The 71,709-nt window shown below is 39.8% G+C and overlaps 5 protein-coding genes across 7 annotated transcripts; 2 read left to right on the top strand and 3 right to left on the bottom strand.

The window, feature by feature from the left end:
- Nucleotides 1-246: 246 nt before the first annotated feature.
- LOC144709368 (Snf1 kinase interactor-like protein) lies at nt 247-3,214 on the top strand. Its single transcript, XM_078582910.1, has 3 exons — nt 247-440; nt 1,708-1,994; nt 2,902-3,214. Exons 1-3 carry the CDS (start codon nt 341-343, stop codon nt 3,082-3,084), a joined length of 570 nt encoding a protein of 189 aa, XP_078439036.1. The 5' UTR covers nt 247-340; the 3' UTR covers nt 3,085-3,214.
- A 651-nt stretch (nt 3,215-3,865) lies between these two features.
- LOC144709367 (Pre-mRNA cleavage complex II protein family) lies at nt 3,866-7,386 on the bottom strand. The gene is made up of 9 exons (XM_078582909.1): nt 7,132-7,386; nt 6,953-7,050; nt 6,848-6,881; nt 6,185-6,351; nt 5,901-6,084; nt 5,077-5,257; nt 4,888-4,999; nt 4,541-4,668; nt 3,866-4,028 (listed from the first exon to the last, which is right to left on the bottom strand). Exons 1-9 carry the CDS (start codon nt 7,293-7,295, stop codon nt 3,954-3,956), a joined length of 1,143 nt encoding a protein of 380 aa, XP_078439035.1. The 5' UTR covers nt 7,296-7,386; the 3' UTR covers nt 3,866-3,953.
- Nucleotides 7,387-15,502: 8,116 nt separating this feature from the next.
- On the top strand, nt 15,503-18,001 carry TIL (temperature-induced lipocalin). Its single transcript, XM_078583310.1, has 2 exons — nt 15,503-16,057; nt 17,717-18,001. The coding sequence occupies exons 1-2, from the start codon at nt 15,683-15,685 to the stop codon at nt 17,897-17,899; spliced, it is 558 nt and encodes a 185-aa protein (XP_078439436.1). The 5' UTR covers nt 15,503-15,682; the 3' UTR covers nt 17,900-18,001.
- A 1,151-nt stretch (nt 18,002-19,152) lies between these two features.
- Nucleotides 19,153-36,255, bottom strand: PKL (chromatin remodeling factor CHD3 (PICKLE)). Of its 3 annotated transcripts, none has more exons than XM_078583309.1 (30): nt 35,918-36,255; nt 34,614-34,751; nt 34,375-34,529; nt 34,090-34,251; nt 33,461-33,702; nt 33,284-33,379; nt 33,054-33,190; nt 32,741-32,953; nt 32,366-32,473; nt 27,008-27,058; nt 26,485-26,584; nt 26,189-26,331; nt 25,994-26,103; nt 25,657-25,795; nt 25,396-25,565; nt 25,241-25,307; nt 25,034-25,156; nt 24,560-24,669; nt 24,408-24,489; nt 23,808-24,011; nt 23,389-23,548; nt 22,869-22,974; nt 22,727-22,801; nt 22,259-22,320; nt 21,689-21,765; nt 21,369-21,499; nt 20,298-20,640; nt 19,762-19,879; nt 19,619-19,677; nt 19,153-19,513 (listed from the first exon to the last, which is right to left on the bottom strand). In XM_078583309.1, exons 1-29 carry the CDS (start codon nt 36,074-36,076, stop codon nt 19,622-19,624), a joined length of 3,837 nt encoding a protein of 1,278 aa, XP_078439435.1. In that variant the 5' UTR covers nt 36,077-36,255; the 3' UTR covers nt 19,153-19,513; nt 19,619-19,621. The 3 variants fall into 3 exon arrangements, with proteins under 3 accessions (XP_078439435.1, XP_078439434.1, XP_078439433.1); XM_078583308.1 differs by having other exon boundaries at nt 19,628-19,677; nt 19,762-19,846; XM_078583307.1 differs by having other exon boundaries at nt 19,628-19,677; nt 35,918-36,254.
- A 2,947-nt stretch (nt 36,256-39,202) lies between these two features.
- Nucleotides 39,203-39,787, bottom strand: LOC144709565 (uncharacterized). The gene has a single exon (XM_078583141.1). The coding sequence runs from the start codon at nt 39,785-39,787 to the stop codon at nt 39,203-39,205; it is 585 nt and encodes a 194-aa protein (XP_078439267.1).
- Between the last annotated feature and the right edge of the window lie 31,922 nt (nt 39,788-71,709).

Here is a 71,709-nt window from a genome sequence, read left to right as displayed (position 1 = left end):
TGCTCGTTACCATTCTTATTCACATTTATGCATAGTTTAAATAACATTCATAAATTAAAATTGCGCGTTTTCTTCTTGCATTTATTTCCTGTAATTAATGAAGTTCATTAATATCATGTGATAATATCAGGATAGTTGACCCCAACAAACAACTGTCAAGTTCATTGAAATATATCATTAAAAATTAATAACGTGACACTGATAAGTTATGTGGAGTATTAAATATGCGAATATCCCACATCAAAGAAATATGAAATGGGATGAATGAGCAAAGAAAGAGGAAGAAGAAAGCGGCAGAACTCCAAATGCTAGAAATTTGAGATCGTTCATCGAGATCGCCATGGATGCGGAGGAATCGAGGAAAAAGAGAGTTGTAATCGTCAACGGATTCTCCACAACTTCTCCACCGCGCATCTTCTGGAACTCTCGCAAGAGATCCGGTTCGATTTGCTCGTTTTGATCCTCATAATCAATAAATCCCGTCGATTGTTTGTTAATTAGTCCCGATCGCAAGTTTTTTCAGTGAATTTCGCTCTTCGAGATTGTAGTCCACTCTCGGAATTTCCCATTTTTCTTCAAATCGCTTGAGACTCAGGTCGTTTCTTCCGAAGATCCTTAGTCAGTGTCGAGAATCTCTAACGATTTGAATAGTTCGTTTTTCCCGCCAATCTACTCGTCCCGATCCCGAAATTCTTAAATCCTTCAGATCCGAGATGATTTCTTCAGTTGGCATTGAAAATTTGCAGCAGATCTCTTGCGATCTCCGTTGGAGAAATTTACTTCTAAAATTTCCTACTATTCTTCTCAAATCGAAAGATCTAGTACGTTTCTCCCGGCAATCTACTCATCCAGCACGTTCTTTTAGACCGGCGTCGAGGATTTGAGATCCAGATCTCAAGTCCGATTGCATAATTTCTTCTTCGAGACCGTCGTCTACTCCTGAATTTTCCTCTTTTTTCTCATAATCGCGAGAGATCCAATAGGAATTTTCCGTCGATTGCTTCTGAATAACTGGATCGGCGTCATGAACAACGGATCTAGATCGCACATTCCATAAAGAATATTCATCTTCCTTTTTTGATCCCAAGAGATCAGGTATGATTTTTCTTGCCGATTGCATGTGAACCACTCGATCGGCGTCAAGAATTAAGGATCTGGATGGCACATTACATAGAGAATATTACTCTTGACCGTCTTCTTTTTTCTGAATTTTCCTCCTCTTCAAATCGCACAAAGATCCAGAACGTTTCCCCCATCGATTTCTTGATCTGCATCTCGAATTCAAGATCTGAATCACAAGCCCAATTGAGAAATCTCCTAAATCCTTGCATAAGTAGTAGACAATATACCTTGATACTGTTGATCATTCTTTGATTCAGAGAATCATCCCATCTTAATTGAAAAAGGAAATATTTTTTCAGGAAAAAATCTAGTTCTGCTTCCTTCTTGCTCTCTAATTGTTTTTTTCTTTCTACGTTTTTTAATGGTTGATTCTGCGTAATTATTTTCAACATCTTCTTTTTTCTTTTGTTTTTGTATATCTTGTTGTGTATCTGATCCAAGATTTTTTGATTTGTTGAACAGGTTCTTACGGCTATTATAATAACTAAGAACCAAGCCAACGTTCTTTTATGCTTTATGTGATTTCTTCTTTGTTTACTTTTACTCTTCTGAGATAAATTTGTCCTGATGGTAGTTCCTATATAGGTAATGGGAGGAGTTTGGAGAAGGCAATTGAGGAAGCAAAGGCCATTGACGAGGACGAGGGCGCCGCCATCGCCGTCGCCGACTCGCTCTCCGATCGCCGCCGGTCTCTCTTCGAGCCGCTGGCACCGTCCGGTGGCCGGATATCGAACGAAGACCTTCTTCCGCCTCCGGACTTCGAGGCGGTGAGCTACCCGAAGGGTTGGGTGGTGGGGAAGAAGAGGAAGCTTGTTAATGTGGATGTGGTGGAGAGCATGAGGAGGATTGCTGTTCAGGAGATGAACAGGAAGGTGAGCAACCCCAATTCCCCAATTCTTGTGTTTTTCATATTCTGATGGGCAAAATTCAATCTGATTGATCGAGGACTGATCAATCATACCGGCGCATCGGGGGACCGAATTCGGTCCTTGATCAGCCAATCCGCGTTCGTTCGGATTGGTGGGGCCCTCGTGCATGAATGGATGACATGTTATTCATCTATGAGGGATGATCACAAAATTATCATCGTCGTCGTCATCCTTGTCACAGACGAATGACCGAGGGCGATGATGACTCGTCATCTCCCCTCATTATCGGCTCCTCAGTAAAAACAGAGTAGACATGATCGTTCTGTTCTGTTTGTTTTAAACGAACAAAAAATTTGCACAAAAGAACCGCACAGCGCCTTGTTATTTGTTGTGTTCTTTTTTTTCCAAAAACGAACAAAATTAGCACATTTGCACAATTCCCACGTTCGCAAAAAACTAGAACAAAATTTGCACAAAGCGAACAAAAGAACCGCACACGGGTCTGTGTGATGTTCTGTTCAAATTTGTTTTTGTTATGTTCAGAAAACCGAACAGAACGAACAATTCGCACAAAAAGAACAAAACAACCATGTCTAAAACAGAGGAAGTGACAAGGATGAAATTATCATCATCATCATCCTAACCACAGACAAATGGCTATGATGACGATGACTCGTCATCAGCCCTCATCATCTAAAAATAGATGAAGTTATAAAGGACGAATGTCCTGAGACGATGATTAGTCACAGCCCCTCATCGCCTCATCATCTGAGACAACGGACGATGAAACAGTCGTCATCGTTATCCATCAACAATTCATGGATAAAGGACAATGATGATGACGAGCTCATCGTATTCATCATCATCTAAGTGAAATCAATGAGGATGATGACGAGTCGTCATTGCACAGGACCGGGAGATTGACGGCCTTAGCGAGCAGCTGGAAGAAGACTCGCGGTGCCTGGAGCACTTGCAGATGCAGCTGCTGGACGAGCGGAGGAAGAGGGCAGATCTAGAGAGGGAGAATTCTATGCTTCATGATCAAATCTCCATGCTCATGGCCATGCTCCGGGACGATGCCGACACCCAGTAGGACAGTTTCCTGATCTTCTTCTGTATCATATCCTTCCATTTTTCGAAAAGTATTCTCTTATTTGTGCATAAGTTCATGGAATTTGGGTGTGCTCTACAGGAATGGATTCGCTGGAGAAGATTGAATGTGATTAGGGTGTTATTGAGCCATCAACTTGGATAACGAGGATTTGAATTCATCGATCCATCAATCAGATGGATTGATTGTCTATGTCGATCAAATTGGGGGATACGAACAATGGTTGGATTGAATTCCAATCAGATACAAAGAAATCGGTCGTACCGATTTATCTTTATCGATCTCGATCAAGATCGACGCTCAGATTTTTTGACACATATTTTTCATCGATCTCGATCAAGATCGATCCATTAATCAGATGGATCGATTGTCTATGTCGATCAAATTAGTGGGTACGAACAATGGTTGGATTGAATTCCAATCAGATACAAAGAAATCGGTCGTACCGATTTATCTTTATCGATCTCGATCAAGATCGACGCTCAGATTTTTTGACATATATTTTTCATCGATCTCGATCAAGATCGATCCATCAATCAGATGGATCGATTGTCTATGTCGATCAAATTAGTCGGTAAGGAACAATGGTTGGATTGAATTCCAATCAGATACAAAGAAATCGGTCGTACCGATTTATCTTTATCAATCTCGATCAAGATTGACGCTCAGATTTTTTGACGTATATTTTTCATTCTGCCTGCGGCAATTGATCCAAAGGAAGATCAGTTGCTTTGACAAACAGGAGGAGCAGCCCAAAATTGGATCCTGGAAAGTTCTTAGCAACAGCATGGAAATTATGAATGATGAATCGAACATCAAAGTATGTGAAATAATGACCATAATGACAAGCCTCAAATGTCCATCCCAGCGGGGTCCAGCCTGTTGAGCACATTGCTGGACATGTAGGGACACATGAATCCTCTGACCTGGTTTTCCAAGTCAAATATAATATCATAATTACCTGATATCGATGATAACGATGATGATGATGCGGACAATGACGATGAACATATTGATGATGATAAAAATGATTTGAGTAGTTATGATTATGGCTGTACATTGGGAGATATGAAGGTGGTGATGACGCCAATGATAATGATGGTGATAATTATACAGAGGTCATGGATTCAGACATGTGGAGCACTATCTTTCTTAAAAAAAAGATAGTGTTATTTAATCCAGACATGTGGAGGTCCTCATGAAGATATGAAGGTGGTGGTGATGATGACCATGACAGTCCCTATGACAATGACAATTATGACACTCATGATGATGATGATCCCAATGATTATGATGACAATTATACGGTGGATAGGAGTGTCTATGATAGTGATAATGATGATGACGTTGAGTATTTTACCTAATGCAGACATGAGGAGACCCTGATGAAGCTATGAGGGAATGATGATCATGAACATGATGATGACTAGTAGTTTACCTGAAGTAGACATGTGGGGATCCTGATGAGACCCTGCAGCAAGACGTCTACCTTCTCCAGATCACAGAGAGGAACAGGGGTGATCACATAGAGCACATCTTTGAATATGTCAATCCCTCGAATGATCCCTGAAATCAAATTAAATCAATACTATTGACAGGAAATTGGTTAAAAGAGGAAATTGAGGATGAAAATGATTTGACTTGATACCAAAAAGTCAACTCAGACAAAACCAGCAAAGATAAGCATCTGACGTTTTGAAAAATGAAGCCGGGACAAAGATTCAGGATTTTTTATACCCAATTTAAGAAGAAATGATTTCCTAAATTAAGAAACATAAATCTTACCAAGGCCGACACACCAAGGGAGATGATCTTTCGAATTTAGAGATTCTTTTGAGCTGATTGCCAGGCCAACAATCGTGGCATTCAAACTATGAAACCGCTCGCTGTCGGGAACCTAATATTGGGAGCCAAAATAATAAAAAATCCTAGAAGTTCAAGAAATATTGGAGTCATTACGTGATTTAGACTTACATGGCAATGAAGGTGTCTGATTTTAATTCCTGAGATAGAAACTTTGTAGGGAGGAATCGATGCTAAGACACGGGCAAGATCCTTGCTGGTTGATATATTACTTTCTGCAGGAACAATTTGCCGAAAGTAGGAAACGATTCGATTTTCCCGGAGTTGTTGAGCTTGCTTTTGAACAAGTATGCTGCAGAATTAATTTCCAATTCGAATGTTGAAAGTTACCTTCTTTAGTATTAACTTTTAAAATTTCTACTTTCGGTTGGGTAAAGAAATCCAGCACGAGGCTACAACGTTTGGTTTCTTGTAATTCGGGTGATTAAGAAACATGCACGAGTATCTCTCTTATAAAAACCGATCAAGTAAATTGTACCTTTTTTTAGTGCATTTCTACCTTCAAATGGGCGAACAATCCATCATGAGGCTATAATATGTGGCTTCTCATTATTCAGGTAATTATCTTTATTATACACATTGTTTATAAAATGCCATTTTGAAAGTTCATTTTTTTTATTTTCTGACGTTCATTTTAAATTTTCTGATTTCAACTGGGAAAAAAAGATTCAGCATCTGGCTATAGTGTTTTAGTTTCTCGACATTCAGGTGTTTAACAAGCTAACAGACTTATCTCTTTGATAAACAGATGATTCATAAAATGCCATTTCAAAAGTTAAAATTTTATTTTTTGACTTTAGCTTAAAATGCTTACTTTCAAAATAGACAAAAATATATAGTAGGAGGGTGTAATGTTAAGTTTCTCATGATTAGGGATATTAAGAAGCATGCATATATTAAAAAATGATCATTTAAAATAAAAGCTAAAAACTTACGTTTCATTGAAAGAGTTGGTGCATGGAGCCGCAATGTTTATCATGGAAACATCATCCTCTTTATTTCCATCCAACCAGAATGCGCCAGCTGGCAGATTTTTAGCCTCTGAAGTTGTACGTATCTGCACCACATGGGTGGGCTTCATAAACTGTATCATCTCAACTAATAGATCATAGCCAATGCCTGAGAAAACGAGAAAATGGATAAACAAAAAAATGTTCAAATGCTGATCTTGTGAACTAAAAACATTTCGATTTAATTTTAAATTGTGGAAATCTGATACCTTTCACCCACCCAGGCGTGTTAATGACAAGAGGAAGCATGGAGATGACAGGTTTTTCCGGCTTTGTAAGTCGATGCTCGTCAACGAAATAGTCAAAAAGATGGAAAATACGAGCCAAATAAGCTTTTGGATCTCTTTTTGATGAAATATCACCAAAGAAGTGGCACCTAAGACGGAAATATGAAAAATTTATACAATAGAGAAAAAAAACAAACGAATCTCAAGGGTGGAGTTTATGAATTGGACAGGGTTAAGGATTGAGGGTATAGGGTTTAGCACAAACTGGAGTAGCATTCAAGCATGAACAAGGATGCATTCAAACTTTAGCCTCCTCACAGTTGCTTTTCATAATTCTTTACCTTGAATAACTAGTACTAAATCCAATCATTCTATCCTCACTGTACCCAATAACTGTGAACAATTTAGGGTTTTGGCATGAACTGGAGTAATATTCAGACATTTATAAGTTTAAGGTTTAGGGTTTAGCATGAACTGGCGCAACATTGTGGCATTCGACCCTTTGTTTTTTCAAATTCAGCTATAAAAAACTAACAGGAAATCCAGTCACTAGATCCTCACTCCGCCCAAGAACTATGAACAATTGACCAGCAAAAGAACACAGCATTCAAATTCATGGCAGAAGGAAGAAATATTAACCCTTACTTTAGCGGGGCCTTGACCGAAATGGCCGCCAAATCTGTGAATTCTAAAAAAATAAGCTGAAAACTTCAGAAAGCAATCAAGAAACGAGACGACGAGAAAACTCGCCTTCACACTGTTCATCAATAAGATGCAAGGAGAGGCATCCTGGCAGCGAGAACTCCGGCTGGCCAACATCGGTGTCCAAAAACCCCACTCGATCATACCTGAACAAGTTCTTCCATCAATCATCAGTCCGCCAGAAAGAATTTCAAATCTGCGAAACCGGAAGAAAAACCTAAATCGACCTATGCAGGAGCACGTTACAGAGATGGCGTCCGAAGGTGCTCTTGCCGCTGTTCTTAGGTCCGCAGATGAAGATGATCGGCGTAGAAGACGGCGGCGATCCGTAGATTATCGACTCTGCTGCCTCCGTCCATTGAAATGGTATGATGATCTCGGGATGAGACATTGCGGAATCAAACCGAGTTGAAGAAAGATTGGCGGCAATCGCAAGACCAACGAAGAAAATTTTGATAATGGTGATAGAAGCTTGGCTTCTTTCCACTTGAATTCGTTTAAATAGTGTTTTAGCTGGGATGACGATGACGATATGTACGATGATGATGATGATTAATGAGTATCTATCAGGATGATGATGATGACAATATCTACGATGGTCATCATAAGTATTTTGTCGATCATTGATGACCATCAGCAGGATGACGATGACGATATGTATGATGGTGATGATGGTCGATTGCCATGGCTAGGATGATCATGAGGATATGTATGATGATGATGATTGATGACCAAGGATGAGGATGATGCTATCTATGATGATGATGATCGATAACCATGGTTAGGATGACGGTGATGATATGTATGATGATGATGATGATGATTGATGACCATGAGTAGGATGACGATATATAAGATACATATTGATGACCATGAGTAGGGTGATGATATATAAGATGATGATTGATGACCATGAGTAGGATGACAATATGTATAATGAGGATTGATGACCATGGGAATGATGACGGTGACGATATGCAGGATGATGATTGATGACCATGGGTACGACGATGATGACGATATGTATGCTGATGATTGATGACCATGGGTACGATGATGACGAAAATATGTGGGACGATGATGATATGTGGGATGATGATGCCGAAGGTAGGATGACAATGATGATATGTATGATGATGATGCCGGATGGTAGAATGACAATGATGATAGGTAGGATGATGACGCCGGAAGGTAGGATGACTGTATGATAGGTAGGATGAAGATTATGGAAGGTAGGATGATGATGATGATAGGTAGGATGAAGATGATGATGATGAGGATGATGCTGACTATATGTAAGCTGATGATTATCAAAGGTAGGAAGACAGCAATGATATGTAGGACGAAGATGATGATATGTATGATGATGAAAGGTAGGATGACAATGACGTAATGATGAATGACGAAGATGAAAGGTAGGTTGACGACGGTGATAATGAAAGGTAGGATGATGATGATGGTTAGGATGAGGATGATGATAAGTAGGTTGACGTTGATTTGGCATCCTCCCCTTGTTCATCCAAACCAAGATGACGATGATATTTTCAACATCTCTCGTTGACTTTTGATGATGAAATTTTCAACATTCTACCCACCTGGATGATAATGATGATGTTGTTATTATTATTATATTTAATATCATTATAAAATCATTGTTGTCACTCAAGATGTGGATGATGCAAATTATATTTCTTATTGTGTTTTCATCTTTGTCACATTTCTCTTGCATTAAATAATTTTTACATAAAGAAGGCAGGTCAGTACATAAGCCAAATTAATTAGGTCGTGTATGTGATGGAAATATATGTGGTCGACAAGCCAATCACACATTCAATGTCTCATTCCATGTTCATTAATACAACTTATTTGTTATAGCGCACATGTGATGATTATAATAAAGTCCATGAATACATGATCTGACTTAATGAATTATGATGAAATTGTAATACGGAGAACGCTAGTCTTTAAGCATGTGTTCTAAATATTCCTATTTAAAGGATACGCAACAAGGATATCAAAGTATCCATATGAATAACACTATCTACCCTTACTCATATGATGATTGGGTGTTCCCATAGCCATTAGTGTGCAGACACTAAATATAGATAGTGGGTGCCCTTTAGTGGAAAGAGTTAACTGAATTGATTCGTGCAAATCCTTGAACGGTATTATACCGAACTCTCAATCAAAGACGTCTTGTAGGCTGACAGTTTTACTTTGACTATGACCTACCTGTCCTTAATCGTGGGATTCTAAATAGTCTTAGTTCGAGTGCATCGAGAAGTTCACGAACACGATCGAGTGGTCAAGATGGGATCGTCCACCCTCGGTATAAGAGGTGACAGCTCAATGAAAATGATGTGATGAAGCCCTTTGCTAAGACAATGAAAAGTCAGGGAAGAGTTCTCCGATGATTTTGAAATGCATTAGTACTAACTCGGACGACCAATTACGGTTTAACAGTTGACCATACCCTAAGTCAAGGAGCGTCAAGCAGATGAGGGATTCCACTACCGAATGTTTTGATTTGTTCATCCATCTCAAGACCACTAGAACCCAACAGTATGAATATACTAGTTCGTACATTATTTTTTAGGATCTTAGTTCATGGATTAAACAGTTTTCTGACTACAATAGTAACATATATTCTTGGATTTAATGATGCTGGTCCAAGTCAAAAGTTTGATTCACTAAGTCCATAAAAGGACTACAACTTATCTTCATTCTTGTTAAAATCATTCATTATTTATTTTATGGTGGCAGCTTGGAGTTGACATGCCTAAAATAACTTTTGAATATCCTTAAAATATTTTCATCAATGATTGAATATTAAGGACTTCTAAGATTGCATTTTTTATCAATGATGGAAGTGAATTCTGTCTAGGACAAGACCTTAAATCCTCATGGGTGATTATCTATGGCCCAACAGATGCTAATGGAGACTGATTCAGTCACAACCCGGAACAACAGTAATGGTTCTGAGAGAACTTCAATATGGGGGGTTTCTTCTCTTGTGGAGTGTGGCAGGATGGGAGTCATTTGTGGGGATTAACTACCATAATGACTTTCTATTATTGTGGAAATAAAACAAAAGTCACCCGGATGGGGCTGCGGGTGACTGAAAGTAAAGCGAGTGTGATCTCCCTGCCCTTTTCCTTCATCCATTTCAATCTTTCATCTGTTTTGATCAGCGCTTATCAATTTTCTTTTTTATTGACTTACTTTTTTATTGACTTAATTTTTTATTGATTTTTCTTTTTTCTTCTTCTTCTCTGTCGCTTCTTATCTCCAAAAGTTTGCTTGTAAAATCCCACCTACAGTTGCTTCTTGGCTTCCCTCTTAAAGACATGCATTTGGAATGATTGCTATCCCATAGTGGCCTGCATTCGAGACAAGGAAAATTCCAAAACCCTGCGATTATACCAGTTGTGAGATCATGATACTATAGGGGGGCGAAGGTGTAAATTCCCTCTCAAGGCCTTGTCAATGCCGAAAGCCCAAACCTCAGGAACCTAGAGCCTTTTTGCACGTCTCTAATTTTGAGGTTATAGGAAGGAGCTTAAGAGCTGGTCAAAAAGTCAACAAAGATGGATCTTCATGTTAAAAATCCAATGAAGATGAATGTTAAACTTAATTTTAAATTAAAATACAAAGGGCAAGATCTTTTGTGAGGGAGTGAAACAGAAACCACGGAGCAAAGTAACGGAATAAAGATGAAGATGAAGAAGATGATATGATTAGAAAACAAGGAAGGTTCTGCAAGAACATAGATAAGGTCATGCTAATTAACGTTATTCAGCAGTTAACAAATGAAGTCAAAGGACAGGGAAAAAAACAAATCACTGATGAAAAGTAAAGGAAATCATTTATGAGAAGTAAAGAAATTAATAGAAGTCCAACTTTAGGTTTGACTTCAAGATATAGCTTTATAGGGTTCAATTTGCCGATAAAATCTTATCAATTTCCAAGCATGATCGACGATATAAATTAGATTTTAATTCACTATTTTGTTTGGATATGACTTAGGTTTCTATTTATTGTTTAGTTTAGATTATTATAGTAAAGGGAAAATTAGACACAAAAATCACAATACTTTTTATCCACTTACAAACAAAAAAATTGTCACTCGAAAGATACGTTGATCAATTTACTCTTCATGCAAAGGAAGTATTTGATATTTCCGGATAACTTTTAGAGTTGTGTAAATCTTGAAATCAAGAGGAATTTGGGTGGATCTCATCCGTTTTCCTCTCTCTCTCTCTCTATATTTATCATATCCTAATTATTTTAAGTTTTTCTTTACATGAAAAGTGAACTTAAACTATGAAAAAATAATTTCTATCTTATTGGCTTGAAATGGAAAAACATCGTCCATTGCTGAAGAGTTATGAGTGAGAAATTTATCTATCTTAAAAGACTCAAACTTTTGATGTGAAATGGCTTAATATTTTGATAGGAAAAACCATAGTTATTTTTTCAAGGAGAGCTCAATGAGATGATGTGAAATGAGCAAATATGAAAAAGGTAATTAAAGTTAAAAAAGAGACTACGAGAAATTGCTGATAAAAATTCAAGCCTTGGTTGTATAAAAGATAAAATCACATTATTACTGAACATTTTTTTGTAAAATTTTATGGTTTTGTTATATGTAAGGAATATTTTTCTAAGATACTTACACCAACTTACTCCCTATCATTTACAGTTTGTCGACATGAGTGAATTAATATAAGATTAGATTACATCACTGAGAGGATGCAAATCTAGTAACAGTTACTGCCATCTATTAATGTTTAAATATTAGGGATAGTTATACACAGAATTTCATGAGTACCGCCATTCACATGAAACATTAGAATCACACTTACTGAGTATTAATAATAATAAAGAACTAAAATTAGATTATTGGACAAGGTTGGACTTGAGTTGAAACAACGTGGATAAAAAATATTATGCGCACCTAATCAGGATAGTAAATTTGGTGTAGATTGAAAATCCTCATTCAAAATATTTTTAATTTTATATATACCTCACCGTCAGATCAATTTATTACTCCATCAATGAATCACATTATTTGTCAAAAATCAAAGTATAAGATAACATATTTATTATTCTGTTTTATTTTTAATGTGCTTCCTTAAGGCCAATTCAAATATTGTGTCCCATGAGTAATATGATAAAATTATAAAATAATTTTAAAAACACATTTAAAATATTAATCCACCTTTTCTATGGAATATCATCTTTCCTCGTGTGATTTTGAGATGAAAACAGAGTGCTACCTTTTGTTTACATTACAATAAATTTCAAATATATATGAATATGTTTGTGTTTACACTCATCTACAATGAATTTAATCATTTATTACAAATATCTGGCCTGAGATTGAAATTTAAGGTAATTTTGGATAGTTATGATTCATTATTTTTATATTGCGACGACCAGTCTATGACAAAAATTGGAATCAAATATTTTTCGTTTGTTTCCTACATAGCTACACTGTATTTTGATTCCCAACAATCTTGCTGAAATTCGAAGGCTTAATAATATAACTCAATAAAAAAATTCTTGATACATGTTGATAGATTTACAATTATATGCGTGCCTAGGTAATATCTTATTTAACCAACAGCTTGACATTTACTTCATAGACCTGTAAAAACTGATAAGTAATCATTTATTGTAGGTATTTATGACTATATTAGATGCTTTGGGATCCCATGTTTTAGTCTTCATGTTTTTTTTCCAATAACCCAGCCAAGGAGGCATCGTTCATATTCCCCACATTCATTACAGTATATATATTTCACCTTCCTTCATGACATTCAGAAAATTATCATGGTTTAATGCGTCCCTCTTGCTTGGTAAGAGAAATAGTTCAATAAACTAAAGGGCTAAAGAAGAATAAAAAAGAGCACAAGTAGAATTAAACTTTAAGGTATTAAGATGAGATATCCTACCAACAAATAAAGACTATCTTGAAGTTTCCTTAGCCTATCAAATGCTGGCCCTTAGATAAGAGATAAATCCCCTAATGATAACACCTTGTTGATGGAACTAGATCATCAAGAATAAACATTTTATCAAGGTTGAGTTTTAGTGCCCCCCAATAGATTCTCAACAAATGTACCTCTTACTCTCCACCTGCCCAAACCCTGGAGCAAGAACACTCATTTCAAAACACCAAAATATATAAAAGACAGTCCAGTTTGAGACAGCCAGTGAAAGAAATATCAATAAAACCACAACTATGAAAGAGAAAAGGCCGTCCCTAAAGGTTAAGAATAGAAGAACAAAAATTCTAAGATATCTTAAGGGAGTCCAAATAAACAAACACTTCCTTTAAATTTTCTCTACCCAACAACAATTGAAAAGGGAGCAAGCCCCTCAATAAAAAGCAGATTGTTGATGGAATAATATTTAAAGGTAATATTTTATTCTGGTCGGCTTCAATCGATTCTCAGATAATGCCGGTGTATCTTTTTCTCTACCACCCTAGTCCTGAAGGCGATAATCATGAGTTCGAAGATACGAGAAGGAAAAAAGAACTTTAACTTAAGAGAGAGGGCAAGAGAGAGATATGAGACGGAGAGAGTAATAAATAGAGAGAAACCCAGAGAGGGCATGAGAGAGAAGTAGAGATAGATAGAGAGAGAGCGAGGGCAAGAAAGAGATAGTTAGATAGAGCGAGTGAAGGAGAGAGAAAGAGGGGGCAAGATATAGATAGAAAGAGAGAGAGAGAGATGGAGGGTGAGCACAAGAGAGAGATAGAGATAGGGCAAGAGAGATAGGTAGATAGATATAGAGGGCAAGAGAGAGAGATAGATGGTGAGTGAGCACAAGAGAGAGAGATAGATAGAGATAGGGCAAGATATAGATTGGTAGATAGAAATAGAGGGCAAGAGAGAGAGGGAGAGTGCAGGAGAGATACATAGATAGAGGGAGAGCGGGCAAGAGAGATAGACAGATAGATATAGAGAGAGCAAGGGCAAGAAAGAGATTGCTAGATAGAGCGAGGGAAGGAGAGAGAGGGGCAAGAGACAGATAGAAAGAGAGAGAGATAGATGGAGGGTGAGGTCAAGAGAGATAGAGATTGGGCAAGAGAGATAGGTAGATAGATACAGAGGTCAAGAGAGAGAGATAGATAGAGATAGGGCAAGATATAGATAGGTAGATAGAAATAGAGGGCATGAGAGAGAATGCTGGAGAGATACACAGGTAGAGGGAGAGCGGGCAAGAAAGAGAGCAAGACAGATAGATAGATAGAGAGAGGGCAAGAGAAATCGATAGAGAGAGGGGGCAAGACAGATAGATATATAGAGAGAGAGATGGCAAGAGAGGGAGAGAGAGGGGGCAAGCCAGATAGATAGGGAGAGAGGGCAAGAGAGAGACAGGGCAAGACAGATAGATAGAGAGAGATGGCAAGACAGATAGAGAGAGAGAGGGCAAAACAGATAGATAGAGAGAGACAGAGGGCAAGACAGATAGATAGAGAGAGAGAGGGCAAGACAGATAGATAGAGTGAGAGGGCAAGAGAGAGAGAGAGTACAAGACAGACAGACAGATAGATAGATAGATAGAGAGAGAGTACAAGACAGATAGATAGATAGATAGAGAGAGGGCAAGAGAGAGAGAGCGTACAAGAGAGATAGATAGATAGATAGAGAGAGAGGAAAAGAGAGAGAGTACAAGACAGATAGATAGATAGATAGAGAGAGGGCAAGAGAGAGAGAGTACAAGACAGATCGATAGATAGATAGAGAGAGAGAGGGGCAAATAGATAAAGAGAAAGAGAGGGAAAGAGAGAGAGAGAGTACAAGACAGATAGATAGATAGATAGATAGAGAGAGGGGGGCAAATAGATAGAGAGAAAGAGAGGGCAAGAGAGAGAGTGGCAAGACAGATAGATAGGGCAAGAGAGAGAGAGGGACAAGGCAGATACCTAGAGAGATAGAGAGGGACAAGGCAGATAGATAGAGAGATAGAGAGGGCAAGAGAGAGATGGGCAAGACAGGTAGATAGATATAGAGATAGAGAGGGCAAGAGAGAGAGGGCCAAGACAGATAGATAGATTGAGAAAGAGAGAGGGACAAGGCAGTTAGATAGAGAGATAGAGAGGGCAAGAGAGAGATGCACAAGACAGATAGATATAGAGATAGAGAGGGCAAGAGAGAGAGGGGCAAGACAGATAGATATAGAGATAGAGAGGGCAAGAGAGAGAGGGGCAAGACAAATAGATAGATGGAGAAAGAGATAGATGGGCAAGACAGATAGATTAAATAGATAGAGACTTAGAGAGAGGGGCAAGAGCCGCAAGACAGATTGATAGATAGATGGATAGAAAGAAAGAGAGGACAAGATAGATAGATAAATAGAGATAGACAGATGGATAGAGAGAGAGAGAGGGCAAGACAGACAGATAGATGGAGAGAGAGAGAGAGGGCAAGAGAAAGAGAGGACAAGGGGTGAGCAGAAGGATCCAGAGCGAAAGAGAGTACAGACGAGTCCAGAGAGAGAAAGAGAGAGGACACGCAAATTCTAGGGACTTCCACATTACTCTAGAAAAACAAAAAACCCATCTTTCCAAGGCGCCCACGGCATCTCCCCCCCCCCCAAGACTTCACCCCCAAGCAATCAATCCATCCATCCATCAATCAATCAAGCAAATCCAGCACTACCCATCATCTCCCATCCTCCCCCATCCCTACTTATCCACCCCTCCCCTCCCATCGGACCGACCCATCTCCGCAAAACTCACCATCAAGCTCCGAGCTTAGAGCCATGGCGGCCACCAAGCAGCCCGAAGCAGTAAAGGGTCTCGATCTTAATCGTTACATGGGTCGCTGGTACGAGATCGCTTCTTTCCCTTCGAGATTTCAGCCCAAAGCCGGCTCCGGCACCCGCGCTACTTACACTCTCAACGCCGATGGCACTGTTCATGTGTTGAACGAGACTTGGACGAACGGGAAGAGGGGATTCATCGAGGGTACTGCTTACAAGGCCGACCCCAACAGCGATGAAGCTAAGCTCAAGGTCAAGTTCTACGTTCCGCCCTTTCTGCCTATAATCCCCGTTGTTGGGGATTATTGGGTCCTCTTCATTGATGATGGATATCGGTACGCCCTCGTCGGTCAGCCCAGTCGCCGCTATCTCTGGGTATGATTCTTTCTTCCTTCCTCGCCGTTTTCTTCTTTTTTCTTATTTGATTTTTATGTTTTTCGTTTTCTTGAGTCCAGATCTTCCTACTTGTTCTGATCTTTATGTTATAGTTTTTAGAAAAATGTTTCTTTTTCATCATCTCTGGGTATGGTTCTTCCTTCCTCGCCATTGTCTTCTTTTTTCAAGTTTGATTTTTATGTTTTTCGTTTTCTGATCTCTTTGTTTTGATACAGTTTTTGGAAACATGTTCCCTTTTCATCATCTTCTGAATTTGGATTCCTGTTCAATCCAGATTTTTTTTCCAAGTTGTTCTTCTGAAGATGGTCTAGTTTTTCTTGTTTGATTTTTATGTTTTTCGTTTTCTTGAGTCCAGATCTTCCTGCTTGTTCTGATCTCTTTGTGTTCCTCTTCATTTTGATACAGTTTTTAGAAACATGTTCCCTTTTCATCATCTTCTGAATTTGGATTTGTGTTCAATCCAGTTTTTTTTCCAAGTTGTTCTTCTGAAGATGATCTAGTTTACGTCGTCTATTTTCTTGTTTGATTCTTATGTTTTTCGTTTTCTTGAGTCCAGATCTTCCTGCTTGTTCTGATCTCTTTGTGTTCCTCTTCTTTTTGTATTCTTGTTCAATCCAGTTTTTTTTTCTAGTTGTTCTTCTCCTTTTCCCTGCTCTCGGCAATTTTCTTCTTATTCTAGCTTTTTCAGTTTCATTTTCTTGAGTCTAGTTCTTCCTGATCTATTTATTACCGTGTAACTCTTCTTTTTTCATCTTCCAAATTTAGTTTCTTGTTCTTGATTCTTGTCCTTCCAGTTTTTTTCTTTCTAGCTTCTAGCTTTTTTTAACTTCTTCCCTTTTTTCATTCTTTTCCTAGCTTCCTCTAGCTTCTTCCTCCAGCTTCTTCAACTTCTTTCTAGATTCCTTTTTTTCCAGCTTGTTCTAGGATTTTCAAACCACTTCTTTTTCTTCTAGCTACTAGTTTTTTTTTTATCTTTTCTTCTTCTTCCAGCTTCTTCTAGTTCTGCTACCAGCTTCAAATTTTTTCGTCTTCTTCTGCTAGCTTTTTCCAACTTTTTGGGGCTTCTTCCAGTTTTTCTTTCTTCTTCAACTTCTCCCTGCTTCATCAAAATTCTCTAGTTTTCCGAATTTTCTTCTTCATTCAGCTCCTTTTTTTTCTTTCTTCTTCAACTTCTCCCTGCTTCATCAAAATTTTCTAGTTTTCCCAATTTTCTTCTTCATCCAAGCTCCTTTTTTTGCAACTTCTTCTTCCAGCTTCTTCTGCTAGCTTTTTCCAACTTTTTTGGAGCTTCTTCCAGCATTTTTCTTTCTTCCTCAACTTCTCCCTGCTTCATCAAAATTTTCGAGTTTTTCCAATTTTCTTCTTCATCCAGTTCCTTTTTTCTTCTAACTTCTTCCAGTTTTTCTTTCTTCTTCAACTTCTCCCTGCTTCATCAAAATTTTCTAGTTTTCACAATTTTCTTCTTCATCCAGCTCCTATTTTTTTCCAACTTCTTCTAGCTTCTTCTGCTAGCTTTCTCCAACTTTTTTTTGGAACTGCTTCCAGCTTCTTCAAAATCTTCTGGTTTTTCCAATCTTCCTCTTCTCCTGCTACTTCTTGGACGCGGCTGTAATTCTTTTTTCTTCTTCTGGTGTGTAGATTCTGAGCAGGACTACACATCTGGACGAAGAGATTTACAATGAACTGGTGGAAAAGGCAAAGGAAGTTGGCTACGACGTGGATAAACTCCACAAGACTCCGCAGTTGGAGCCGCCGCCAGAGGCCACAGAGACCCCCAAAGACAAGGGAATCTGGTGGTTTAAATCCCTCCTCGGAAAGTAACTGCATTCTCTGTTTTTTATGTAAATAATCATAGACTATTGATCAATAAAAAAAAAACTGCTTCATGGGATTGTTTCTTATCTAGTAGACATGGTTGTTCTATACTGTTCGTTTGAAACAAACAAAAAATTCGCACAAAAGAACCGCACAGGATCTTGTTCTTTGTTCTGTTTTTTTATAACAAAAATGAACAAAATTTGCACATTTGAACAAAATTAGTACAAAATTTCATATTGCTCTATTAGGAAAACTGAACAGAACAAACAATTCCATCTCTATTTTCTAGGAAGACCCACTGATCTCCATCTTTATTTTTATTGTTCGTACACAGAGCTTGTAAGTAGTTAGAATGAGCTGGGCGATGCCTTGACTCAGAAAGATAAAGATTCTGAGGCATGACTTTAGGAGTGCTTATGAGCAGGAACAGATAATAACTAATTTTAATAACTAAGGCGCAACTCTATGAGCAGAGTAAAGATGAATCTGAATGTTAATATGTCAATTAAGATTTATCATGAAAAAAATCTCATTAGTTGGGGCAAAGAAACACAAACAGCTTAAGATATGTAAATTGTCTTTTATAAAATTTGCCTCTTTCTTTTAGGTTGACTGAAACTGTCCCATCTGGAAACGGTTCTGTTTTCAGAGTTCTGTTTTAAATGATAGAACTTATGAATCAGAGTTCTAAAATGGGAGAAAAAATCATACACAAGGATTTAAGACAAATTTCTGTTCCATCTGAAATCACAGGCCCTGGAGGGGACAATTTTTGTTCCCAGATTAAAAGACCGTCCCATCTGCAACTGCGTACCTTGTTCTCAGTTCTACTTGATTAGCCGGCGTCATACACAAAGTGGAGGGTTTTGTTTCATGCTGGTTTAGAAGGCCGTGGATGATTGGGCGAGACAAAACTGGTCTTTCTTGTAGGGGTGATCTTCCTTATTCAATGTATCAATTCTATGAATTGAATCTCAAACTCTCTCTCCCACAACATTCCAATATAGATCAGACTGGAAAAGATAAATGAATCTTCAGTGAGATATGATTGTTACTTTCATCATTAATTAATTACAATTGTCATATCAATCAGGAAATTTAAGATCTTAAATATCAGTTTAAAATAATTAGGGAATGATACTTCACATTCTTCCATGTGTAAGCAAGAACAAACATGAACACAAACAGGGAGCATGAAACGCGAACGAACATGCGAAACAAACGCTTACCAAACTATTTCAGTGCTTGTTCTACGATGAACAACAACAATCTTCCATTCCAACAAACTTCTAGTTTAATCATTGTCCCCTTTTTGACATTTGCATGGTCTTTAACAAGACATTGGTTTTGGATTTCAATGTGACTTTAATCCGAAAGACCTAAATTCACATCAAAGACCGGGCTGAGACTGATATATTTCTCATCACAGAATACCAAAATACCTGAAATAGACTATGGTATCTTTCAGGATTCCTGTTCATCCTGGAGCCTGTACAAAAATGGGTGACAGAAGTTAGGGCAAGGTCAGTATCTTTTCCAGACTATAATATAAGATCAATCATCCAAGGTGATAACCCCAGCCGACCCCATTTCACCGGGTCCCACAGCCTTGGCCCCCTAGGCAAAGACAAACTCCAATATAAGAATCAAATGGAGGAGCAAAAAACCAAGAACAAAAACGAATTATCCTTGAAGACTTGAAGATGTTTCTAATAAATTTACTTTCTATACCTTCCCCTTGAGCGGCTCTGCTGCACCGCTGCTCCAGGGCTGCTGCGATTCTGAAAATTCAAAGAAAAGAAGTTCAAGACATGAGTTAAAAAAGATGGTGGTTTGTGCACACTGCAGGGTCAAGATTTCATTACTGGTAGCTGGCAGACAAGATGATGACCCATCCAACGGCTGTGAACTGGCGATGCCCGCTGATTGACCGGGTGGAACAGTAGACCTCTGCGGGCCATCATCCAATGTTTTCACAATACTCTTCAATCAGATAATCAAGGATAAATGAGAAAGCTGCGTTTCTTGCCATGCTGACGTCAAACTTAAAAAAAAAATCAGTGTAGTGTTTGCTAACGATGACGATTAATCGTCATCCGAAAACTCATCATTTTTATCGCCCCCAGCTTCAGCGACGACGATGGTTTCTTGATCCTCCCGCTGATGAATGATGATGATGTTATCATCATCTCTCGTCGGCGAGGTCAACAAAGGGACAAGGATAAAAGACAATTATGACTCCATCTCGCCATCGTGATCCACACAATGGCGAATGACAAAGATAATGCTGATTTCATCATCGTTATCCTGCTGAGGAAAAATGATGGGGACGATGACGACTCTTCATCGTCATAGGCCACGGCAAACACTAACTCCAGGAACAGAAACATGGAAGACTTACAACGTTCTCCTTGAGGAATTCTTCGGTGTGTATCGCCCTTTCCAGGAGGTTAAATCTCTTTCTTATGAAATCGACAATCCTCCTCTGAAATTCCCTGAGTTGATGCAATGTGTTGGGATCCGTCGTCCACTGATTTCCTCCAGAGTGCTCAAGAATTCCATTCGGAAGAGAGCCAGCAGGATTATTAGACATTCCTGCTGGTGAAGCCCCGTTGGTGGATCCATTATTAAGTGGATTGTTTCCTGGAAGAACTACAGACGGCAGATTTTGCTCCTGGCGGACAATTTCTGCAAGCCCCAATTCACGGTCTTCCACAATGGCTACCCATCGTGCGTATCCATGCCTTCAATCGCGTGGAAAACATTAGAAAATTTGCATAAGAACGTAACGAAAATCAAAAACCAAGAAAAAAAAGATAAAACAAATCATTTATGTGCATCATATTGAGGGGTCTGTGATCAATCAGATTCTCAACTGATTGATCCGATATTGATCAGGCTGATCCAGTCCACCGAACATGATAGATCCGATCACGATCGGAACATATCAATTTATCGCATCTTCTGATCCAATTCAATCCCATACCCCTGTTTCGCTTTGTCGATCGAACATATTTTTGATCAGATCAATCGGATCAAAAGATAGATACAATCTCAGTTCGGCCCGTCTGAACAATCAGATTGACTTGACCTGATCCAATCTGATCTCTGACCCCCAGTAGGATCTAGTCTATCTATCATATTTTTTATCAGATCAATCGGATCAACCAATAGAATGAATCTAAACTAGACCAATCTACGCCGATCTCATAACCCTATTAGGGTCCGCCAATCGATCATACTTCAACTAGATCAATCAGATCAACCGATTGATAAGATCAGGCCAATCCAACAGATCAGACTAGATTGATCAAATCTTTTGACCCGATCCAATTCCAAACCCCTAATCAGATTCATCACTCCTGGTTTATTCGATGTGAGAAGGCAAAAAATAAGCCAGTCAGACGTCATAATTTTTCTGTGTGTAAAGAACTGACGTCTACAAATATAAAAGAAGCTTCGGAAGACATACTTAAAAATGGCTTTAAGAAGTAATAAGTCGTGGATTTCCTTCCACACTCTCCCAGTAGTCAACCCAGGGAACCGTGATGAAACTTCTTCCGAAAAAAGAGGAGCTCCTGGGGCTGCCGAGGCCTGCTTCACCTGTCAAGAAGAAGATACAATAATCAACGTTTTACAAATCAAGCGATTAAAGAAATTTAAGTACAATAAATTGGGCGATGCTTCCGCTACAAAAGGGGAAAGAGCACCCAGATGAGGACTAAGTCCAACTAGTTTTCAGAAGCAAGATTGAAGTGAAGAGAAAAAAAACAGATTCGAAGGTCAGTTTACCTTATCCCTAATAAGCTGCAAAGTTGCAATCCTTATTAACACATCATCTATTCTCAGGCCGTCCTTTGGGACCCCATCTGAAGTAAAAGGATGATAAGTAATCAAGAGAAGATCACTATATGTGAAAGAAAGATATCAAGATTAACAATCGGGGATTGGATCTGATCAGATCGGGTCATCGATCAAAATTTGATCGTGTCACCCAAGTGTCATATACCTGAATAACATATAACTCTATTTCCTACCTCTTTACTTTTTTATTATGAAAGGCGGTGTGTCTCTGCTCCGGTGGAAGGAGAAAGAGAGAGCAAGTGAGAGAGAGGGAGAGGGTGATGGAGAAAGCACGTTTATTTTATTTTTCATCTTCTGACCATGACTGATTGAATGGTAGTTCATTGATCAGAGAAACGTCGCTGATTTTTTTGATCGATCAAAAATCTTGATTGATTAAGATCGCTGGATCATGACCTGATCGAAATCTTTGATTGATCGTGCATCCCCAGGCTGTGCACCGAACTTTTATGCGATCCAATTAATTCTCATAATCAAGACCTTTGAGATGAAGCTTACCTGAAAATGTTGGGGAATCAGTGATATCCTCAGCGATGTGAGACATAAACAGCATTCCATATCTGCGAGAAACAAAATAAATCAAAGAGAGAACACAAATCCAGTGACTTACAATATTCACTGAGAACAATAAAAAAGAAATGAACAAATAAGTTAACAAAGCCCGAAGGGGGATCCCAGTGATGAAAATCAACAAAAACACCAACCCTGGAAACTATCACACACAACAAGAAACTTGAAGTTGAGAATTAGTAAAGCTTTTCATAAAACCAGAATGATGATGACCTGTGAATTTCCTGGCTATTTGGAAACAGAAATAAAAAACTAAAAACAGACGTCAGGAAGACGGCAAAAAGCGCTCAAATAGCTTCTCTTTTGTTCAAGGAAATAATGAAGATAATTTGAATATGATTAAACCCAGAAGGTCCATAAAATAGCAAGGATTATCTCCAACCCCTAAGGACATACTCTTTAATTTCTCCAAGGGTCTTTGCTTTCAGTCGCGTATGGAAATCACTCCAATCGAAGTCACCAAACCCAAACCTGCACGTTCATAATCTAACATAAACATCGATTCAGTGAACGAAATAATAAGGCATTTGGGTTGAACCTCATTAAAATCTGAACGAAAGCCGCCCGTTGGCCTTGATTGAATCCAAGAACTCTGAATCCTTTTCCCTCTCCTTCCATCAATGGAAGCGGATCTGGGTTATCCACTGAAAATGAAAATTGAACTCTTAAAAGGGTACATGATTAGTTAAACCATCAATACTGCCTGAAGAACTATCCAGGAGGTAGGGTTAATGATGACATTGATGACAGTGACTGAAGTTGACAAATAGCCGACGACACCATCAACATTGATGTGTCAATGTCATCGTCATTGTCAATTGTCCATGAGAAAATTGTGGCAAAGTCATTGGTGATGCCGTAGACCAAATGGGGTTGATGATATCTAACTAAAATTGCATTAAATTGATGACTGACTCTGAGAAAGGCAAACCATCATTGTCAGCCACCCTTATTTTAAAAAAAGATCATTGTCAACCACCCTATGATTCGCCAGCCTTGTCTGATGAAAACATTGACTTTGACGAATGTCAAGACCTACAAGGGAGGTAATAACTTACCTCGAGCTTTCTTCTTCAATGAGTCACCCTTTTTCGAAATAGAACTTCCAGGCGAATCGACATCATCAACATCCGACACATCTTCTTCATCGTTATAGTCCTCATCTTCAGAGCTAACATCTTCAAGGCCAGCAAGGTCATCATCTTCAGCAGCTACCAGCTTAAGAAGCAAAGGCAAAAATGAATCGATACAGACTGCATATTTTTTGACGAGAAAAGAATAATTTCAATGTGCCCCCCATAAATTTACAACAAAACACAGAGAAGAAAACCGATAACAGAGAACTGGCAGCCTAACATATCTATAAAGAATGTTACTGCTAACTAAAGCTAGATTGGCCACGAAGATATGTCTATGAATCTCCAAAGATTTTAAGTGCCCGAAAATTTACAGAGATAATGAAAAAAAGAACACTTACTTGTTTCCTGCTTCTTTTTCCCTTTCCCAGGGAAGAAAGCTCGTCAATCTGATGCATTTCATATCTTCCCTTGAGCAACTCATCCCAGTAATTTGCTCTTTCTGCATTAGAATCAAAACCCTTGTTCAACGAAGACTGCCGCCGTTCTTCTTCTTCCTTCGCTGCTGCTGCTTCTGCCTCATCAATGTACTCAAAATTTGCAACCTACAAGAAGTTCCTTATCCGATCACAATTGCAATCCACATTAATTGATAGCGGGGATAACAAAAACGAAAGTTCATTTATCAATAAAAACAACGATGAATTTACTGCATTCAACGATGCCTGGATGAAATTTTTTGAAAAAATTACTGACCTCAACGATGGAATTTAAAATGAGTATTTAGACATAGTAACACATCCAATGACAAAAAATATACTGAAAATATCTGAGTGTTCGGTTCCTAATTGAAACATAAGAAAGTAAATAAAATAAAAAATACTAATGGGATACAATACTATCAAGACCATAAAGAAAAATTGGATATTAAAAATGGAGAGACAAGCATAAAAGTATATCATGTAGTGAACATAATTAAAGGGCTTCGGCAAAAAGACGACCTTAAATGCCTTCAGAAAATCATCATCCCCCTCATCATCAATGGGAGAACCATCACCCTCAATTTGTTCACGATTCAGCAGCCTATCAACCGAAGAAACAAAACTATAAGCACGAATGATTTCGAAAAGGAGAGCCAGTTACAATGCCTTACCGGTCAATCGCAGCATCGTCATAGTGAATTTGGCGAGCTTTCCCCGCTTCATCATTCTCATCCGCAAATAATTCCTTCGACCCATATCTGATGATGTCATTCAACTCTTCCTGTATTATGCAAGGCACAAGTTAAGAAATCTTGTTAACATAATATTGATTACCGCAAACTAAAAATTTTCACTGCCAAGGGACAATCCGGAGAAAACAGTAACAGAACATTCAGAATTTGAAAGCAAATTTAAAAGTATGAAAGGATACGGAAAGGGTAGGGCATTTCAAGCACTAAAGACAATGGTATTACTGCAGCATTCATTCTCATAATCACTCTTATTACTTTTAAAACTTACAATTTAATCGCTTTCCATCAAAAAGGTTAAAAGTAACTAATTTAAAAAAATCATCGCCACTACGTTATCATTCAAATCTAACAGCAACAAAAGTATTTTTTCACTAAAACATCAGAAAACTGTACTTGGTTCACAGTTTGGGCCTTCAGCCGCCCAACCACTAAATGCTCTAGAACCATCTTCTTCTTAGTCATCTGCATCATTCTTTCTTCAATTGTATCCCTAGTAATCAACCTGAAAATCATCACCTGCGACAAGAAGCCAATATAAGACATCATCGGTTACTGAATAGTACAAGAACCCGTCTCCAAGTTTTCTGCAAGTTTCCCAACCTTGTTAGTCTGACCAAGTCGATGTGCCCTTGCCATTGCTTGTAAATCCGCATGAGGATTCCAATCGCTGCATCGATAGCAGGTTACATTAATTTACGGAAAATAACTAGCTTTAACTTCACTAACAAAAGTTGGGAGGCGACTTGCAGCCTCACCTATCGTATATGATGACGGTATCAGCAGTGGCTAGGTTAATGCCCAATCCCCCAGCGCGGGTAGAAAGTAAAAAGCAAAACCGAGTTGAGTTCTTGGCGTTAAAGCGGTCAATACGAATTTGTCTTTCCGCTCCATTAATTTTTCCATCAATCCGCTCGTAACTCCATTTCTTGAAAATATGTAAAAATTTTATCAGTCATCCGCTTCACACAAAACTCCCCAACTAAAATCATATAGCTGATACACATTGTAATGAGTACCTTGTAATTTAAGTAATCCTCCAGCAAGTCCAGCATATGCTGGAACTGTGAATAAATAAGCACTCTGTGTCCTTGTTCCTTGAGTTTTACCATCATCTTGTCCAACAGCTGCATTTTTCCAGAAACTTCTAGGAGCCGCCTATCACAGGAAATAAAAAACGCAAAGAGTTAAGTTTTAACGACTAATTTGCACTTCTTTAAACATGAAGAAATACGGTTGACCTTCAAAATAATCAATACAGAACATGGAAAAATAGATGAACATATAAACAACGAATAAACACAACACAAAGTAACTTCCACGCAAGTCATATATTGACATTAGCAATAAGCTCACCTCAAACCTTCGTTAGGATCTTTTGGTTCTTCTTCAGGCTCAACTCCTTCAATCATATATGCATGACAACAAAGCTTGCGCAATTCCATCACAACGTTGATAAGGGAGATCTGAATGAGGTAACACTCTGTGTGATTTAATACCAAAACATTTCATTTGATTACATTACATTTCATTGTAAGACCAGAATGTCACCTGTGCACCACTACGTCGAGTCAAAATCTGGTAGTTACGAGTAAGAATGGCTTTGTAGTATTCTTTCTGCTTGCTGCTTAATTCCACGCGTAAAATTAGTTCTTTCTTTGGCGGCAGATCTTTCATCACATCCTTTTTCACCCCTGTGTGTGTTAAACAATCGCAAAGTTAAAATGATTATCGAAAGTACCCGATGAGAACATAACAAATGTACTTGGAAGTAAAATATTGCCCAATATAAAAGCAGTCTCAAAAACTTAATTCATGGAATAAAATAGTAGTCGGCAAAAACATACTTCGAAGTAAGTGTGGGGCCAGCATTTTATGCAGCCTGGCAATCTGTTCTTCCTGGTTGATGTCCTTGAATTCTTTCTGGAATTCTTCCAAACTCGAGAACTGTATGCACGTTTTCCAGTGTTCACGGAGTAAGCATCAATGATACAAGAAAAAACAATAGGCTTTTAAGTACTCAAAACAAGTCCTCTTGAGTCACGCTCTAGAAGGATTTAAGCATCGTGCAATACAACAAATCATAAAAGTAAACTAATAACAGCTAATACTGAATTTAACATTCATAACGGTCACAAGGAGCACTAGAAAATATATCGAAATTAAGATGGCAAAGATAATGATCTCGGGGACAATAAAACTAGTTTAAGAAGATAGGAGCAAAACCTAGAGACAACTGAATCTATGTTTGATATCCTTCCATCAACTCTCACATAAAAAATCTAGAATGAAGAAATGCCATCAGAAGCCAGATGCCTTGACTAAGCCACTGAATGGTAAAAGATAACACTAAGGCACCAAAACACTGACCTTTCCCGCATCAAGGAAGTGCATGAGTATGAAAAGCTCGTCCAGATTATTCTGAAAACATAAAAAAAATGCCTGAGAATGTTTCAGGATGAAAACACAGATGTTTAGAAGACAATACTAGACGATGCACAGAATTTTTTTTTTTTGAAAACAATAAAGAAGATCACCCAGCTTGGTGATCCTCGGTACACGTGGACAGGAGGGAGCTAGGCCAAAAAATAACATGGCCCAACATGTCCCCCCATAACCCCCACCTCATCCAGGGCCAAACCAACAATACACAAGTCTCTCCACCTCATTTATAGCCCTGTCCACCGACATTGCTGTCCCCTTGAATAGGACCTCGTTTCGGTGGGACCATATGGCCCAAAGCACCGTGAATCTCAGCCCCCGCTCTCAGTCAAACCCACGTTGATGCCGCGGCAGTGTGGCCCATAAGACCGAGCTCGACGTTAACTCTGCTAGCCCCTGGCTAGCCCATAGTGCACGAGCGACCCAACATTGGAAAAAAAAGATACTCGCACTCCTCTTCCTCCTCCGCACACAGAGGGCACAATGAAGATTCAGCCGGGAAAAACCTTCGACGTCTCACGCGGGTCATTGTCCGCTTCCTGGCAAGCATCCAGGCAAACACCATAACCTTTAGAGGTATCTTTGCCTCCAAATTGAGCGATATGCCCTTGAAATGATCGGGTCCTCAATGCAGTGTGTCCTCAGCCTCTGGTATACTCCTCGACTGGAGAACGGGCCCAACGCCCATACCCACCCATCTGTCATCCACTCCATTGGCCTCCAGTTGCTCAGTGTTTGCTGAAGGCTTAGGAATTCCTCCACCCGCTGATCAGATAAACTGGCCGCAAAAGTTGGACACCACACACCATCCCAACACTCTTCCTCCAAAGCTTGCCGATGACGGGCTATGGCATACAGGCGAGGGAACAGGTCTTGAAATCTTCCATGTGGCGTCCAATTATCCGTCCAAAACCTAAAACCGGCGCCATTCCCCAATTGAGCCTGGAAGAATTCCCTGACCATGGGAAACACCTTCCTCAACCCTCTCCAAAAGGCTGACTCCCCCCTGCACCTTGTCCATCAAATTCCCCCAACCCAAGTTGGAGCCGTATCTCTGTATCTGTCCCTCAGTACATCCTTAATCAAGTCATCCTCCGGTCCCACGATCCGTCTAACCCATTTCGTCAATAGAGCCACATTCAGTGTAACTAGGTGAGGAACTCCAAGTCCACTCTATTTAGTTGGCGTGCATATGTCATTCCATGAAACCAGCGCCATACCACGTCCCTCCCCTGCATTTGCCCCTTTCCAAAAGAATCTCCACATGAGCCCGCTTAGGCGTTTCTCAACACCCATCGGCATTTTACAAACGGAGAGATAAAAGGTTGGTATAGCTGATAATACAGATTGCAATAGCACAAGTCTCCCCCCTCGCGACAGCACTCGCTGTTTCCATCCCTCCAAGTGTCTCTCCACCTTTTCCACCACTGGTTGCCAATCTGCTTTTTGTAGGTTACCGACAGATAGGGGTAGCCCCAGGTATCTCATAGGCAGTGATCCCACTGGCGTATCAAGCACACTGGCACACTGGGTCTCCTCCTCCAGCGACATACCAAAGCCCACAAATTCTGATTTTCCTCCATTGATTTGCAGTCCCGAACAATCCGCGAACACCCGCAGGAGTGCCGCCAGATTCTTGGCCTCCTCCACCGATCCCTCGATAAAGAACAGCGTATCATCGGCATACTGCAGCAGAGGGATGCCCAATGGCTTGCTCGGCGTCTGGAAACCTCTAATGCAGCCCCTCCCACATATCATGAATGTGCTTATGGCTAATACATCAGCTGCCAGCACAAAAAGCATTGGTGCTAGAGGACACCCTTGTCTGATCCCTCTCTGTGGTCTAATCCACCCACCTTCTGGACGTCCATTAACCAACACCGCAAAAGGCTGAGACGTCACACATCATTTCACCCATTTTATCCATTCCTCCGGGAAACCTCTCCTTCGTAACGATGCCCATAAGAATCGCCAATCCAGCGAGTCATATGCCTTCGCAAAATCTACCTTCCACATGAACCCCTTGGTTCCATTCTCCTTCCACGACGTAATAATCTCCCCTGCCAGGACTGCACAATCAACTAGCTGTCTACCCGGAACAAAAGCAGACTAAAACGGACCAACCAAATCCCCAAGCACCCCTTGTAATCGATTGGCCAGTACCTTTGCAACTATAAGATATATGGAGTTGGATAACGATATGAACCGGTAGTCACCTACATTTTCTGCACCTTGCCGCTGCGGTAGTAAAAAGAGGAAAGATTTATTTATCCTTTCCATATTTGCTTGAGGGTTTCTCAATTCCTCCAATGTGGCCATCACATCCTTTTGAACCTCATTCCAGAACTCCTTGTAGAAAAACACCGGTATGCCATCCGGTCCCGGGGCGCCTTCGCCATTCAATCCTGCCATAGCTGCCCGAACCTCCGCCAAATCAAAAGGCCGCACCAAATCATCTCTCTGACCTTGGATTAATTGAGAAGCACCTTGGCCCGTCCACCGCCATCTGTTTGGGCCCCCCCGCCGTGACATCAAACGAAAATGCTCCGCCATTGCACGCCCCACTGCCTGCGTACCGGTAAACCTCTGTGAACTGACCTTCACTGAAAGAATCTGATTCACTCTCCGTCGTCCATTTGCTGCAAGGTGGAAAAACCTCGTGTTGGCGCCATCCTCCTTTAGCCAAAGCTGCCGGGACCTTTGTCTCCCATCCATTTCCTCCTTCCTGTCTTCCTCTGCCACCACACATCTCCACCTCTTTCGTTCCTGAAGCTCCTCAACCATTAATGTCCGATTATCCTCCACCTCGTCCAGTTCTCTAAATAAAAGATTTCAACTAGAAGAACATTTAGCTTGTTTGTCTTGAAATTTTCCCAGCAAGGAAATTTGCCAACATCAATAGATCCGAATGAATGAGATTTGAACAGTGACCGTTAAACAACACATTCTATTGTTGCTAAGGTCTACAACTCTCTTGATTGGGGTTTTCTGTCGGACTTCCATGAAGAAGAGTGGGTGCAATGGGTTAAGAGATGAGTTGCATCTCATTCATTCTCAGCGATGGTGAATGGAAGATCAGGGAGGGTGGATACACCCCCAACGGGATGTCAGTCAAGGATACCTGTCGGAAGATGCACATGTTAACCTGTTTTTATTTCTCTATTTCTTAGAACCCTGGAACTTGCTTTATTGTAATTAGGCCCTTAAGAGATTGATTCTTATTGGATCCATCATATTGGGTCTCCCAGACCCAACGGCATTGTAACCCAGTGAATATGCTGGATTCTACTTGAATGAAATCAATAATTTTTTTTTTCTGGTTTTCTATCTCTGGTGACTAGGGTTCAGTCAGGTGGAGGTCTGCAAGTCGACAATGACCCCTCATCCATTACTATTTGTTCCAACGGTGGATGCCCTGGCCACATGTACCATCAGCCTTTGTGCTCATGGCTTGCATGGGGGTGTCCAGACAGTCTGCTTCCCACAGGCCTTCCGCTGGTACAATATGCAGACAATATCATCTTTTTCATGGAAGACTATATGGAGGAAGCTAAAACCTCTCTGCGGTATTAGATCTTTTTGCAGCTCTTTTGGGTTCGCAGATCAACTGAGCAAAATCAGCCTTTGTTGGTTTCGGCCTATCGCCAGAAGAAGAGGGACAATGCTCCAAGGCTCTGGGGATGCCTAACAGGACATTACCCATGCGCTATTTGGGTTTACCACTGACACGGGGAAGGCTTTTGAGCACGGTTTGGAGACCAGGGATAGGAAAGTCGGAGAGGAGTCTAAAGGGCTCGCATAACTGCATGCTTTAGAGAGGGGGCTGATATGATTGATGCATTCGACCATTCTCATATCGGCCTTTAAGTTGCCGAAGGAAATGAGAAGCTGTTAGGATACCTTGTTGAGGATTTTATCAGGAAAGGACCTAAGGCCTGGAACAGCAAGGGATCCGCTAGGGTCTCTTGGGAGATGGTCCGCTGACGAGTGGAGCGAGGGGGACTGGGGGTGCAACACCTGCAAGTCGCGAACACAGCATTGCTGGCAAATTGGGAGGGTAGGATCATGGGGATGCATGAGAATATGGCCATGGAGGTCTTGAGAAACAGCTAAAGTACAGAGGTGATCTGAGAGCGGCACACGGTCTTGATTAGCGAGGCATCTCCTTTCAGGCAGGGCATGAGGCTGATATTTCCCCGAGTCCAGAGGTTCTCAGAAGCCCATATAAGGGATGGTTCATTATTCCACCACAAGATGGATGACTGGTTGTCTGAGGTGCGCTACATGAGGAGTTCCCACACTTATTACGGCCGCAAGGAACCCTCAAACATCAGTACGAGAGTGTTGGGATGACATATAGAACTCGATTTTGGAGGCCGTTCTTTCAGACCAGAGGGCAAAGGATCAGCTGAACATATGTCAGGCTTTGTGATATTAACGGCCTTCAAGGGGACAAGGGATAGATGGGCGTGGAGAGGCAAACATCCTCGGTTCAGGATGCATACACGAAGATCCAAGAAGGTCCAATGGACTAGGAGTCTACCATCCTTAACAAAAGTTCCATTTAACGGTGAGGATTTTTGGATGGTTCCTGTTAAGGAGAAGAATTATGACCCCACTCCTACAGAACGGTATGTTCCCGAATACATCAGCAGCGTTCCCATGTGCACCTAAGGAGAAGAAGACCATCATCACCATTTCTTTGAGTGTTTATTTGCAATCTAGAGTCCGCAGAAGCTCACCCCATGGTGGGTGTGACTTCTGACGAGGCTGGTTGGGCCTCAATTCAGGGAGGCACATGCAAGGGACATATGGAATAAGGAAGGGTAGTAATGACGCTCAGCATCTGTTAGTCCAGCCCATCTCACGTGGGCCCATTAAGAGATGACCGTTGGACTCCAACGGTCATCCCTCCTTGTGTACACGACTATAAAAGCTCGCTTGTACTTGTTGTAATTTTCTTGACTGATTTTTCATACAAATATATCGTTCTCCTTTTATTCTCTCAATCTGTCTACCGGCATCATCGTGAGGTTTCACAGCATCCTACATGATGTAGAGAGTCTTATCTCATACTGGTTTTGGAGGGAGTGAAGGTTGGAGAGCGGACCATTTTGGTCAACCATGTATATTATTAACTTCGAGTGGATCACCGTTTGTGGGCGATCTTCCCTCTTTTCTTCAAAAAAATAGCACATTCTATTAAAAGTATACCTTTCATGAAACAAAGAAAATGATGTACATATATTTGCTACGACTAATTAATGACCACAATAGAGTACAAACCTGAAGAGGTGTTCCCGTCAGTAGAATCCGATGTTTGGAAGGAAAAAGCTTAAGAGCAGTAAATAGTTTTGAATCTTTGTTTTTAAGGCGATGACCCTCATCAACGATCTGCATTACAGACGATGGGAATTTTAGTTAGAAAAATCAGCCGATAGAACGGGATCAACATATTTATATTAGTTTCAGGTCATTGAACCAGCAGCAAGCTACTATTTAAATCAACAGAGAAAAATTGAATATTTTTTTCCACCCCATGAAAAAAACAGCAAAGAGAACGGATAATATAAAAGCCACAGCAAGCATGATAATTACATCTGCCTCAGATTTTCATCACATGAAATTTATCTTAATCACAAAAAGGAGAAACATACATACCACACACTGCCAGTTTATTGATTTCAATGATGTTGAATCCATGTTAATCATTTCGTACGATGTCAGAAGGACATCAAATTTTGTAAGCCTTTTCTGTTTTTGGCTTTCATCTTTGAACGACTTTTTTTTCTTTATATTAAGCTTGTCCTTCGGATAGAAAAATTCATACTCCCTAATTATTCCACGAGCTTGGGAAGACCCAAAATACATCACCTGCACACCATTAGGCCAAACAAATTAAAAACTGTCCCCAATAATAACCCCATTAAAGTATTCGATTTCTGAAATATGAATAATGCAAATCCTCACATACAACATTCATCTGTGGGGCCCAAGTTGCAAACTCACGTTCCCAGTTGCGTAGCGTAGAAAGAGGAGCAACAACTAGATGAGGAGATACATTTTCTCCAAATAGGGAAGCGAGGAAAGCAATGCTCTGTATAGTTTTTCCTACATCATGCAATACTTTCAGTAAATAACTGCAAGCTACTGACTCAGACAGTCATACGTGAGAGAATTAAAAAAAGTGTGGGAAGTGCTTACCAAGACCCATCTCATCAGCCAGTATAACATGTGTACCTTTGGACCATGAATACCGCAAAAAGTTGAGGCCCTCCAGTTGATAAGGATGCAATTTTCCTTCAACGGTAAAAGCACAAAATCAAGAAAAAACTTATAAAAAATTCTGAGAGTGAAAGAACACTATTGAAAAAAAAATACCTCCCGACAAAAATGACGGACTTTCCTCAAACTGTTGGAATTCCCTCTGTTTCTGCCTCATATCTCTCGTACGATCAGATATCTTTTGTTTAGCCAATTTCCTGGATGTACTCGAATGAATGGCTTTAAATCTGTCAATCTGAGGCTGAAAGGCAGAAACATCGGATTCTACTTCCCATGAACATTCATCGTAAGGGAGTTCTTTCCATTTAACGAAATATTCTCGTTCATCGCCTCTTCTCCTGAAATGTTTTGCATAAAAGGCATATAAAGACTACAAGATAGTTGGCGGATGTATCATTAAATGGTGTTTAAATAAGATTGTCCTGATAGAGGGGGTTTTGACATTCAATTCAGACATCCTAAGAAACAAGAAAGTAAGCCACAAGAGAACTAAGTAGCGCATGATCTTTTACTTAGAAGAAATTAAGGAAGGTAACCCATAATCAGCCACACAATCGATACATTCATTGTCATGAGAGCTTTCATTTGGATAATTCACCGGATTAGGTAGGAAAACATCGCAACCTGTCACACAACTAGTTTCCAGACCATAATATTTTTCAAAACAAGTTAATGGGTTATTTAGCAAAGTATACATGATACGAGACACTGAAAAATAGACAAACCTGCTGCCGATGATTCTATCAACTGTAGTCCACTCGGGTCGAATTGCAATCCACTCATCTTCAGAATTGTTCACCGAGTCCATTTGACGTATAAAGTTGTTTATCTTCGTTTTTAGTCGAGGATACTGCTTGAAAGCTTTTGAAAAATCCTTTTCTGGCACCCTTTTATGTTGCAGACGGCATTAAACACAAGATAGTTAACTTGATGTACAGAGTTTTCATGATAAAGAGAATTGGATGCAGAGAAAAGGATGGCTAAGTAGGGAGGATGGAATCAACAACTACCATGAACAGTGAATATAGGACAATCCCTTCCATTTCACCAGGTACTGCTTGTCAAACTTCTGCTTGGAGGTTGTTTTCGAACCATCAGTCTTCTCCAACTTAGTTGGACGCATCTCACAATCCAAAATCTTTTCTACCTCGTTCAAGGGGCTCACCTGGAAATAACGATCCGATACACCAAATAAGAGCACAATAAATTAAAAAAGAGGAAAAATAACAACATGATTTGAATTTTATACGCATTCAGGGCATCTCCAGTCTCCAGATGGAGCCTCTTTTAAAGGTGGTAGTAAGCACTTGAGATGGTAGACATAGGTGCAACTTTCGCAGTTAATAAGGGTTCCGCTTTCCCCACATGCATGGCATAAGTCTTCCTCCTGCAACCGCAAACACGAATCTTACTTTGGCCTTCAATCAATCAAACGCTGTTGTTGAATAAATTATCAAAACATTTCTGCACAATCATGAGGTACTAATTTATTTCATTGATCAAAACTTTTTTTGTGATGCCTTCTCGTCATAAGTCTGGATGCAAGTAACTTTTTACAAATTACTGATTCTTTTTTTGAAGAAAGATAGGGGAGATCATGCAAAATCCGTGACCCTCTCGATGTGATAAATAAATATGAACATTAGTACACATATGGCCTAAAAGGAGGCCCCCTGCCCCTGCACAATCATGAGGTACTAATTTTAAAAATGAGTAATGAATATGATTTAAATAGGAGTATTGGGATTTCCAAAAAAAATAAGGTCCAAAATTTCTCTTCAAAAAAAAGGTTATCGAGTTTCATCCTGATGTTTAATTTGTAAATCTTTCTACTTCAATAAAACCCATGTGTATCAGTGAAACTTAAATTATGCAGTCTAGTTTCCTTTAAAAAAAAAGATGTTTGTGCAATTGCGAGAGAACTTTCAGAGATAAGAATGTGCAGAATGAATTAACATGTTTGCTTGAGCACGAGAGGGAGAGAAATGAACAGCTCCGTTGAAAACTCGGATAAAATTTGGCTTTTTCTTTGCAGGATCGTCTTAGAGAAGTTGTGTAGTTCCAACATCTGGAGAAAGCAATATCTAAGGCAAGGATAATTAGTTGTCATACAAAAATATGGAAATTTAAACCAAGAAAATACATATTCTTCAAGCGAGATACAAAAGATGAAAACTCTAATCTACCGTGCTCAACCATGGTTGGTAAGAGCAGAGAAAGAAGAAAACGCACTAGAAGAAACCCACTAGAAACTTTCAAAGGATACCATGGAATTACTTTGGGGTAAATCATTCAGCGTTTACACAGACGCAAAACTGACTCAAGTGTTACCAAACGAAGAAAAAGTATTTCAACAACACAAAAGCCGTCCGTTATACCAGCAAACATCAGAACGACAATAAGAAAACCAGCTACAAATCAAATGGGTGCAATTTCACCCATAATTCAGCGTCATCTCAGCCAAAGCTCAGAAATTTCATCACACTCCTCACGACGACGAAATGCGCCAACCCAATCATCCAGAAACCGGCCCTAGCATGAAAAAAAACGTACCGCATCCGATCTGACCACGCGTTCTCTCTTCTCCGGAGGGCGATCCGCATCAGCTCGCCGCTTCTCCTCCATGAAGACATCATCATCGTCATCGGAGTCCTCCGTGTAGAGCCGCTTCTTCTCAGTCCTCGTTCGAAGTCGCTCCACCAAGCTGCTCATAATTCTTCACCTTCCCGATCCGATCTTTGCAATAATCGCGGAAGAGAATCGATCAAAACTTCAACAAATCCGCCGTTGGGATTCTCGCGGCATTCGATCAACGAAGAATTTCCGCCGGCGGGAGCGACACTTCGACAAACCTCGACTCAAACAAAAGAAAATTTATCGACTGTTGCTGGCCAAACTTTAAACTTAAAAAATATAGAAGCAGGTCGGTTGATATTTAAACGATTTTTATCCCTAATTTAATCTCTTTTTGGGGAAAAAAAATTGCTGTAGAAGCAGCTGCCATCCATCCATCTGCTAGACTTTAAGACCAATCTGAGCCGTCCATTTGGTGAACCCTAGGAGTTCATCCCTAGTGGCAGTGAGTTCCATCTATAGTACAGGGATGCCGATGGGATGGTTTTTTAGTCCGCGAGGTTGGACAAAAATTGGGACGGAATTTTGTCCCGAGACCTCCAAACGGGACGGTTCTAGTCCACTCGGACGAAAATACCGTCCCATTCGGAAGTCTCGGACGAAAAAACCGTCTCGTCCGTGTCCCTGCACTGATTCCGGACGTCTGATGGGATGATCTTCTTTTGTCCCGTCCATTGTCCACGTCCCAGACGATCCGGAACTAGAGAGTGCAGGGACGCGGACGGGACAGTTTTTTCGTCCCAAGACAAAAAATCATCCCGTCCTCAAGGTTGGACAAAAATTGAGACGGAAATTTGTCCCGAGACCTCCGGACAGGAAGGTTTTCGTCCACTCAGACGAAAAAGCCGTCCCGTCCACAGGTCTCAGACAAAAAAACCATCCCGTCCACGTCCCTACACTGATTCCAGATGTCGGATGGGATGGGATGGGATGTCCATCGTCCACGTCCCGGACGATCCCGAATTATAGTTTGATCAAAATGAATTTTAGTTGAGTTCGTCAGACGAATGATTGATGACGATTTTTTAAGATTGGAGGGGATACAACGGACATCAGTTTGGTCATCCGCCCATCGCATTTCATTTTGTCTAGACCGTCATTCGTCCCTGATTCCTCATCATCATGTGACGATGAGAATCCCACTCGTATGATGAGAATCATCGATCCCGTAGCCATTAGTATAGATAATGGGTGTTCTTTTGCGCAAAGAGTTTAATGAACTAAACCATAGGAATAACTAAGTGGCATCATATGAAATAGTCAACCAAGTTGATTCAGGTTACAGTTGTGTAAGTAGCCCTTAAACATGCGACACCAACAATGTCTTGTGAGTGGACGGTTGTACTCTGACAATGATCTATGAGTTCTTATACATTAAATTCCAAAAAAGCATAGCTCTGTTGTACCAAAAAGTTTTCGAAGATCATTAAATGGTCAAGATGGGATTATTTAGCCTTAGTATAAGAGGAGATAGATCAAGTAAGATGATGCTATGAAGTCCTTGGTTGAGGCACTAGAATATTGGTGAAGAGTTCTACTATTATTTTTAAATGCATTAGTACTAACCGGGATGACCAATTAGAGTAAGACATTTCATCATACCTTAAGTTGTCCCAAGAGCGTCAAGTCAATGAGGTATTATATGCACATGGTAATAGATGATAATAAGGTTCCATGAGTTAGTTCATACACCTTTGTATCTTCTAGAGCACAGAGTGTAGCTCAACACCTCACATATTAGGTTCAATCAATATGTGATTAATTAATCTATACGATGATATTGATTAATTTTGAAGGTCAATAAAAGTTATGCGGCCAGTTGAGTTATTAATTACACAAATACATCAGCCTTGAGGGTTGTATGTAGATAAAGTTAGAGTTAAGAGGTTTTATGAAAATCAAAAAGGCCTGCAATGAAAGTCACCTAAGTCAAAATTGTTTTGGCACCCACCGGTATTCTCCTGTCTTCCCTTAGTGTCTCTCCACTCCATACGCCATCATAACATTTTAACGACAATGATGAAGTGATAATGAGGCTTGTCGAGATAAATGATGAAATTTAAAAAGCGGAGAATTGTGTGGATGTATCTATAGATTGGACACATGAACATCCCACCATGTCTTACGGGAGAAATTGGCCAATTGTGGATTTGGTCTGTGCACAAGTGCTTTGATCATCAATTTTGAAAGGTCCACTATTATTCTATTTACTTTCAAAGTAGTTAAGTTTCGTTGCAATCAAGGGCTTTGAACCAAACAAGGTGAGGTGGGAATGGTTGGGGGTATCCACGAGGGAATGTAAGAAGGGCTAGGTGATAGTGACATTTGTGGGCATAATTTATTTGGTAATTATTAATTTCTTTTTTTGTTTGTCTTGCATGTTTATCACATGGTTTTTTATATTTTTTACTCTTAGTGACGTGCACGTTGAGTCTTGTCAAGCATCATTGCTTAAAATTGTTCAAGATATCTCATCATAGTTCTTGTATTTCATGTACAATAAATACTTTGAAGGAAGAAACAATAAATCATTTTAGAGAGATTAGGAGGGGAAATGGGCTAATTCCTATTCTAAGGATTCTAAGGAGGGGACATACATCAAACTATCCAAAAAATAATACTATATTCTCCTGATTTTATGACAAGGGGGCTCGCTCGCAATGCTCGCTTGGAGTTTTCAATCGGACCGGTTTTTTATGAAGTTGCAGTATAAGGTGAATTGCAGTGGGTTGATTATCAGAAAAGTGTAATATGTATTATGGGTAAAAAAAGTAACATGTCGCATGCATCGGAGGCTACCTGCCATCTCCTAGTGGAAAACCTCTGTGTATACAACGTTAGTTACAGTGGATCGATTCGCGCCGCCATCGCACGACACAATTCCAGCCAGATCAATCCGCGTCCTTGAGAGAGCAACGTAGAGTTGGCCGTGAGTAAAAAGTGGGTTTGGTAGATATAACCCCACCATGTCGAGAGTCTGACCTTGGGACTTGTTAATCATCATGGTGAAGGGGAGCCGAACTGGAAACTAGAGGTGCTTGAATATAAACGGAAGCCTCGATTGAGACGGGTATAGCGTGGTAGGACATGGACTTTGCCGTAGAAACTTCCTTGGCTGATGATTGTGGCTTGGAGCATTGTCGGAATAAAGTCGTCCACTCGAAGCCTGATCCCATTGCATAGACCTTACACAGTGTTCAAGTTTCAGAGAAGGATCACGATGCACCCTATCTTGAGTAGTAGCTTGTGGAGCGACATTGTTGCATCATCAACTGTGTTGAGGAACTCAGTTGGGTAGAGGGATTCATTGTTGACTTCACCAGGAGGGATTACGTCAAAGCTGAAGTACTCCATCACTTCACCTAGAAAGACGTCGAGCACCATGTCGTTGACTTTGACCACATCGTTGTTCAAAGGCGTCAAAATCGCCTTCGTTGTCAACTGAGTTGCGTCATCTTCAAAGGTGCCATACACCTGGGCAATCAGCTTCGACAGTGGGGAGCCGCACCGAATCTCATCTGGAAAATCGACATTAGGGCCAACACGTCCTTCTCCGACAACAAGTAAGAACTTGCTCCACGCTTGTTGGTCGGGCGAAATGCGGACGTTGGCTTGAAGGCAAAAAACAAAGCAATGGTGCCATACATCGCTTCGGTTGAGGGATGAACTGATGATCAATGCGCGTGAGCCTTTCGGTATGACTAGAAGCATTTGCCTGAAGTCGCGTCCTATCATGACGACCTTTCCGCTGAAAGGAACCGTTTCCAAACTTGCCTCGATGCTCTTCATCACATCTCAAACCCATCTATCCAATGTCTCGTACATGTGGTTGTGCATCATTGGCCCTTCGTCCATAATTATCATGCTTTCTGACTGAATTTAATGGCCGATCTTGAAGTCAGGTGAGATTCCACATGTTAAGATGTGAGTGACGGAATCAGAATCTTGAATGTTGAGTGCAGCGTTGGCCCTCCATCTAGAAGAAGCACCGTGATACCACTTTCTGCGATCGAGATGGCGTTGCGACGAGAGGCCTTGATCTGCATGAGAATAGCTGAGTTGAGAAACGTCTTCCTAGAGCCCCCCATGCCCATCAACAAAGAAGACCTTGGCCTCCGTATCATGTTCTATCGATTTGATGGCTTTGAATACTACGTCGTACAGTTGTCGCTGATCTTTGTTCAACATGCCTTATAGGCGTTCTGCCACAAAGATCGCAGGCAGGATGTTGTTTCCTTGTCTTGGCCCCATTCTGTATCTGCTAGTTGGAGTTTGACGCCTTGGGGCAATGCTGAGAACGCTGCCAACAAAGATCCGTTGTGGTAGAAGATTGACTAGAGTGTGCTCAACACTTCTTGGTGGATTGCTTCAATCACTTGCGAAGCACCAGTTCGCAAAACGGATGTCCTCTGACATGGCTTAAAGGTACTTCTCAAGAAGTTCGTCTGGTTGTGAGATCTCACAGTAGAGAAGCATCATCGCGAAGAGCTCACGAACTTGACGAGAAGAAGCAACGCTTGACGCCAATGTGAGATTGTTGTCGAACTCTTCGTTAGACTAGAGTAGGCCGCGCTCTTGAGCAGCTCTATGATACATGTCGTAGACAACACCATCAACTGTGTGCAAATCTCCATTACACGTCGTACCAAGAACATGATGAAGCATCAACCTGAGGTAGTATCGCGTAGTGTCGCGAGGGCTCACGAAGTGCACCCTTCTGATACACTACAGTTGCTGATGTCGTGACCAACTTCGAGTGGAATTGTTCCACGTGTAATATGATGGGAAGTCATAGTACAATGTCTGCTTGGCGACTTCGTCTTTTGGATGCTCCCTGTTGTACCACATCCACTCTCGGAGGGGTGTGCGTGCGGACCTGTCCATGATCTCACTGACCGGTTCGTCTTGAGCATACACCACGAATAGCATATTCTCGTTGTACACTTGGAGGGCGTACACACTTGGATACATCTTTTGCATGTTGAATTCACAAAACCGCCAAAAAGCCTCCGATGCAAATACGTATCATGTATCAAAATACAGTTGGACTTCATCGTGTGACGAACGCTCTTGAGATGCACCAACGATGGCACTGTCACTTGGAGCATCCTTCGAAGCTACTTTGGCTTGAATGCGGTCATGGCCTTGCAGACATGCTTGTACAAGTACTTCACCGACTCGATGGAAGAACAGATTTCCAGAGTGATGTGATACTTGAACACCTTGCACAAATACTTGTTGTACGGAATAACCCCGCGATTGTCGATGGGATGTAGACTCTTTTGGACGACGTGGCCATCATTGCGGCGCTGGTGGAGAGGGTACCCACTGTTGTTGACTTGGGTTGAGCCAATGAACTCCTTAGGAAACTTCTTGGAGTACTTTCTGTCCTTTATACATGGGTATCTTGGGTTTGCATAACCGCAAGGGCCATGTATCATGTGTTGTCACAAAGTCAAACAACTCCTTGTACGGATCATCCAGTATCCAAAGCAAGTGTGTGTGCAGGAGACCACGCTTCTGAAACTCGACGATGTACACATGACCTTTAACTTTGTTGAATATTTCCTTGTCGATGATCAAATGGAGGAGCTCCTTCAATTTCAATCGCAAAATGCAGTAGTAGAGGTTGAATCAATCTTATGCCTTTTGTCCAGGTAGCAGAACTTCCCTAATCTCAGGGTAGTTTGGGTTGCTGCAAGTCACCATGATGAACAAATCTCACTTTCCCATCTTTCGTATGATTTCCATGGCATCCTGGTACAGCCCTCGCATGTAGCGTGGGCCACCGGTGAAGGAAGGGGGGAGAATGATCATCCTCCCTATGGGTGCGGCAACATCGTTGGCGGCAACTTGATCAACCAACCCTTGGTTGAGGCTTGCACGCAACGTCGCCTGGTTTATAGCGAACCCACAACAAGTGATATTCTTCAATCTTGGTGTAAGCATCCACAACATATTCTTGAAACAACCGGCCAGAAAGATGAAGCACTCTTGATGCCTCTCGAACCATCAAGTGGTAGGCATAAAACTGGTTCATCGTCACCTTGCTTCTTTCCTTCAGTTGTAGGCTTCACCCCAGACTGCCATATGGAAAGAGCAACACGAAGTGGAGAAGATCATACTTTTCGTCTAGGTGACTCATGAACTGCAACCCCCCACCACGCTTTCGAAGAACAATGTTTTGCCTTCCATCCCCTTCGTTTCTGTCTCCAAGCATAAGAACAACGACTTCAGAGCCTATGGGTTGATCATAACGGCGGTCATGGACAGAAGGCTTGCCAATTCGTAGCTCGAACTCTTGGGTGGATGCGGAGTGAAGTGCTTCTTTGTTGTTCGCTTAAAACCGGCGAACAAAGGGATTGGCCACACTTAGACAATCGTGGATCTTTTCAAGGATGCTGCGATGCAGATCGGGGAAGATTGAGCTTTGCCGGTCAATCTGGTAGTCTGTGTCGTAGATGTAGATTTGAGCAAAGCAGGGAGCTTGACCAACAGGGGCAGCAAAGCATTTGAGATTCGATGATACACGTCGCCTTAGATGTGGTACGTGTACATGCCAGCACAGTTGTCAGCAAGTCAACGGTCGAAATTTGCACCGCTGACGTGAAACCAAAAAGCTGAATTATAGGCTCCAAGAAAATTACAATAGTGCTTCGCCTCCTCCATCATGCCCTTTAATAGAGCGAGAAGCGGTACCGACCGATTGGGAAATGCCAACAATGCGACCTCGCCACCCTGGCAGCATAACTGGAACACTAGGGGTTTCGTTGACTAGAGCTAGGTTTGCGTTCTTGTAGCCACATCTTTGATTGTCACGAAGCGCATGTTGCAGGCATGCCTCCAAGAGAATGTGAGCAAATGTTTGCCAGATCACGGGTCCTAACATTGGCTAATCATGTCGATCGACCATACAGAATTTGCTCGGCCCAACAATTGCGCTCAATAGTGAGCACAATCATTGTCGAGAAGGGTACATGAATTCCTTTCATTAGTAGTAGAGATTAGTAGTGGAGATATATGTTTAAAATGAAATATCTGAAATAATATAGAGAGATATAATATTTCATTACTCAGACATTAGAATCCAGGAAGGGCATATAAAAAATATTTGTTATTTTTTTGCGTTCATTTTCTATATTTCTTTCGGAAAAATATAAATATACCTTCCCATTGTACTCTCTCTTAGATAAGACCTCAGGAGTGATATAAGCAGGCATGCCGACCGTTGACTTTGGTTCTGAATGGAAAACCAAAGACTAAATTCCAAAAAGACAAATCAACGAAAGATTGAAAGTCTAAATGTACAAAGTCAACGACGTCAAACCTTGGAATATCCAAAATCACAGATCTTCAATCTAGGAGCCAACGATGTCAAACCTTGGAATATCCGAAATCGTAGATCTTCAATCTGGGAGCCATGCTCCTGTCCAACAGCGTGTTCTTCAGCTTCAGATATCTATGACATATTTGCTAAATTTTCAAAAAAGACCCTCATCAGATCTCTAGGACATATCTCCAATAACCATGGAATACCCGTAGTTGACTCCTGAAATCAATTTCTGGAAGAATAACCTTCTTTGCATGTGGATTCACAACGGAAAATTACATTTCAACATTGGCTTTACAGATCCAATCGAAGAGCTCTCCTCCGGCGGTTTATCCCATAACAATCGCTAGATGAGTCAGTGTTCTCCCCTTACAAGGAGAAGAGATCCTCCCTCAGAAGATTCAAGGATTCTCTCTCCCAATCGGGGTCGTAGAAGGAGAAGGAAAAGACATCGTCCATGAAGAATGTAGGTTCGTTGAAGCCGGTGAATGTGGTAGGGAAGTGGCGGAGTTCGTCGTAGTCGATGCACAAGAGGCACTACGTAGCGAACAGAGCGTAGGCGGAAGAGATGAGGAAGAAGACGTTCCTCCCCTATAGGTAAGGCCTCGTGGGCTACCTCTGGTTCACCTCCAGGAGCTATGGCATCGTGAACGGATTTGCGAGAGCACTGAATCTCATCCAATCCTGATGAAATTTGGGAAAAAGTATCACCGGTCCTTCTGATTTCTTTTCGATTTCTTTCCGTTCTATAAAAAAAGACCCTTATGTGAAGAGTCCTCCATGCTATATTAGTGTTTGTCCCTTTGTGAATGTGTGCTCAAATTGGTCTCATCTCACTCGACTGTCTCACTCTCTTGTTAGCCAATCAACGTCCAGAAGGGTACATGAATTCCTATTATTAGTAGTAGGGATAACTGTGGGTGATGTTTATAGCCGTTAGAGTGAACCATTAAATATAGACAATGGGTGCCCTCTAGGGGAATATATCACTATATTGATCCATGTTAATTGATCAAATACATTTTATTAGGCTAATATGAATGTATATACATGTTTATTTGTATTAAAATATTTATATATTATTGTTATCAAGCCTAAAATGATTAAATTTATTTTTAGGATGGTAGTTTGATTTTTATGAATTCTTAAGTATTTTTTTAATGGTTTTTACGATACTTTATTAAATATGTATTAAAATCATAAAATGGTTTTTAATGTCATATTCTGAAAGAACATACTTTCAAAGTCGAATATGATTTTTTCTGAATCTTTTGACGTCATATTTGAAGGATATCATTTTTTAGTTAACATTTTATGATCTTTGAACTTGTTTCCTCCTAGAGAGGCTGATTGAAAGATAGTGAGGATTTTGAAGGTCCATTGAGGAGTTCTGGGTGTTTTGAGTATTTGGGGAAGATCAACTGAGAAGTGGAGAGGTTGATGTGCACCAAGAAAATGCCTTCATCAACAAAGAAGTTGAGTGTTTGGGTTTATCTCCTTCACATCCCTTTATTTAGACCTACATCATTATTTCCATCATCTCACAGTACCACATCCATCTTGAATCTCCATCTCGTCACCTTTGTATCATATAGAAACCCTAAATCATTTAGTCCATCACCCTCATCTCCATCTCACAACCACTTATTTGTTCTTCCATCACATCCAATAGCTATATTTTCATTTTTTTCCACCATTCTATTTCACCATCATCCATCCACATACACTCATATCCATTTACCCATCTCTTCATCTTATTTTCTTCAGCATCTTCTACATCCATCATCACTTCACGTCGTCATCTATGTCACTCTCTCATTTCCATTTGATCTATGTATGTCATCTTACCTTTTCTTCATATTATTATTCATATCATCCTTATTAAAGAATTATTATCACCTTCTAACTGTTGGGTTCGGTGCCTTGGTTTGTCCATGGAAAGCACGTTTCCATGGATGAGGAAGCGTGTCGATCGATTCACACTCGATCTTTCAAATCGAACATTGAATGTACCTTGTGGGGAACTCGTTCTAACCTTGACTTTGTCGCTCCGAGATCATTGTGAAGTCGTTCACGCGTCCAACCTCTAGAAGCATCCACGTGATCACTCGGCTCTTGGATCTCCACCTCTTCCTCTTCAACTCTTATTGGAGACTCTCTCTTTGGTTGATGTAGAGAATGAAGAAAGGGAAGGGGCTCTCAAATCAGGCTTGCATGGGTGCTTAGCATGAGACCCATTTCCCTCTTTATATTTCACTTAAGATTTTTCTCGAAAGCCCTACCTAATAAAATATATCCACCAATGCCCTTATGACCTTGTGCGTGTGACCCTCTAGGCCCATGTATCATTCTAGTTAACAACTTTAGTGGACCAATAACATTTATTGACCAACCTTATTAATTAACTATATAAATATATAGATTAATTAAATATGGATCGATTTAACCCAATCAATAGGTTAAATTTCCAGCCCGTGGGCCGCCAAGCTACACCTAGCGCACTAGAAGATACCGAGTAATCTCGAATTCTCTCATAGAACCTTTACCGTCATCGGTTATCGTATATGTATAATCCATCATTCGTGCTAGACTCTCGAACGACTTAGGGTATGGTTTATCGTCAAACCCTAATCCGTCGTTTAATTATTGAAGAACGCCTTCTCCAATATTCTCACTACCCTGGTTAGGGATTTTTCTACATAGTCTTCCTTAAGTCAATCTCTTCTTATATCCAGAGTGAATGATCCCGTCTTGACCACTCAATCATCTCTATAAGATTCTTATTACATCCGAGGCTCATAAGTCATAGTCAAAACGTAATCGTCCACTCACGAAATGTCCTTGGTGTCTTAGATCAGTGGATCACTTATACAACCATGACTTGAATCAACCTGATTGGCGTTTAGTCATAATACAATTCATGGATTTGTCAATTCAGTGAACTCTTTCTCCAAAGAGTACCCACTATCTATCCTTAGTGTCACCACACTAATATCCACTGGATCATCTATACTTATTGTATAAGTAGGATAAGCTAGTGTTATTCTATTCGGATAATTTGATGTCCGTCTCGACTATCAATCAAATAGGAATATTTAGAATAATGTTTAAAGACTAATGATCACTGTATTATGATCTCATCATAATTCAGTTAGTCATTGCACGTATTCATGAACTTCATTATAAACATCACACAGAATAATAATGAACGTAAGTATTTTATTCAATGAACTTAAATAAATATGGTAGTGTGACTGGCTTTACGCCCACATAATATCCATCACTAACCACCTCGTAGTCATCTCATAATAGTATCATGTTTTATGCGTATCTCCCCTCATCCATTTTGAATCATCCTTTAAAGAGTATTTAAACCCTAATATTTGTTTCGTGTGGAGACAACCCTTGCTCTTCACTAACTAGTCAAATTATTTAATGATTGAAGGTCTATAAATTATTACTGATTTAGCTCAAATCTACAATGATGTAACTTTACCCTAATTTTGAGTTCATCGTGAGTCCATGAGCTGTATTGTACCTAAATGTAAATTAGACAGATTCATGTCATGATCGTGTTAGTGGTCCTTAGACTCGAGAGAACAACTGTATATTGTGAATGGGTGGCTATGTTTGACTATGACCTACAAATATGTAATCATGGGATTCAAACTAGTCTTGGCTTGAGTATGGGAAGTATACAAAAGGTGACTAAGTGATCAAGGTGGAATTATCTGGCCTTGATAAAGGAGGAGATAGAATCAAGAAAAAATATTGGGTAAGATGTTCCCTAGTGACCGTGGTTATGCATCAAAACTAACTGAAATGATGGATTAGATTTTGATAGTTATTCCTACTTAAGTCATTTGAAAGTCTCATGTAGATGACTGATTATCCTACTATGATCTTCTAGAGCAAGAGGCGTAATTTTTTTCACCCCCCAAGATGGAAAGCTCACATATCTACTGGTTGTAATGTATCCTTAATTAATTAATTTATATATCATATGGTTAATTAATAAGGTTCACCTTTGAATATCTTTGGGCCATTAAAGTATTATCGAGAATGATATGTAGTGTTATAGGGACACACACAAAAAATCTCTAGACATTGGTAAATACACCTAAATCATAAGGGCTTTTATGAAAAATTTAACAATAAGTATAAATAGAGAAGGAACCCATTTTAGGTGCCCATGCCAGTCAGATCTGGTCGCTTTCCCTTTCGTCTTCACTAGTAAGAAACCTCACTACCTCAAGGGCAAGTAGATGGTGAGAACATCTACAAGATTTAAAGGAGTATTCAAGTAGAAGAGGGTATATATCTTGCATTGATCACATGAATAGGTCAACAGGACGAGCATGTGAACGGCTTGAAAACCTATAGGGAGTAAAGTGAGAGAGGAACTAATTCCACATAAGGTGATAAGATAACGTATGGCTTATTTGATCAAGTATAGATTTCATTTTCCCATTACTTTTGATGGAGGACCATCGTGCCGACGACGACCTGATGATGACGACGACATCAGCCGGACGACCGACGACGACTCGCCAGCAGCCACGTCGGACAGCTCGTGCCGACGTCCGCAACTCGGGGTTTAAGTACTCCGGGTAGGTTCGAACAATTTATGTTTTTTCTATGTGTATTTTCTTTGCATTTCGAATTATGGATTGGGCCAGTATCGTAGGGCCCATCCTCGTCTTTATTTTCATTTTAAGATTGTATTTTGATTTTGTAAGGAGAGGTCGAACCACGTCTCATGACGGTTCAACCTCTCCCCACGTCTCCAAGGGACTACTTGGAAGTTTTTGAATTGAAATTGTTTCAAGAATCTTCCCCCTATCGTAGTCGTAGCGTAGGGGGTTTGGCTAGCCCCACCTCTTTGTCGAGACCACTCTGAGGAGTAGAGCCCACGTCCTGTCCGTCGAGATCACTCCGGGCGTGACGTGTTCAACCGTACCGTCGAGATCACTCCGGTACGTTGAAGATTTTCAAGAAGCTGTTGAAATCAAGAATCGAGAGAGCACCCATCGAGATCACTCTGGGCGTCCTCGAAGGTTCGCGACGACTACGGTGCCGCGCTGAATTCGGGAAATCATCTCCAACGAGGAGAACCACCCGCGACCCACCAAGAACTCACCACGCCAGGTTCTTGGCTCTACCCATCCACCCCCCCCCCCCTTCTCCTTCATCCAGCCCATCTCGCCCACATTTCCTTGGACGCCACCCCTTCACCCTCGCTTCTTGATCATCTAACCCCATTTCTTGATCTTTCCCGCCGATTCTTGAATGCCACCCATTCTCATCCCCCATTTTCTTGAAATTCTTGATCGCCCAACCGCTTCCCCTACCCTTTCTTGATCGCCCTTTCCCCTTCCCCTGCCCTTTTTATTCTCCCACCCCCCTCTTCTTGCCTTTCTTGATTGCCCTCCCCTACCCTGCCTTTCTTGATCGCCCACCCTCCTTTCCCTTCGCTTTCTTGATTCCCAACCGCCTCCTCTTGCCTCTTGATCGCCCACCCTCTTTTCCCCCATCGTTTCTTGATTCCCAACCGCCTCCTCTTGCCTTTCTTGATCGCCCACCCTCCTTTCCCCATCGTTTCTTGAATCTTCCTCTTCTCCCTCATCGTTCTTGACCATTCCCCACCCTCTGCCATCGTTCTTGACCATAACCACCCCATTCTTGCATCACCCTTTGGCTTCCCCCCCCCCTTTTCTTGATTCGACCGCCACTTCTCCCATTGCCGCCCGCCCAACCCCGATTCCCGACCACCGCATCATCGCCGCTGGGACCCGTTCTGTGCCGCGACCCCACGCCGCGCCGTGGACCCATTCCGCGCCGCGACTCCCGCGCCGCGCCGCAGACTCGCGCCCAGCCGTGATCTGACCGCGTGCCGCGAGTTCGCGCCCCGCCGCGGGTCCGCCAATCGCCACGGTTCTGCCGCACTCTGTGGCTCCACGCCGTGCCGAGGCTTCGCCCCGCGTCATCAACCCCCCTGCGCCGCCGTTCTGCCCTGTACCGTGGCTCTGCGCCACCGCCACTGCCAGTTGCGACTGGTGCCGCCCCGTCACTTGCGCCAAGCCACGTTGATCCCTCCCGGCATTCCGGCCTACGACAAGACGAATCCGTCCCCGGAACGCTATCTCTACGCCCATCTTCGATACGCCGTGGACTACATATTTTAAGGTCAGCTCGTCTCCTCTCCCTCCTTAACCAGTATTATTACCTGTTCTAGTGCCGTCCTCCGCTATCGCATCCTTTGCCGCCACTCATCACTCGACGACGGATTAGGAACAAGCCACTGATGTGGGAGCAGGACTTTCTTGAGGTAAACGGTCTGTCACTTGATCTTTAAATTCCGAACTTATCAGGGCCGTTAGACGCCCCTCTCGTCTAGACGTCTAGTGGTCTTGAGGGTCATTGGGAGTCTGACTTTCGGATCAATCTATTTGGTGATCGTCACCGTCCATCGCGTTATCTCCTTGTGTCTTAACTGCTCGATCATAAAATCTCATTGTGTTTGCATCGTATCATCATTATTCCTGTGACGCGAAATGCGCCGCTCGATCCCGGCCGTCGGCGTTTCGCATCAACTTTGCATGAAATTTGATTCCATCTATCAAGGAGAAATAACCCAACACTATTCATACATCATAATTCACTTAATCATAATATGTATTCATTAAATTCATTTTTAATCATCACACGTGTATTATAATTAATATATTATATTGAAGGAAATATGTAATTTGAGATTGGCTTTCAGGACACGCATTTCTAACATTGAAGTGAGATACTAATGATGACGAGTAGTGTAAGGTCATTTTGTCACCTAAAGTTTGTATACAACTCTACAAAGTTTATTTTATGAATATTAACTAGTTGACTTTTTTAGGATTCACGTTTGCGTCATTATTGTATGAAGAAGGAAGACATGGGAGTCTTTGAGGGGGGATTTTTTTGAAGCAAGTGATGTGACTTGTTAATTTGGGAAACTACACAAAACATAGTCAGTTTTTATGCTTTAACTGTTGGGTTCTAGAGGCCTAGATCTGGACGAAGAAATTGAAACAATTTTTTATAAAACCCCCAAAACTAAAGTATATCTTTCGAGGTCCAAAACACCATTTGCATGTGACCCTCTAGGCCCATGTTTCTTGTGGCCCAATAACCTTTATTGGCCTTCCAAATGAATTAAATACATCATCATATTGATTAATTAATGTCGGATTGATTTAACCCAATCGATAGGCCGAGCCTCCAACATGTGGGTGCCAAGCTACACCTTCTGTTCTAGAAGATACAATGGAGTGTGTATTGACTCACTCATGGAACCTGTTCATCATCGGTTACCGCGTATGTATAATCCCTCATCCACCTGATGCTCCTTAGATGACTTAGGGTATGGTCAACTGTTAAACCCTAATTGGTCATCCAAGCTAGTATTGATGCATTTAGAAATCATGGGAGAACTCTTCTTTGATATTTCACTGCCTTGGCCAAGGACTTCATCACATCGTCTTCCTTGAGCTGTCACCTCCTATACCAAGGGTAGACGATCCCATCTTGACCACTCAATCATCTTCGTGAACTTCTTGATGCACCCGAACTAAGACCGTTTAGAATCCCATGATTAGAGACTCGTTGGCCATGGTCAAAGTACAACCGCCCATCCACAAGACATCTTTGGTGTCTCAAGTCTAAGGACCACTAACACAACCGTGACGTGAATCGACCTGATTGACAGTATTGTATAATACTATTCAAGGGTTCGTACGGATCCATTCAGTGAACTCTTTCCACTAAAGGGCACCCACTTTCTATCCTTAGTGTCTCCACACTAATGGCTAGATAGTGTTATTCGATCTGGATACTTCGATGTCCTTCTCGCGTATCCTTTGAATAGGAATGTTTAGAACACATGCTTAAAGACTAGTGATCTCTATATCACGATCTCATCATAATTCACTTAGTCAGATCATGTATTCATGGACTTCATTATTAGCACCACACATGCATTATAATGAATATGGAACGAGATGTGGAATGTGATTGGCTCGCCGGCCACATATATTTCCATCATTAACATGCTGTAAAAAATTATCCTTTTTAGCAGGATCAATGACAACAATGATAGAAAATGAGACATTTTAATTAGAATAATAATGTTAAAAATAAAACCCTTTGAAATATGATGGTTCTTGAAACCTATTTTATTTTTGAAATTTATAATATTAATGAAAATACCAAACAATCCTAACTGTGCAGGCCTTTTAACCCATATTCTTATTTCATGATTATGATAATAGACTTAATAATTTATAAATATTACACTTGAGTTTTAAAATTAGTACTCAAAATCAACAATCAATAAATTGAAATTTCTTCTTAAGAATTGTTTTGGTCTCTATTTATCTTAATTTTTTATTATAAGTCCTTTAATGTCCACCACTATAACATTCTCTACATTGTTGTATGCCAAAAATATCCTAAATTAACAAATCAATGGAACCATGCTATGTTGAACGAGAAGGTGTTAAGTTAATTAAATTTTTAGTGTAAGTTGTGTACTAAGGACCTGTTGAATTTTTATTTACGTCATCTTCTTTTGAGAATATTAATAAAAATACCAAATGATCCTATCAACACTAACAATCTTTAAGCTCTCTTATGTTAAAAAACGCGATGCATTTTTAAACAATGGGGTCTAAGGTATTTGGATCTATAAATATATATTTTAATTAATATTTTTTACTGATAGATTATTCAAATATGCATACATAGCTTCTATGATTATTATGCATCATCGAACACAAATATGAAGACCTCGCTCAATAGGGTTAATAGTTCTCATTTCAAAATGCCTATATTACCTTTTAAATATTAAATTTAATAAGTGAAGTATTTAGTTTAGGTAATGATTTCAACCCCTTATTCTCAACATAATCATTTCATTATTCTTTTTTCTCTCTCATATATTTGAAAAGTAGCCACCACTATCATTCCAATGTCACATCACATCCTGTTATTTCATCTTCCATGTTCCAATTATGCAAGAAACTTGTCACCTCTCAGATCCATATGATGGTTTTCCAGATCCATCTTCGATCACATCTTCATGTTCCATCGTGTCTCTAGTGCCATAGAAGAATACACGATGGAAAATGGTTACCAAAAACCACATGGTAGTGAGGTCCATTTGGATCATCAATCAATTTAGTTTACCAATCTTAGCCATCCATTTAGTAAGCCCAATGGTTCACCCTTCAAGAATTTATCTGACATGGCACATAGGTTCTTCCTATTCATCAATCAACTAACTATCCTAATGAAAATAACCGATGTAACATAATGCCACTACCGTAGATCTTTATGTTTTTCAAGGATCACAATGTTCCAAAAGCAAAGTTAAGCCCCCTTCTTCTCAAACACCCAGGACATCAAGAAGGAGCTTGATGGATCTCATAAACCGAATCTCTGTCAATCAGCCCCCAAATGCAAGAAGCAAGTTTAAGGATGTTTTTTACAAACATCCTTTTGTATCCTTAGATACCAAGATTAGAAGTTGGAGAAAACTTAAGCATCCATTTGTGATGCAGGACGATGTTGCTGATGTCATCCCGAGGTGTACCAAGGTGATACTCAGATACCAAGGAGATAGCGGGGACATCGTAGAAGACGTTGTTCGTCGTTGTGGACCTATAGAGATGCGTCTACGTGATGTGATGATAACCCTAGGTGACGATAAGTGCAGGCCCCTACTCGTGGGGTTTGCCGGGCTCCGTGCTTTGGGGGGGCGGCCGATGACGGTGACCTCCTGACCCTCGTCGGAGCAACATAGTCAATGGCGTCGAACGGATTAAATCTATCGGTGCTCTCACGCATCAAACTAACTCGGCCCGTACCTAGGGAAGACGCTCTCGTGTCTATTTACCCTCTCACCTACTCTATCCCGAGCGCGATGGGCAATCAAAGGGCATACAACAAAGATAATAAACGGGCGGGCTAGTGGGGAGAGGTACCTCTTGGCGACGTCGTCCCAAAGTCGTACACCTGTTGATGCAGAGTACCAGTGGCCGGGGTTGATGGAGCAGTACCGGTGGCGGCACGTCGTTGCTTGACTGGCGGCATGGTGCGGCTCAGGAGCGGTGAGGCAGGAGCAGAGTTGGAAGGAGGAGCAAGGTGACGTGGCGTGGACCATGGTTCGGGGCTGCCACAATGAACATCAGCTGCAATCAGCGCACGGCGCGGATGGTGGGAATCGTGGAGCATGAGCAGCGACAGCAGGGACAATGCGACGGTGCAACGAAGGTGCGTTGGGGGGTGCGGGTGACAGCAACGGTGACGACGAAGTGATGCGGAGGCTCAAGTGGCGGCGCAGGCGACGACGGCGCGTGCGATTGCCTATGGTTGAGGCACGGGGCGCGGTAGAGGGGGCAGTGGAGGTCCGACGACGATGGTGTGTGCGGCGGCCTACGGTTAAGGCACGGTCGTGGGCGGCAGTGGGTGGCCTATGGTGACCACGGACGACCGAGGGCAGCTGAGAGAGGCCGAGGCCGCCGAGGGTAGTGTCCTAGGGCTCTGACGGTGGAGCGGCATCTGGATCGACGGCCTGGGGCTCCAACGGGGGGATCCGCGGCCTAGGGCGGCCGAGGCGGCTGAGGGCAACCGAGGGTGGCATCCTAGGGCTCCAACAACGGAGCGACAACTGGATCAATGGCCTAGGGCTCCAGCAGTGGGATTCGAAGCCTAGGGCGGCCTAGGGCGGCCTAGGGCAGAGCGGCGGCCGGATCGGCGGCCTGGGGCTCCGATGGTGGATCTATGGCGTAGGGCATCCGAGGGAGACCATGGCGGCCGAAGGTGGCGTCCTAGGGTTCTGACGGCAAAGTGGCGGTCAGATCGGCAGCCAGGGGCTCCGGCAGCGTGATCCGCGGCCTAAGGCAACCAAGGGAGCCCATGGCTGCCAACGGAGACCATGGCGGCCGACGGCAACATCCTAGGGCTCCGACGGTGGAGCGACGGCTGGATCGGCGGCGCTCCGGGGTGGCATGGCGGCCTGCCGTTGGTGGTCCCATGGAACAGAATGGGGAGCGGGCGATGGCTGTCTGCCCCATTGCCGTTCCGTTCCTCCTCTCTCACTCTCTCTTTTTTTTCCTCCTTTTTTCCCCTTTTTTTCTTCTTCTCCCTAGAGGACGTCGGGATACCTTTCTTTCCAAAAATTCACAAAACTTCTATAATTTAGGGTGCCCTCTCCTTCCCTTATGTAGGGAGGGTGGTGGCCCATAAGAAGGGACCAAAAGAAGGGGTGTCCCATTAGGAAAGGGAACCCCTCTTAAGACCACTAATACAATTGTTTAAAACAAAACAAAAAGAGAAGAGGCTTCGAAGGGGAAAATATGAAATGGAAAGGGCCTTTGCAAAGATAATGGCCCAAGAAAATCAAAACTATCTAGATACCTTCACCCTTGCTTTGGCGTGCCATTCTGGCGGGGCTCGAGCCAGCGGGTGTCGTCAATAGCGACGGGTCTCCGACGTCGTTCTTGATGGAGCGGAGTCTCGTGCTCCATCAATTTGATTCTCTCTCCTCATCAATTGTGCCATCACTTCCTCTTATCCATTTGCGGCTTGAAATCCTTATAGATTATATTGTTTTAATTAATTAATTAGTCTAATCTTTCTTCATTGACAACTTCAATAACACCACATGTCATACATAAAATAAGACAAAAGCTATGTTAAATAATTTTCTTGATACATAGTATCATGTTGATATGCGCCACATCATTACATATTTTTAATTTTTTGTAATTAGATGCTGGGACATGTCAATCTCACCACAAAAAATGTGTGTAATGATTCCACAATGATGCAAGCGCACCACCTTATTTCACTATTTAAATTTGATTAGCATATAATAATAACTAATAATTTATTTGTCTCCATACACATTTATCAAAATTTTAATCCTCTTTTTCTACTGGTCAACATCACCCTTGCAAATTAAAAGATCAAATGTTTTTATAATAATTTTTTGATATCGCATCTAAATAGGCAATGTTTTGGGTAAATGAATGTTCTGGATAACTTTTATTTTGTTTTTCTCTACTTGTAATCTATTCATGTTGATTATATGTGCCCATTTGACCATAAAGTGGATTTTCTTCAAAATGAAAAAACAAATTAACAAGTATGGATTTCTAACGGAGTGCCACCGTTTTTTCTCCAAACATATCTGTATTTTTGTTCCGAATGAGATAAAAAAGGCATTAAAGCGATTACCAAAAAAATAAAACTCATCCATAAAAATATCTAACAATCCCCCACTAACTCAAAAAATATAGCATTCAAGCGCCTTTGAAATGTATGAGGAGCATCAGGTAATCCAAAAGACATTCTCCGAAATGTGAATTTTTCAAATGGACAAGTGAAGAAATAATAAAAGAATAGCCATGATTTAATCCTATAAAGCATATCATAAATTAGATGGTAATGCTTTATGAATGTTCTGGATAACTTTTATTTTGTTTTTCTCTACTTGTAATCTATTCATGTTGATTATATGTGCCCCTTTGACCATAAAGTGGATTTTCTTCAAAATGAGAAAACAAATTAACAAGTATGCATTTCTAACGGAGTGCCACCTTTTTCTCCAAACATATCTGTATTTTTGTTCCGAATGAGATAAAAAAGGCATTAAAGTGATTACCAAAAATAAAACTCATCCATAAAAATATCTAACAATCCCCCACTAACTCAAAAAATATAGCATTCAAGCGCCTTTGAAATGTATGAGGAGCATCAGGTAATCCAAAAGACATTCTCCGAAATGTGAATTTTTCAAATGGACAAGTGAAGAAATAATAAAAGAATAGCCATGATTTAATCCTATAAAGCATATCATAAATTAGATGGTAATGCTTTATGAATGTTCTGGATAACTTTTATTTTGTTTTTCTCTACTTGTAATCTATTCATGTTGATTATATGTGCCCCTTTGACCATAAAGTGGATTTTCTTCAAAATGAGAAAACAAATTAACAAGTATGCATTTCTAACGGAGTGCCACCTTTTTTTCTCCAAACATATCTGTATTTTTGTTCCGAATGAGATAAAAAAGGCATTAAAGCGATTACCAAAAAAATAAAACTCATCCATAAAAATATCTAACAATCCCCCACTAACTCAAAAAATATAGCATTCAAGCGCCTTTGAAATGTATGAGGAGCATCAGGTAATCCAAAAGACATTCTCCGAAATGTGAATTTTTCAAATGGACAAGTGAAGAAATAATAAAAGAATAGCCATGATTTAATCCTATAAAGCATATCATAAATTAGATGGTAATGCTTTATGAATGTTCTGGATAACTTTTATTTTGTTTTTCTCTACTTGTAATCTATTCATGTTGATTATATGTGCCCCTTTGACCATAAAGTGGATTTTCTTCAAAATGAGAAAACAAATTAACAAGTATGCATTTCTAACGGAGTGCCACCTTTTTTTCTCCAAACATATCTGTATTTTTGTTCCGAATGAGATAACAAACGCATTAAAGCGATTACCAAAAAAATAAAACTCATCCATAAAAATATCTAACAATCCCCACTAACTCAAAAATATAGCATTCAAGCGCCTTTGAAATGTATGAGGAGCATCAGGTAATCCAAAAGACATTCTCGAAATGTGAATTTTTCAAATGGACAAGTGAAGAAATAATAAAAGAATAGCCATGATTTAATCCTATAAAGCATATCATAAATTAGATGGTAATGCTTTATGAATGTTCTGGATAACTTTTATTTTGTTTTTCTACTTGTAATCTATTCATGTTGATTATATGTGCCTTTGACCATAAAGTGGATTTTCTTCAAAATGAGAAAACAAATTAACAAGTATGCATTTCTAACGAGTGCCACCGTTTTTCTCCAAACATATCTGTATTTTTGTTCGAATGAGATAAAAGGCATTAAAGTGATTACCAAAAATAAAACTCATCCATAAAAATATCTAACAATCCCCACTAACTCAAAAATATAGCATTCAAGCGCCTTTGAAATGTATGAGGAGCATCAGGTAATCCAAAAGACATTCTCGAAATGTGAATTTTTCAAATGGACAAGTGAAGAAATAATAAAAGAATAGCCATGATTTAATCCTATAAAGCATATCATAAATTAGATGGTAATGCTTTATGAATGTTCTGGATAACTTTTATTTTGTTTTTCTCTACTTGTAATCTATTCATGTTGATTATATGTGCCCCTTTGACCATAAAGTGGATTTTCTTCAAAATGAGAAAACAAATTAACAAGTATGGATTTCTAACGGAGTGCCACCTTTTTTTCTCCAAACATATCTGTATTTTTGTTCCGAATGAGATAAAAAAGGCATTAAAGCGATTACCAAAAAAATAAAACTCATCCATAAAAATATCTAACAATCCCCCACTAACTCAAAAAATATAGCATTCAAGCGCTTTTGAAATGTATGAGGAGCATCAGGTAATCCAAAAGACATTCTCCGAAATGTGAATTTTTCAAATGGACAAGTGAAGAAATAATAAAAGAATAGCCATGATTTAATCCTATAAAGCATATCATAAATTAGATGGTAATGCTTTATGAATGTTCTGGATAACTTTTATTTTGTTTTTCTACTTGTAATCTATTCATGTTGATTATATGTGCCCCTTTGACCATAAAGTGGATTTTCTTCAAAATGAGAAAACAAATTAACAAGTATGCATTTCTAACGGAGTGCCACCGTTTTTTCTCCAAACATATCTGTATTTTTGTTCCGAATGAGATAAAAAAGGCATTAAAGTGATTACCAAAAAAATAAAACTCATCCATAAAAATATCTAACAATCCCCCACTAACTCAAAAAATATAGCATTCAAGCGCCTTTGAAATGTATGAGGAGAATAAGGTAATCAAAAAGACATTCTCAGAAATGTGACTATCTCAAATGGACAAATGAAGAAATAATAAAAGAATAGACATGATTTAATCCTATAAAGCATATCATAAATTAGATGGTAATGCTTTATGAATGTTCTGGATAACTTTTATTTTGTTTTTCTCTACTTGTAATCTATTCATGTTGATTATATGTGCCCCTTTGACCATAAAGTGGATTTTCTTCAAAATGAGAAAACAAATTAACAAGTATGGATTTCTAACGGAGTGCCACCTTTTTTTCTCCAAACATATCTGTATTTTTGTTCCGAATGAGATAAAAAAGGCATTAAAGCGATTACCAAAAAAATAAAACTTATCCATAAAAATATCTAACAATCCCCCACTAACTCAAAAAATATAGCATTCAAGCGCCTTTGAAATGTATGAGGAGCATCAGGTAATCCAAAAGACATTCTCCGAAATGTGAATTTTTCAAATGGACAAGTGAAGAAATAATAAAAGAATAGCCATGATTTAATCCTATAAAGCATATCATAAATTAGATGGTAATGCTTTATGAATGTTCTGGATAACTTTTATTTTGTTTTTCTACTTGTAATCTATTCATGTTGATTCTATGTGCCCCTTTGACCATAAAGTGGATTTTCTTCAAAATGAGAAAACAAATTAACAAGTATGGATTTCTAACGGAGTGCCACCTTTTTTTCTCCAAACATATCTGTATTTTTGTTCCGAATGAGATAAAAAAGGCATTAAAGCGATTACCAAAAAAATAAAACTCATCCATAAAAATATCTAACAATCCCCCACTAACTCAAAAAATATAGCATTCAAGCGCCTTTGAAATGTATGAGGAGCATCAGGTAATCCAAAAGACATTCTCCGAAATGTGAATTTTTCAAATGGACAAGTGAAGAAATAATAAAAGAATAGCCATGATTTAATCCTATAAAGCATATCATAAATTAGATGGTAATGCTTTATGAATGTTCTGGATAACTTTTATTTTGTTTTTCTCTACTTGTAATCTATTCATGTTGATTATATGTGCCCCTTTGACCATAAAGTGGATTTTCTTCAAAATGAGAAAACAAATTAACAAGTATGCATTTCTAACGGAGTGCCACCGTTTTTTCTCCAAACATATTTGTAATAGCGTTCTGAAGGAGATAAGAATGGCTCTAGGGTGACGCCCAAACAAATAAAACTCATCCATAAAAATATCTAACAATCCCCCACTAACTCAAAAAATATAGCATTCAAGCGCCTTTGAAATGTATGAGGAGCATCAGGTAATCCAAAAGACATTCTCCGAAATGTGAATTTTTCAAATGGACAAGTGAAGAAATAATAAAAGAATAGCCATGATTTAATCCTATAAAGCATATCATAAATTAGATGGTAATGCTTTATGAATGTTCTGGATAACTTTTATTTTGTTTTTCTCTACTTGTAATCTATTCATGTTGATTATATGTGCCCCTTTGACCATAAAGTGGATTTTCTTCAAAATGAGAAAACAAATTAACAAGTATGGATTTCTAACGGAGTGCCACCTTTTTTTCTCCAAACATATCTGTATTTTTGTTCCGAATGAGATAAAAAAGGCATTAAAGCGATTACCAAAAAAATAAAACTCATCCATAAAAATATCTAACAATCCCCCACTAACTCAAAAAATATAGCATTCAAGCGCCTTTGAAATGTATGAGGAGCATCAGGTAATCCAAAAGACATTCTCCGAAATGTGAATTTTTCAAATGGACAAGTGAAGAAATAATAAAAGAATAGCCATGATTTAATCCTATAAAGCATATCATAAATTAGATGGTAATGCTTTATGAATGTTCTGGATAACTTTTATTTTGTTTTTCTCTACTTGTAATCTATTCATGTTGATTATATGTGCCCCTTTGACCATAAAGTGGATTTTCTTCAAAATGAGAAAACAAATTAACAAGTATGCATTTCTAACGGAGTGCCACCGTTTTTTCTCCAAACATATCTGTATTTTTGTTCCGAATGAGATAAAAAAGGCATTAAAGTGATTACCAAAAAAATAAAACTCATCCATAAAAATATCTAACAATCCCCCACTAACTCAAAAAATATAGCATTCAAGCGCCTTTGAAATGTATGAGGAGCATCAGGTAATCCAAAAGACATTCTCCGAAATGTGAATTTTTCAAATGGACAAGTGAAGAAATAATAAAAGAATAGCCATGATTTAATCCTATAAAGCATATCATAAATTAGATGGTAATGCTTTATGAATGTTCTGGATAACTTTTATTTTGTTTTTCTCTACTTGTAATCTATTCATGTTGATTATATGTGCCCCTTTGACCATAAAGTGGATTTTCTTCAAAATGAGAAAACAAATTAACAAGTATGGATTTCTAACGGAGTGCCACCTTTTTTTCTCCAAACATATCTGTATTTTTGTTCCGAATGAGATAAAAAAGGCATTAAAGCTATTACCAAAAATAAAACTCATCCATAAAAATATCTAACAATCCCCCACTAACTCAAAAAATATAGCATTCAAGCGCTTTTGAAATGTATGAGGAGCATCAGGTAATCCAAAAGACATTCTCCGAAATGTGAATTTTTCAAATGGACAAGTGAAGAAATAATAAAAGAATAGCCATGATTTAATCCTATAAAGCATATCATAAATTAGATGGTAATGCTTTATGAATGTTCTGGATAACTTTTATTTTGTTTTTCTCTACTTGTAATCTATTCATGTTGATTATATGTGCCCCTTTGACCATAAAGTGGATTTTCTTCAAAATGAGAAAACAAATTAACAAGTATGCATTTCTAACGGAGTGCCACCGTTTTTCTCCAAACATATCTGTATTTTTGTTCGAATGAGATAAAAAGGCATTAAAGTGATTACCAAAAAATAAAACTCATCCATAAAAATATCTAACAATCCCCACTAACTCAAAAATATAGCATTCAAGCGCCTTTGAAATGTATGAGGAGCATCAGGTAATCCAAAAGACATTCTCGAAATGTGAATTTTCAAATGGACAAGTGAAGAAATAATAAAAGAATAGCCATGATTTAATCCTATAAAGCATATCATAAATTAGATGGTAATGCTTTATGAATGTTCTGGATAACTTTTATTTTGTTTTTCTCTACTTGTAATCTATTCATGTTGATTATATGTGCCCCTTTGACCATAAAGTGGATTTTCTTCAAAATGAGAAAACAAATTAACAAGTATGCATTTCTAACGGAGTGCCACCTTTTTTTCTCCAAACATATCTGTATTTTTGTTCCGAATGAGATAAAAAAGGCATTAAAGCGATTACCAAAAAAATAAAACTCATCCATAAAAATATCTAACAATCCCCCACTAACTCAAAAAATATAGCATTCAAGCGCCTTTGAAATGTATGAGGAGCATCAGGTAATCCAAAAGACATTCTCCGAAATGTGAATTTTTCAAATGGACAAGTGAAGAAATAATAAAAGAATAGCCATGATTTAATCCTATAAAGCATATCATAAATTAGATGGTAATGCTTTATGAATGTTCTGGATAACTTTTATTTTGTTTTTCTCTACTTGTAATCTATTCATGTTGATTATATGTGCCCCTTTGACCATAAAGTGGATTTTCTTCAAAATGAGAAAACAAATTAACAAGTATGGATTTCTAACGGAGTGCCACCTTTTTTTCTCCAAACATATCTGTATTTTTGTTCCGAATGAGATAAAAAAGGCATTAAAGCGATTACCAAAAAAATAAAACTCATCCATAAAAATATCTAACAATCCCCCACTAACTCAAAAAATATAGCATTCAAGCGCCTTTGAAATGTATGAGGAGCATCAGGTAATCCAAAAGACATTCTCCGAAATGTGAATTTTTCAAATGGACAAGTGAAGAAATAATAAAAGAATAGCCATGATTTAATCCTATAAAGCATATCATAAATTAGATGGTAATGCTTTATGAAATCTTTTGATTAAACAGAATGAATATCTTTTAAAGACTTCAACTCAATTGATCCTTAAAATATGTGAAGGCGAGGATAAAGTACCGCGATTGACATTTTCAAAAGAATAAACTAAAATTACATCCTCAAAAGGTTTTTAAAGTATGACTTTTTTTTCCGCAAATTTCAGTTCCATTGTGCCTTTTTCACAATCTGAGTTTTGAATGGTTGTAGCGAAGATGGTTGCGCCAAAATAATAAGATAATTTCTAAGTTCTTCAGTTAGCTTCATGTCAGGCATAATAAAAATAACCATGAATGAAAATATTATATTTTTACTGATATATATTCAAAAAATCCAATATGTTTCCTAACAGATCCGTGTGCCAACTGGAGATATTAAAATATAGGTTTTAAATCTCAAATTTTAAATTTATCATTTATATCAACAATTTCTCACAAAACAAGTAGTGGCTGGTAGAAAAATATTCCTCCTTTTTCACACATATTAAAGGATATCTTGGGTTCCTATGTTTGGAGGCAGATTTTGAGAAATAGAAAAGGCATTTTTAGATAACAGAATGCTTTTCTTTTCTGGACTAGTCATGAAAATATTTTTCAAAATTTTAGCATAGGAATGAATTTTCCATACTACTGTCAAATTAATTTCAGTAGTAGTCTGATCAAAATATCCAAAATATGTTCATCATGAGAATGTGCTTTAATTTTCCAATTTTGAAAGAAAGGGGAAGGGAATATAAGGAACGTAATCGATAGGATCAGGTTCTGATAAATATTTATTTATTAATTTTTTGTGCTAAATCTTTATTTTTGAGTTTAAAAATATCCTTTAAAATCTCATTTTCGTGATGATTTTCAGATAAATATTATTTTCTATGAAATTTACATTTATGGAATTTTTTAGGGTTGAATTGGAAGTCTATATGCTTCATGAATGTGAGATCCATTTTTCTTTTAACTTTGCCTTTTTGATTGGGGTCTACTTTCATATTTTAGTCCTATTATTTCATCCATCTCTTTTTTGAATTCTTAGAATATTCCTAGCATTTGAGCTTCCATTTGTTCTTATTTCTTGTTTTTCATGGTCAATACTTAATAAATCGTCAAAAGAAGGATTGATATTTTACTTAAAGTTTGTTTAATTTTTATGGGGCTAGAAGTTCCTCAGATTTTGCTAGAGAAGTAATAACCGTATTGAAAAATTTTATTTTGGTATTATTTCTGGAATACCCTTGTTCTTTAGAATTCCAAAATTTTTAACCAACTGGTCCATTCAAATAATTCCTTTTGATGGCATTTACCTGGTCATTTAAGGAACACAAATTATACATGGTCAGACCTAGAAAATTTTTGTAATAGTGAAATGTTAGTTTGAGAAGAAAGGAATAACTCACTATGTTTTTCTGCCTTGATATCCCAGTCCTGAATAAAAAGTAAAAATAGTTTATTGATAACATAAAATTAAATCAATAAAAATCTGACTTTGTAATTGATTTTTTCCACATATTTTTATGCTTGGACTTTCATTATTCACCATTTAAGATTAAAGTGAGGATTTCTAGTTTATTTCTTGAAGATCTATGTTTCTATATTATACTAATTTGTGAGACCAACCTTTCTTGGCTCCTTAGATTCAAGCATATTCTCTCTTTTTCTTGGAGTTTTATTTGAAATACAGGAGGCAAAAGGGAGAAAAGAGATTCCCATGCCACGTCCTAGACAATAAAAGGGAGTCCAAGAAATTGACCCAAACCATAAAAGATCCCCTGATGGCGCATGCCATCAAGGATCATCGACGACGCCGTTTGGGCCACCCCACAACCGTCATTGAAGACCGGGTGAAGATTCTCATTATCGCCTTTTGATTTTCATTGTTTCTTAGTCGTTAGTGTTTCTTCGTATTCGTTGTTTTGAATTCGTTGCATTGCAACGCATCCCGTCTACGCCCGTTTTCATCGTCATGGGGAGGGGCCTCTAGTTCTTTCCCCCTTTTCTTTTTGAGTTGTAGTGGGAGGCCCAATATATAAGGGCCCCCTAATGGACCCAAGCCCCTTTTGTTGACCCACTGAAGGGCCCATTTCCTCCCCCTTTATAAGGGAAGAGGGCCGCGGCCTAAGAGGTAGACCAGGAAGAATTGTTGAAGGAAATCATGTTTGTTCTTGTCTGCTCTCACCCCTCTTGATAAAAGAAAGAGAGGGGGAGAAGGAGAAGTGGAGATCGGGGAGTAGGGAAGAAGGACTGCCTACTCGCAGATCTTTCAATTCCCCCCCACACCCCCCCCCAACCCTTAATCGCAGGTGTGTGATCCATCAAGGAATGAGCACTCATCTCGACAATTCGGCATATTTATCATAGGGTGAAGAGAATTCAACCTATCCCGTCGCCCGATTCCCGTCATTCCTGTACGCGACGGCAGCGTCCGGGTAGAGTGAATAGCCTCCTCGCCCTGCACCACGACAGACATGAGACTGATCCTGAACCTTGTCAGACGTTCGAGGGTGTGACAACGTACGATTGCGTCTCTCATGACCCTGCACCATGCCCCAGCCGCCCAGAGCTCTCGGTCAACAACCACTTGTAAGCCGGGTGCCTGCCCGACTCAGAGTGGTCCGTTTCATTGACCGTTGATAACACCCTAAATTCAGTCTTTATTTCATGCTATTAGCAGAATTTTATGCATTTAAAGAGCTTAAAATGGGGTTGTTATCATATATTTACATAAATTTAATGTTCCCAAGTGATTTCTGAATTTTCCCTAATTTTGTGTTAATTTTATGAATTTTATGGGATTTATTTGAGCTTAAAATAATTATTTTTAAATGAAAATGGCAGGTTTAAAATTTAATTTCGAGCTTAATTATTATGGGGATGAAGTACTGAATTTTATGGAATTTTTGAGGATTTATTTAAGATTTAATTGGATTTTTCGAGATTTATTTAAGTGAGAAATGAATTTTTAAAGGGTAAAGGATATATTTATAATGAGAAAATGAGTTTTAAAACAATTTTTACTCTTCCAAGGAATTTTCGTAAATGTTAGTTGCAATTATGCCCTCAAAAAACTCTCAATTGTGTATGCAGGCGTAAAGATATTATTTAAACAGTTACAGGGTTTTATTGCAATTAATCAGCTATTTTTAAGGGTTTTTATGAAAATAAGGAGGAGAGAGAAAGCAAAAAGGATATATACACAAATATTTTTTGAGCGGTGTCCTTTTGCATGCACATGTTTTATCAGGGACTTGATTGCAAGATTCCAGGCCAGTCTCTCTCCGGGAAGTAAGCTCACTTCCCATGCTGTGCACGCAAAGCGCATGCACGGGAGGTGACATGGCACTTTTTAAATGGCCTAAATTGTAAAGAGCGTACAGGTATGCGAAAAGCGCTACATACCGTGTTGTTTTTTAATTATTTTTCCTTTATTTTCACCAGGCGTTACGTGGCGCTTGCAGATTCAACCCGAAAATGAATTCAAATTTTTTTCAGCCAATCCCAAGTCGACACATCATTGCGTGTGGCATAAATAAATTAATAAATAAATGAATTTAAATCCAATGGCTAAAATTGGTTTAAATTCATTTATTAATAACTTTTTATCCTGAAGTTCGATTGAGATGATTTTTTATGGATTTGCTCGTCTTGACCCCCTCTTTCTATCTGTATGGTTGGATTATTTAGATAAAATCCTACATTGATAGATAAAAATTAATTACTAAATGGGGGTAAAATGGTGATTTTCACAATGTAACCTAAGTATAAAAGCTGGATTTTGAGCGGGGGATCTCATTCTTGATGGTGCTCTATCACAGCTGCAAGACAGAGAGGAGCTCCAGCTTGGATCAACCTATTTGGTATTATTTTTTTCTTTGTATTTGAACTTTTGGTGTATTTTTGATGTTGTTAGTTGCATTTCTTAATCGTTCTTCTTGATCCCTGTCTGAACTTCTAAATCGCTTGGCTTGAGTGGAATGTACAAGCCCTGGCTAGGATTAAGAGGAGAAATCGAGAGATTTCCTAGCTATTCCAAGTGCATATAAAAGAAAACTATAAAAAAACTTATAAAAGGGTTAACATTCTAGGAGATTAAATTTTCCATTTCATTATCCAATAGAGTTGTTATTAATGAATTGTCGAACCTAAAGAACCAACCAAAACACATCTAAATTTTCTTCTTAATCTCTCTAATTGAATCCTTTGATCCATTCAATTGGATCAATTAATTCATCTTAGAGCCCCTTATTTCTTCTACTCCTCTCATCTCTTCTACACCCCCCTCTCTAACCTCCTTGTCTAATTAAATTGATTTGATCTTCATTGAAGATCAAATTAACTCTAATTACAGTTGAATTATTAAGGAAAAACATCAAATTGAATTCCTTACTAGCTTCCCTTGGACGATACCTTTACTTATCACAATACATCTTATGTCAGGGTTTTATAAATTTATTGTATAAGCTAAAATTGACAACGACAAGGGTTTAAAATTGCATAAAATTTACCCCTATTTTTGGCTTATCAACTGTGACAGTCAGGATTTACTCAAGGAACCCAAGACGTCAGGTTGTGGCGTTCTACCCCTAGTGGATCACTCGGCGACCTCCACCCCTCTTCTCGCCAAGCACGGGACCACGTTGCCTCAGTGTGGTGAGGCAGTTGCTGCCGCCTTCCTAGGAGGGCGTGAAGACAGACGTGGGAATCCAATGTCCCAACCCTCGAAAGGCACCAACTCCGGTTGGGGTAGGTTCCCCACCACCTAGCCGAAGGTTCCACCCGCGGACTTCCGTTCCTGGCCCGATCAGGTTGTCCTTGATTTGACAGGCCATCCACACCTCCAGTAGCCACCTCGTTCCTGGCCAGGCATTCTGCCGAGAAGGCAAATTACCCCGCTGCCGCTCTGCTCACCACCGCTGCCAACCTTTGTTCCGTTGCACTGCCGTTAGAATCATGCTGACTAAGAACATCTGTTGGTTTGAGCCGCGATCGCTGCTGCCCTCGTCTCTGCAATTCCGCTCCCCCTTTACCTTGAGCTCCTGCATCTTATTGCTAGTCAAGCCACCGTCCACTCTTCGGTGCCTCCCGCTTCGAATGCCGCCGACTGTCGACAAATTCTGCGCCATGAGCCACATGCTGATGAGGTACGCCGTCCTCTCCCATCGCTCATTTTCTTATCTCTTGCAGTATAACTTCGATTTGACTCCACTGCGCTCAGGCTAGGTAGGTGAGAGAGGAATTAATGAGAGAAACTACAATGTCACGAGAGTCTTATCGATACATACGAGTTCGTCTGTTACGTGCGAGCCCTACGGATTGGATCTGTTCGGTTGTAGATGTCTTCGTCGCTCTGACGAGGTTTGAGAGGCCACCGTCGCCGTCACTCGGCGGCTCCATCCAAGCTTGGAGCTTGGCGCCTTCCATGAGTCAAACCCTACACGTAAGACACGTAAGACACATCTCATTCATTGCATCATAGTCACATCAACCCGTTAGGGTTTTATCTGTCGGATGATGACACTGTTGACGTTCAATACCACCATCTCTTATCAATACCAAGCCATCATACTCAGTGCCGACTGGACGACGCCCGAGACGACGTCCGACATCATCCCCCCTCCCCCCCTTCCCCCTACACTAGAAGTTAATTATTCAATCCCCTTTAAACACTTTTAACAAGGTCGAATAAAGGCAAATTTTGGAAGTAACCTACAATTCAGTTTTTCAAGGTTTATTTTTTAATTTGAATCATCATGGACGTGGAAAAAGGCAGGATAATACGATATTCTAGATTTTGAAATCCAAATAATTAAACCCATGGGATGGGGTAACTAGGGCACTCATGTTTAAATTATTTTTCCCTCTATTTGTATCTTATATTGGATTTCTTCTCCCAACTAGTTGTTGGAGGCCTAGTACATCATGTTTCTTTGATGTATTTTTTTTATACAAAATTTTGGGAGACAAAATTGAAGTTTGATCAATATTATTGGAGAAAAATCACCACTCAACCTTGCAAGAGAAATATTATCCTATCCTTTTTATTTGATATTTATCACTTTTTTCTCCAATACTCTAGACCTCAAGCTTTCCAACACTACAAAACATGTCCAAAATATTTTTTCTAACTCAAGTGGAGTTGTTTCTGTCAAAAAAATTGCAAGGTCTACTTTTAGATGCCACCTTTTGGTTGCTTGTCATTCCCAACTGCCCCTCAGCCCATCCAACAATGCCCTAAGATAGTGGCTTACCTGGTTGATGGTTTTATGGACCTGTCAGAATAAGTGGAACGACCAATGGGACCAGGTCAACTTGACTAACACAAAATCCAATAAATCACAAACTAAGAAAAAACTACATCAATTGATGTAACACGATGGACACTGTGATCGAACGACTTGTGATATACCAAAGGGAGAGCAATGATAGTCATGTCATGTAGTGAAGACGACTATTGTGGACGTAATGCAAGTGATGATGATGCAACAATGAAATCATTGAGAAGTACAAATCTGGCGTCGATGGACACCAACATCCATTAGGGTACGATAAGTGCGACCTGGGAATGCCACTAGGCTTCCGATGATCCGAACATAGAGTTGAAGGCCGACGGTGCGAGCTCGGCTATTGTCGCTTTTGCACACGCCTTCGACGGTTCAACAATGGACATATCAAATGAAATACTAATCCTCCGAATGTGAATTATACTAATCTAATCCTCAGAAGGTGAATTATATAATATACTCCCGACATTATGTTATACTAATCTAACCTTGGTGGCTGATAAAACATTCAGAGGCACTGAAATAATATAACACCAAGAAGGAATTGAGGAACATATAAGGAAAGGTAGGCTCGGGAGGTGTGTGATTCGACAACCGTAGAAGGTGAGCAACTCGTAGGCGCGATGACGACAAAGGTAGGTGCGGCTGCACAAGTAGGCGCGACGGTGTAAGTAGGCGTGGCGCCGCAAGTAAGCCCGGTGGCGCAAGTAGGCTTGACAATGCAAGGAGGTGCGACGGCACAAGTAGGCGTGGTGGTGTAAGTAGGCGCGATGGTGCGAGTAGGTTTTTAGGCACATCAACGGGCACAATGTCAAGGCACTACGACGATGGGCGCAGTGGTGAGGCACAACGATGGGGTGGCCTGGGGCAGCCTAGACAGTTGCGGGCGGCCTCAGGCGGGCGTGGGCATCCTGGGTGGCTATGGACGGCTACGGGCGGCCTCGGTCGACCTGGGAGATTGCGAGCAGGCCTGGGGCGGCCGCGGGCTGCCTGGGCAACCGTGGGCAGACTTGGGCGGCCGCGGCCAGACCTGGCAGCCACTGGCAGCACTGGGTGGCCGCTGGCATCACTAGGCAACCGCTCGTGGCGTTGGGTGGCTGCGGGCGGTGCTGGGTAGCATCAGGAGCGGTAGTCAGAGCTTTGGCAAAGGCGGCGGTTTCTACTGTGGCAGTGGTTCCTGGCGAACTCTAGGGTTTTTTCTCTCTCCTAACAATGTAATGGCATTTTCATAAATATGATAAAAAATAAAAAAACACAAAAAAATCAGGAAAATCCTTAAAAAATCACATTTTTTAATCTTTCTTCTCTCCTCTTCCTATGTGCAGAGCCCACCTTTTATATGGGAAAATATGGGCGTCCCCCCTTAGAAATAAAGGAGGAGAAGGCCCACTTAAATGTAATTAGGGCCCTAATAGGAGAGAGAGGCACACGAACACACCCACACATGCGCCAACACACACGCAAACGTGTAGGTCTGTATAGTGGTCAAAACAAATGCGAAGAAACAAAAACAAACACATACGAGGCAGACATACAAGGCCTACTAAACAAAGAAAATATAAGGAAATATAACGTCAAACCTTTGTGGCCCGTTGACGAGGCCGGGTTCTCCAAAGGCTGGGTCTCGCGCATGAGCCCTCACTCAACGAACTGGTTCGATGGTGTCTTTGAAACTGGATGGTCCCCCATCATGAACCAATCTGAAATGACCGGAGTGATAACATGAAAATTACCAATCAAATATCACACATGTTACTTGAAAATGTGCATGAAAATGTCTATATTCATTACCTCTATTGATAAAATAGCATTTAGTTCGGTTTTTTAAAACTTTCTGATTTTTAAGATAATTTAATCAATTTTTCTGACTTCATGTTGATTTAAAAATTAATTTTACTTGTAAGAAAATATCAATTATCTATCACTAAAGGCCTGTATTAATTTTATGGTTTTTCTATATTTTTAGGCGAGTTTTTGACTGTTAGACCATGAAGAAATCAATGTAAAAACTGGAAAAAATATTTTTTATGCATCTTAAATGCATTTAATACATATTTTTAAGGCTTTAAATATCATCTGCCAGATGTCACCTCATATATTATTCAATATTTGGCCAATGATGGGGTAAGCCTATCATTGGAAAAGGATAATTAATGCATTGTGATGCGCAATGCCATAATTATCCCATGATTTCTTTGACTTTTTTGAATTTTATGTGGCACATTTCACGCGTTTATTTTTATTTTTAGTCAAAACCAAAAGTAGCAGGCGATGTGGATGAGTAAAAAAGAAACCCTTTTCTTAATGAATAGTGCACAAGCTGCGAGAAGAATTTGAAAATTTCAGCACAACATGGCTCATTCTTAGTGGCAGTAATGGAATGTTGTCAGAGAGCAGAAATCTATGCCTTTGAAGGCCCATTTTTAATAGCTGAGTCATTGTTTAAAAGTGTACTCCATGTAAAGGTGCCACAATCTGGCTGGTCATTGAGGAATAATGCCGATGTGGCATCTCGTGACTCACGAGATGCAATGATGAATTAGTTAAGGCAACTATTTGTGATTTCACTGTTCAGAGATGGGCCCATGACATTTTGTGGTTGATAAAACAAGGGAAGTCTTCATTGATGAATCAGCTGGCCCCCCGTGGATATGAGAGAACAAAGAGCAAGTGGTGGAGATAATGCAAAATTCAAATGCCCCAAAAGGATTTCGGATCATTAATAGCACTTATTTGCAGTAAGAATTGAGATCCAAGCACTAAGAGGATAATTATGTTTTTCATCATCATTAAAAAATTGGATTGTTATATATATATGGAAAAATCTTAAAATTAAAATTTTCCCCAATTTATCTCCATTTTTCTCTATTTTCTCTCTCTAGATTTATCTCCCTGTTTTTCTCTTTAGTTTGGAATTTTATTATTTTAAAATAAGATTACCTATATATCCTATCTCTACCTAAAATTACCTATATTGATCCTCATCCTCTATTTGAATTTCCAGTTTTGTTCTTTAAAGTTGTCATTAAATACAAAAAATCATGAACTAAATATAACGTCATTGATATTTCCTACTTGATTTTGGTTCTTTTCCTGATATGTTTAATCTCAAATTGCAGTTTTGAAATTCCATAACCGAAAATCTTAAATTTATAGAATTCTCATAATATTGTGAAAATCATAAAACAAGGATTATATGAGTAATT

The sequence above is a fragment of the Wolffia australiana genome, chromosome 11 (genome assembly GCF_029677425.1).
Source record: "Wolffia australiana isolate 7733 chromosome 11, ASM2967742v1".
NCBI lineage: Eukaryota > Viridiplantae > Streptophyta > Magnoliopsida > Alismatales > Araceae > Wolffia > Wolffia australiana.
The sequence above is the reverse complement of the archived record's forward strand: the minus strand, read 5'-3'. Positions and strand labels throughout refer to the sequence as shown.

What these genes read in the sequence shown, in the direction of transcription:
- TIL (XM_078583310.1), top strand. Translation starts at nt 15,683, where the DNA reads ATGGCGGCCACCAAGCAGCCCGAAGCAGTAAAGGGTCTCGATCTTAAT. An exon ending in CCAGTCGCCGCTATCTCTGG is followed by an intron (nt 16,058 to 17,716) that starts GTATGATTCTTT and finishes TCTGGTGTGTAG; the next exon opens with ATTCTGAGCAGGACTACACA.
- LOC144709367 (XM_078582909.1), bottom strand. Translation starts at nt 7,295, where the DNA reads ATGTCTCATCCCGAGATCATCATACCATTTCAATGGACGGAGGCAGCA. An exon ending in TCGGTCAAGGCCCCGCTAAA is followed by an intron (nt 6,352 to 6,847) that starts GTAAGGGTTAAT and finishes TTTCCGTCTTAG; the next exon opens with GTGCCACTTCTTTGGTGATA. An exon ending in TCAGACACCTTCATTGCCAT is followed by an intron (nt 5,000 to 5,076) that starts GTAAGTCTAAAT and finishes TCCCAATATTAG; the next exon opens with GTTCCCGACAGCGAGCGGTT.
- LOC144709565 (XM_078583141.1), bottom strand. Translation starts at nt 39,787, where the DNA reads ATGAAGAGCATCGAGGCAAGTTTGGAAACGGTTCCTTTCAGCGGAAAG.
- PKL (XM_078583307.1), bottom strand. Translation starts at nt 36,076, where the DNA reads ATGAGCAGCTTGGTGGAGCGACTTCGAACGAGGACTGAGAAGAAGCGG. An exon ending in CTCGACGTAGTGGTGCACAG is followed by an intron (nt 26,104 to 26,188) that starts GTGACATTCTGG and finishes TACCTCATTCAG; the next exon opens with ATCTCCCTTATCAACGTTGT. An exon ending in ATTGAAGAAGAAAGCTCGAG is followed by an intron (nt 22,975 to 23,388) that starts GTAAGTTATTAC and finishes TTTCATTTTCAG; the next exon opens with TGGATAACCCAGATCCGCTT.
- LOC144709368 (XM_078582910.1), top strand. Translation starts at nt 341, where the DNA reads ATGGATGCGGAGGAATCGAGGAAAAAGAGAGTTGTAATCGTCAACGGA. An exon ending in GAACTCTCGCAAGAGATCCG is followed by an intron (nt 441 to 1,707) that starts GTTCGATTTGCT and finishes GTTCCTATATAG; the next exon opens with GTAATGGGAGGAGTTTGGAG. An exon ending in TTCAGGAGATGAACAGGAAG is followed by an intron (nt 1,995 to 2,901) that starts GTGAGCAACCCC and finishes GTCATTGCACAG; the next exon opens with GACCGGGAGATTGACGGCCT.